This window comes from Aythya ferina (genome assembly GCF_964211825.1).
Source record: "Aythya ferina genome assembly, chromosome: W".
Classification (NCBI taxonomy): Eukaryota; Metazoa; Chordata; class Aves; order Anseriformes; family Anatidae; genus Aythya; species Aythya ferina.
The window spans coordinates 15509821-15578557 of NC_140313.1; the positions used below are offsets into that span (position 1 = coordinate 15509821).

Sequence of the window (68737 nt, forward strand, 5' to 3'; positions counted from 1 at the left end):
CAGGAACCACCAAATGGTGGGGCGCCTCTCCTAGATCAAATCAGAATTCAGGAACCAAAGCCATCCCAGACGAGCCCCCAAATTGTTATAAATGGCTCAGTCTTCAAAATAGCTGTTCTAGAAATAGAAGTCCAGAGTAACAAAGGCAAACAGGTTCATAAATTTGAGGAGTATTTTCTGAAGACTTGATAAATTGACTAGAATGAGGGGGAGACTGGGACACACTGCAGCTGTGGTTCAAGAATTAAATTGCCAGTGCAGGACCCAGAGGCAGACAGGACTGTTCTTTATTGACACTAATTGTTAAAACATTCCTCACAGGCAGGAAGAAACCAATTGAGATTTAATAAGAGCAAGTGTAGAGTCCTGCACCTGGGAAGGAACAATCCGAAGTATCAGTACAGGCTGGGGGACGACCTGCTGGAGAGGAGCTCTGACGAAAAGGACCTGGGGGTCCTGGTGGACGACAGGTTGACCATGAGCCAGCACTGTGCCCTTGCAGCCAAGAGGGCCAATGGGATCCTGGTGTGCATTAAAAGGAGTGTGGCCAGCAGGTCAAGGGAGGTGATCCTCCCCCTCTACTCTGCCCTGGGCAGGCCTCACCTGGAGTACTGTGTCCAGTTCTGGGCTCCCCGGTACAAGAAAGACAGGGATCTCCTGGAAAGAGTCCAGCAGAGGGCCACAAAGATGATATGGGGCCTGGAGCATCTTCCCTATAAAGAAAGGCTGAAAGACCTGGGTCTGTTCAGCCTGGAGAAGAGAAGACTGAGAGGGGATCTCCTCAGTGTATATAAATATCTGAGCGGTGGGGGACAGAAGGATGTAGCCAACCTCTTTTCAGTGGTTTGTGGGGATAGGACAAGGGGCAACGGCAGCATGTTAGAGCACAGGAAGTTCCACACTGATATGTGAAAGAACTTCTTCACGGTGAGAGTGACGGAGCATTGGAACAGGCTTCCTAGGGAGGTTGTGGAGTCTCCTTCTCTGGAGATATTCAAGGCCTGTCTGGATGCCTACCTGGGCAGCCTGCTCTGAGGAACCTGCTTTGGCAGGGGGGTTGGACCCGATGATCTTTCGAGGTCCCTTCCAACCCCTACAGTTCTGTGATTCTGTGATTCTTAATGCCTTCTTTGCATCTGTCTTTAATAGTCAGACCACTTATCCTTGGAGTTCGGAATAGATCATCTTGAATGCAACCACACAGCATCTGTTAGACAACCAGGGGATCAGGCCCAGCCAGCATGGGTGAATGAAAGTCAAGTCCTGCCTGACCAACCTCATCTCCTTCTATGACCGGGTAACCCACTTGGTGGATGAGGGAAAGGCTGTTGATGCAGTCTACCTAGTAGACTTCAGCAAGGCCTTTGATGCGGTCTCACCCAGTATTCTCCTGGAGAAGCTGGAAGCCCATGGCTTGGACAGGTACACTCTTTGCTGGGTTAAAAACTATCTGGACAGCTGGGCCCAGAGAGTGGTGGTGAACAGAGTGAAATCCATCTGGCAGACCATCACCAGTGGTGTTCCCCAGGGTTTGGTGTTGGGGCCTATCCTCTTTAATATCTTTACTGATGACTTGGATGAGGGAATTGAGTGCATCCTTAGAAAGTTTGCAGACGACACCAAGTTGGGGAGAAGTGTCAATCTACCGCAGGGTAGGAAGGCCCTGCAGAGGGACCTGGGAAGGTTGGATTGATGGGCAGCAGTGTGCCCAGGTGGCCAAGAAGGCCAACGGCATCCTGGCTTGTATCAGGAATAGTGTAGCCAGCAGCACCAGGGAGGTGATCATCCCCCTGTACTCTGCTCTGGTGAGGCTGCACCTCAAGTCCTGTGTTCAGCTTTGGGCCCCTCATTACAAGAAGGACATCACGGCCCTGGAGCGTGTCCAGAGAAGGGCTACGAAGCTGGTGAAGGGCCTGGACCACAAGTCCTGTGAGGAGTGGCTGAGGGAACTGGGGTTTTTCAGCCTGGAGAAGAGGAGGGTCGGGGAGACCTTATTGCTCTCTACAGGTACCTGAAAGGAGGCTGTGGGGAGCTGGGGGTCGGCCTCTTTTCGCAGATACCCAGTGATAGGACTAGTAGGAATGGCCTTAAGTTGCGCCAGGGGAGATTTAGGTTGGAAATTGGGAGGCATTTCTTCTCAGAAAGAGTGGTCAGGCATAGGAATGGGTTGCCCAGGGAGGTGGTGGAGTCACCGTCCCTGGGGGTGTTTAAGGAAAGGTTGAACATGGTTTAGTGGGTGACATTGGTGGTAGGGGGATGGTTGGACCAGATGATCTTGGAGGTCTTTTCCAACCTTAATGATTCTATGATTGTATGACACCATGCTGAGTGGTGTGGTCTGCTCACTGAGGAGGGGATGGTGGACAGAGGGAGCTGGGGAGGCTGAGAGGTGGGGCTGGGCAAGCCTCATGGGGTTCAGCAAGGCCAAGTACAAGGTCCTGCATCTGGGAGGGGGGAATCCCAAGCACAAATACAGGCTGGGCGGAGAATGCATTGAGAGCAGCCCTGAGGAGAAGGACCTGGGGGTGTTGGTTGATGAGAAGCTCGACATGAGCCTGCAATGTGCGCTTGCAGCCCAGAAAGTCAACTGTATCCCAGGCTGCATCAAAAGAAGTATGGACAGCAGGTCAAGGGAGGTGATTGTCCCTCCCTGCTCTGCTCTCGTGAGACCCCACCTGGAGCACTGCACCCAGCTCTGGGGCCCCCAGCACAAGAAGGACATGGAAGTACTAGAGCAAGTCCAGAGGAGGCCACAAAGATGCTCAGAGGGCTGGAGTACCTCTCTTACAAAGAGACGCTGGGGGAGTTGGGGTTGTTCAGCCTGGAGAAGAGAAGGCTCCAGGGAGACCTTATAGCAGCCTTCCAGTGCCTAAAGAGGGCCTACAGGAAAGCTGGGGAGGGACTCTTTGTCAGGAATTGTAGTGATAGGACAAGGGGGAATGGCTTTAAACTAAAAGAGGGGAGATTTAGGTTAGACATCAGGAAGAAATTCTTCACTCAGAGGATGGTGAGGCACTGGCATAGGCTACCCAGAGAAGCTGTGGATGCCCCATCCCTCGCAGTGTCCAAGGCCAGGTTGGATGGGGCTTTGGGCAACCTGGTCTTGTGGGACGTGTCCCTGACCATGACAGGGGGGCTGGAATTAGGTGGTCTTTAAGGTCCCTCCCAACCCAAACCATTCTGTGATTCTCTGATCATTGGGCTATCAGACCCAGGTCAGCACATCCAAAGGCTGAGATGCAGCAGGAGGGTTGCATGGAGAGGCATGGCAGGAACATGGCTCCTAGCTGAGACTTGGCCAGTACCAGCCTCCTGGGGCTCCCCACTTTCTCGTAGAACAAGGGGGAGCAGAGGGTGAAGGGAAGGCAGAGCAGTGCTGGGCCCTTGGGGATCAGCTGGTGACCATGGGCAGAGCATCACTGGGAACAACCACCAGAGCCTCCACAGAAACAGCAAGTTCAGAGGTGAAGTAGGATATGGCAGAGGGATGTAAATGGTTAAACAGGCCAATCCTATCCAGGAGGCTGGAATGGGGAAAAGTACTGGGTGTGAAAGGGCTTTGTCCTGGCAGGAAGGTGAGTGATGCCCAGAAGCTGGGCACTGGGGACACACCCTGATAGGGAGGCCAGGCAGGATTGTTTGCAGGGCAGGGTGCTTTGCATGGGCACAGGCTCCAGACAAGAGGTGGTTTTGCCCTCTTGTTCCTTTTACAGCCAGACAAATCCATTTCAGGGAGGTGCTCACCAAATATCAGCTCAACACAGTGATGTGTTGAAACCCCCAACCTTTGCACTGAGCAAGCTCAGACAGCCAGGAGAGCACCATACTTCTCCTCCAGCACCATGTCGCCATTTGCTGAGGCGATCGGCTCCAGGGCAGACGCGTTCTGTAGCGGAGCGGAGGATCGGGCCAGGCAGGGCTAATTTTTCCGGCATCGAGCCTACTTGAGGGAGCCGCCAGGACCCGGCAGCCCTCGTGAGGGAGGCTGACGAGGCGAAGGCGGAGCCAGAAGCGCCCCCTCCCCAGCCGTTCAAAAGCTGCCCCTAGGGAGCGCGAGCGACCAGGAGCGCGGCGATCAGGACGGGCAAACAGGGCGTGGCGCGGCAGAAAGGAGTGGCGCGGCAGTTCGCGCAGGCAGGGCGCGCAGGAAGGGCAGAGCGCTCCCCCCGCCCATACGAACACCTCCTTAACGACAGCCGTTAGCTAGGCGATAATGGTCTCCACCAGGCACAGTGCGCTCTCCAGGAAGTCGGTACACACCCAGACCGACTACCCGTTAAAAAATGCAGCAGTTCAGGTCACCGGATGCAGGGAGTGTCTGAGCCTGTTGCTGCCATCGGTGGGAGGCAGAGAAACTGCGTGCGTGAGGTGCGAGCATGTGGATGACCTGGTCCGCATGGTGGCGGAGCTCAAGGAGGAGGTGGAGAGGTTGAGGGATATCAGGGAGTGTGAGCGGGAGATAGACTGGTGGAGTAACTCCCTGCAGGGCCTCAAGGAGAGGTACCGGGGTGAGACACCCCAAATGGGGGTGGACCCCCTGCCCTGTCGCCGTCGGGCAGAGGGAGGGGACCTGGGAGTTGAGGAGGAATGGAAACAGGTCCCTGCTCGACATCGCAGGCGATGCCCTCCCCTTCCGGCCCCGCCTTCCCAGGTGCCCTTACGCAACAGGTTTGAGGCCCTGGAGCTCGACAGACCAGTAGCTGAGGAAGAGATAGCAAGTGTTCCCAGGAGGATGCCTAGGGCGAGGAGGTCGACTCCACGCCTCAGGACTGCCTCCTCCAAGAAAGACAGGAGGGTTATTGTTGTTGGAGACTCGATTCTTAGGGGAACAGAGGGCCCTATTTGTCGGCCTGACCCTACCCGTAGGGAAGTCTGCTGCCTCCCTGGGGCCAGGGTCAGGGATGTTGCCAGGAAGCTTCCCAACCTGGTACGCCCCTCTGACTATTACCCCCTTTTGATAGTCCAGGCAGGTAGTGACGACATTGAAGAGAGAAGCCTGAAGGCTATCAAACGAGACTTTAGGGGGCTGGATAGTTAGTGGATGGAGCGGGAGTGCAGGTGGTGTTTTCATCCATCCCTACGGTGGCAGGGAGGGGTACAGAGAGGACACGGAAAGCCCACCTGTTAAACACGTGGCTCAGGGGCTGGTGCCAACAGAGAAATCTTGGGTTTTTCGACCATGGGGCACTTTACTCAGCACCTGGCCTGATGGCCGCAGACGGGTCCCTATCTTTTAGGGGAAAAAGGATCCTGGGCCAGGAGCTGGCAGGGCTCATTGAGAGGGCTTTAAACTAGGTAAGAAGGGGGATGGGGCTGAAGCAAGGATTGTTGGGGCTGTGCCAGGGGGAACAATAGCAAGGCCAGGGGATAAGGTAATGGCCCAGCTGAAGTGCATCTACACCAATGCACGCAGCATGGGTAACAAACAGGAGGAGCTAGAAGCCATTGTGCGGCAGGCAGGCTACGACTTGGTTGCCATCACGGAGACGTGGTGGGACCACTCTCATGACTGGAGTGCTGCAATGCCTGGCTATAAGCTCTTCAGAAGGGACAGGCAGCACAGAAGGGGTGGTGGTGTGGCTCTCTATATTAGAGAGTCTTTCGAGGTTGTAGAACTCAAGGCTGGGAATGACAAGGTCGAGTCCCTTTGGGTTAGGATCGGCAGGGACAACAAGGCTAGTGTCCTGGTCGGGGTCTGCTATAGACCGCCGAACCAGGATGAGGAGACGGATGAGGAGTTCTAAAGGCAACTGACAGAAGTTGCGAAATCTTCAGCGTTTGTACTCGTGGGGGACTTCAACTTCCCTGACATATCCTGGAAGCACAACACAGCCCAGAGAAAGCAGTCTAGGAGGTTTCTGGAAGAGCGTGGAAGATAGCTTCCTGACGCAGCTGGTTAGTGAACCTACCAGGGGTGGCGCCCCGCTAGACCTTCTCTTCTCAAACAGAGAAGGACTGGTGGAGTGTGAGAAACACTCCGTAGCCAATAACTAAGGCTCAGGTGAGGATCTCAGTGAAGTAGTAATTTATTTGTGATTGCAATGGCGGGCGCCCCACAAGCAGGAGAGAGCGCATCTACTAGTTCCAAAACACAGTTTATATACCTTTTGATGGCAGGACCCTCCCCTGTTTCCCCACTGAGTGGGTAATCCAGGTTCACAATCTATCTGCTTCACAAACAATGCATGGCCTTCAGTTGCCGGCCTGTTAAATTTCAGATTTCTTTTGACATGTTTACTGCTTGAAGTGGTAATGTTTCTTCACTTATTTGACTTGACACCGTGATTTTCACCTAATTGTCCTAAGGAGTCTGACTGTCTGCATTTTACAAGGTCGCCTGCTAAACTTTCTTATCACTGTAAGCATATCTCAGTACCACATTCCCTCCTTCTAAACAATGTAACTGCAAAAACATTTCTATTCCCACAGGAGGATGTGATTGTCGGGAGCTGTCTTGGGCAGAGTGACCACGAAATGGTTCACTATTCTTCGCAAGGCCAGGAAGGGGACCAGTAAAACCGCTGTCTTGGACTTTCGGAGGGCTGACTTTGAGCTGCTCAGGACACTAGTTGGTAGAGTCCCTTGGGAGGCGGTTCTGAAGGGCAGAGGAGTCCAGGAAGGCTGGGCGCTCTTCAAGAGGGAAATCTTAATGGCGCAGGAACGGTCTGTCCCCACGTGCCCAAAGACGAGCTGGCGGGGAAGACCAGCCTGGCTCAACAGAGAATTGTGGCTTGAGCTTAGGAGAAAAAAGAGGGTTTACAATCTTTGGAAAAGTGGGCAGGCCACTAGGAAGGACTATAAGGATGTTGCGAGGCTGTGCAAGGACAAAATTAGGAAGGCCAAAGCTCATCTGGAGCTCAATCTGGCTACTGCCGTTAAAGAAAACAAAAAATGTTTCTATAAATACATCAACACAAAAAGGAGGACTATGGAGAATCTCCATCCCTTACTGGATGCGGGGGGAAACTTAGCTACACAATGAGGAAAAGGTGGAGGTGCTTAATGCCTTCTTTGCCTCAGTCTTTAGCGGCAATACCGGTTGTTCTCTGGATACCCAGTACCCTGAGCTGGTGGAAGGGGATGGGGAGCAGAATGTGGCCTTCACTATCCACGAAGAACTGGTTGGTGACCTGGTATGGCACTTGGATGTGCACAAGTCGATGGGGCCAGATGGGATCCACCCAAGGGTACTGAGTGAACTGGCAGAGGAGCTGGCCAAGCCACTGTCCATCATTTATCAGTAGTCCTGGCTATCGGGGGAGGTCCCAGTTGACTGGCGGCTAGCAAATGTGACGCCCATCTACAAGAAGGGCCGGAGGGCAGACCCGGGAAACTACAGGCCTGTCAGTTTGACCTCAGTACCAGGGAAGCTCATGGAGCAGATCCTCTTGACAGTCATCACGCAGCACTTGCAGGGCAACTAGGCGATCAGGCCCAGTCAGCATGGGTTTATGAAAGGCAGGTCCTGCTTGACGAACCTGGTCTCCTTCTGCGACAAAGTGACACGCTTAGTGGATGAGGAAAAGGCTGTGGATGTGGTCTACCTTGACTTCAGCAAGGCTTTTGACACCGTCTGCCACAGCATTCTCCTCAAGAAACTGGCTGCTCTTGACTTGGACTGGCGCACGCTTCGTTTGGTTAGAAACTGGCTGGATAGCCGGGCCCAAAGAGTCGTGGTAAATGGAGTCGAGTCCAGTTGGAGGCCAGTCACTAGTGGCGTCCCCCAGGGCTCGGTGCTGGGGCCGGTCCTCTTTAATATCTTCATCAATGATCTGGACGAGGGCATCGAGTGCACCCTCAGTAAGTTTGCAGATGACACCAAGCTATGCGCGTGTGTCGATCTGCTCGAGGGTAGGAAAGCTCTGCAGGAGGATCTGGATAGGCTGCACCGATGGGCTGAGGTCAACTGCATGAAGTTCAACAAGGCCAAGTGCCGGGTCCTGCACCTGGGGTGCAATAACCCCAAGCAGAGCTACAGGCTGGGAGATGAGTGGTTGGAGAGCTGCCAGGCAGAGAAGGACCTGGGAGTGATGGTGGATAGTCGGCTGAATATGAGCCAGCAGTGTGCTCAGGTGGCCAAGAAGGCCAACAGCATCCTGGCTTGTATCAGAAACAGTGTGACCAGCAGGGCTAGGGAGGTGATCGTCCCCCTGTACTCGGCTCTGGTGAGGCCGCACCTCGAGTACTGTGTTCAGTTTTGGGCCCCTCGCTACAAGAAGGACATCGAGGTGCTTGAGCGGGTGCAGAGAAGGGCGACGAAGCTGGTGAGGGGCCTGGAGAACAAGTCCTACGAGGAGCGGCTGAGGGAGCTGGGCTTGTTCAGCCTGGAGAAAAGGAGGCTCAGGGGTGACCTTATTGCTCTTTACAGATACCTTAAAGGAGGCTGTAGTGAGGTGGGGGTTGGTCTGTTCTCCCACGTGCCTGGTGACAGGACGAGGGGGAATGGGCTTAAGTTGCGACAGGGGAGTTTTAGGTTGGATGTTAGGAAGAACTTCTTTACCGAAAGGGTTGTTAGACACTGGAATGGGCTGCCCAGGGAAGTGGTGGAGTCACCATCCCTGGAAGTCTTTAAAAGATGTTTAGATGTAGAGCTTAGGGATATAGTTTAGTGGGGACTGTTAGCGTTAGGTCAGAGGTTGGACTCGATGATCTTGAGGTCTCTTCCAACCTAGAAATTCTGTGATTCTGTGATTCTGTGAACCCAATGGAGAATGAGCACTGAGGCACAGAGCAGGGAGTGCCCATGCAAGGTGATTTAAAGATCGAAGCCAAAATTTCCTTAAGTGTTATATTCTTTATTGCAGTGCTGGATGCACGGGGGATCTTTCCGCCTATCGTGCATGTTTGAAGTGACAAACTATCTCATATTTATACAGCAAAACAATGAATATTCTATCAGCGCCTATACATATTCATTACATAACCCCGCCTACTCTCGCTTCATATGCTAATTAGCTTATCAGTTCTTGCGTTTGCACAAAGCCTTCCAAGAATTGTGGGCCGGGGTCTTTGGGATGTGGGCAGTGGTCTTTGGGAGGAAGGCCATAGGTCTTCCTCATGATGCACTTTTCACCTTTTGCTTAATCAGTTGTTTTCCAAGCTGCAGAAATGCTGAGTTGGCTTTCGGCCTAACTGAGGGTCAGCAGATAAGAGGATGTCTCAGTTAACAAGACATAACAGACGGTTGACTCAAGTTATCTCAAGTCTCAGCCTGACTGAGGGTTGACAGATAACGGGATGTTTCAATTAACAAGATGCTTCAACATAACAGAACGTCAACAGATAACAAGATGTCGTCTATTTTGTTCTCGCTAATTTTTAACCACAAGTTTTATTCTATCCTAAAGTGAGTTTATACAATATCAAAGGGGAGCCCTTTGCTGCATAGTCAAAGGTCTTCAGAACTCCAAATGTGATTTGGGGGGCCAGGGGGAGGGCAGGAGGCCAGAAACACCTGGGCAGGAAAGAGCTGCACTCTCTCCATCCTTTCCTGAGCTGAGGGGTGCTGCAAATAAAGGAAAGCAGATAGGGAAAGCTCTCCCTGTTACTTGCTGGAGTGATGGCCTGGCCCAGAGAGGGGTCAGCATGAATTAATGTTTCCTGGCCACATGAGGCTGTGCTGCCAGAGCGATATCTGCTGAGTGGTGTGGGACAGCAGGGCTCTGTGCAAGCTTCAGAGGGGCCCAAAGCAGAGGGCAGGGCTAGATCACAGCTTTGGGCATCCCCAGGGAGTCCATCCCTTTTTGGTGACAGTGATGAGACACATCCTGCCACTCTTCACTTTGCGTTGGAGAAAATACAACAGAACAGAAGGAAACTTCCTGAACGCTCTGGGAATTGGTTGCCTGCCATATTAGTATTTGCTAGTTTATACAGCTGTCCCTCAGGCAGCTGGTAATAGAAAATGTAACTAGTATGCAGGGTGAGCAGCTCTAGACCTGGAGAAGACCCTGGTAAGTAACAACATGTGCATGTGTGTGGTCACACACTTGTACGTGTGCTCAGGTGGCATCATTAGCACAGGCCATGGAGCAGAGTCAATTCTCCAAACTCTGTCAAAGACCATGCAACTTCTGCAAGTGCCTGGCAGATAACATAACAGTGGTGGAAGGGGACACGCTAGTAACGTCTCTCTGCTGCTGTGCACTTGAGGAAGATGCTCAGTTTGGACTGAGCTTGAGACTTTGAGGTTTCCTGTGCATCCTTGCTGTCAGTCCCATCCCAAGGCCAAGGAGGACATACCTGCCCCATAGCAAGGCCCCTGCAGAGTGGCTCTGCATCTCCCAGTGCCTGTACCCACCCACAATGACCAAGCACACTCATCCTTCTTGTCAAACTGCTTTAATAGTTGGGCATGAAGACAGGACAGAGCCGTTCGGGCTGTGCACAGACAAGATGCCCCTTGAGCCACAGTGTAAGGCTGCAGGGCTTCCCTTTTCAATGGATGCGTGGATTTGGCCAAGATGCAGTTCAGCTGATGACATCCTGAGCGTGCCAGTGGAGTGCACGTGTAGGGTAGGGAAGAGGGGTGGGGGCTCCCCAGGCAGCTCAGAGGTTGTTCAGCTCCAACAAGGTCTGGTCCAGGACCTGGTGGATGCCCACATTCTCCTCTTTAGCACTGGCCAGACTCTCTGTGAACACAAGGGACACCCAGCCAGCCATGAACACAGACATGGCATAAGCATATCCAGGCACAGTTGGACCCACGCACACAGATGGGCAGCTCAGTACGGTAACAGTCTGAGGGGGGGCGTCCCTGTCTAGCAGCCCCAGCACCAGCAGGGATGAGCCCAGACCCTCTGCGATCCCTGGGGGTCAGGCAGTCCCTGCTGTTCAGCTTCTCCCTCCTCCCACTGCACCCTCTTGCCCTTAGCCAGCCCCACCAGGGTATGGGTACCACTCTCCAGCCAGCTGCCACTGTGGCCCCATCTCCCCATCCTGCTGTCCCTGCTGGCTACAACGGGCATATGCACAAACCCTCAGCCAGCGAAAGAGGAGAGCCAGTGCCTGCAGCACGAGCCAGGTGCTCTGTGAAGAAGAGTGAGACAGCAGGCCAGGAAGGCGGGCAGAGAGGACAGCAGAGAAGGAGCAGACCTAATGAGGCTGCAAGGACGAGCTCCGCCAGGCAGCCCAGTGCCAGGGGAGCCTCCTCCAGCGCTGGCTTCCAGATGGCATCTGCCTTCCTGCTAGAGATGGGGATGGGATGAGGGCTCTGCCCACCCAGCATCCTGCAGGGACCCCACCGCGAGGGCATCCTCCCTGCATGGTTTGGGGTGCCCAGAAGGAGGGGGAAGCAGCTGGCCACCTGGGACAAGAGGAGGAAGGCAGTGACGCAAGACGCAGCGACAGAAGCCACTGTGTCCCTCTCCAGTGAGGCCAGGTTGATGCCAGGGGACAGCCACCACTGTGTGGGCATCCCGGGACATGGCAAAACCCTTCATCCCTCTCTCAAGAAAAAAAACATCACCTCTGCAGGGGCTCCCTGTCCCCCCAAGCAGGACAATTACCCCAGGGGGGAGTGGGCAGGGGCTCCCAGCCTCAAACCAGCCTGGTCAAAACGGCAGGGAGCAGTCGGGGCTGGGAGCATCCTGGGGGCGGAAGCCTGGGCTGGGGCTGGAGCTGTTGCAGCTCAGTTGTTAAGTTCAGTAAGAATGACCTGCAGCTCGTTAGTGAGAACGCAGTTTTTCTCAGCTTCCTGCCGGGAGTGCTCTAGAGAAAACAGAGATGTCAGCACAGCAAAGGGGAGAGAGAAAAGCAAGTTAGTGAAGAGACAGTGCTGCCCACAAGAGCCTTCGCTGGGCACCTCATGGCCACCTAGTCGACACTGGGGACCAGTGGGGATGGCAGGAGGAAGCAGCCAGTCTCAGGTATATCAATTCTGAGACAGGGTTGTAGGGCAGGGTAGGATGCTGAGGGAGGAGGAGGAGGATTGGGGACCCATTTATGGGCCAGGAACCGCTGCCAAATAGTAGGGCCAACCCCATTGGCAAGAGCGGGTGATGGAGAAGAGCGGTCAGGGCTGTGAGAGGTTGTTGCGATGTCCAGGAGCGCAGATGGGGAATGGACAGGACCGGGTCTAACCCTATTAATTCAGGCCAAAAGAGTGATGGAGAACATCTTGGAAGGTGGCACAAGATGAGGAAAGCTGTGCTCAAGCGAGCCAGAGGTGGTGGGGGACATCCCCGGGCTGAGGCACAAAGGGGCTCAGCTGCAGCCATGCAGTCCTTTTGGCCACCTCCCGCCCTTGGCTGCCAGCACCCATGTGAGACAGCAGGAAATGAAGGATGAGAGTGGAGAACCAGAGCAGCATGAAGAAAACAAAGGAGAAACCAAGGAGAGAAAACACTTTATTGAGACCAACTCAGTAACCCAGAGGGACAGAACAACAACAACAAAAAAAAATAATGAAATGCAAACTGAAGAGCAATGTGCAAAGGAAAGCGGGGAGCGGGGAGGGGAGCAGTGGGGCTGGGGGCTGCCTGCCTGGGGCCGGACACCCCCTCAGCCCCCAGGCCAGAGCCCACCCCTCCTCAGAGGTGCTGCTTCTGGACGTGTCCCCCTCCCACCCTAGGCTCGGTGAGAAGCACCGAGGCTTTGCTGGGGGGATGCGGGATCCCCGGTTCTTGTGCTGCCGGGGGGGTGGGGGTAGGCTGGAGCAAAGGGCTCCTGGGCACAGCTTCGTCCCCCCTGCAAGCCACCTGTAACCCTGAGGCGCATGGGGGCTGCTCCCCTTTACCCCAAACACCCCATAGCGCCTACACCTTGTTTTTGTTTTCCCCCAAAAGAGGGACACTGCGGGGACACCCCAGGCCGCCAGCCGCGGGCCAGGAAGGACAGAGAGGGAACAGGGCAGGCAGGAGGAGCGGTGGGGGGGGCGGGTAGGCAAGCGGCTGAGCTGGGGAGGAGGGAGGCAGGTGGGGGAGGGGTGCCAGTGCCCAGCGGAGGGGCTCAGAGTGAGGTGATGTCATTAAGTGCATTGTCCAGCTCCTCGCTGATGGCTTTGTACTTCATCTTCTGTGCATACACTTCATCTGCAGGTGGGGGGAGGTGGGGGGGGGCAGGTGGTGGAGCGGGGATGGGGCAAGTGGCAGAGAGAGAATGACGGTGAGCAGGGGATGAGGGTGGCAGGAATGTGCAGGTACGGCACTGGGCACAGGCAGCATGGATGCAGCCCTATTTCCCACCCAGGGACCCCAGCACTCCACCCCCACAGCATCCTAGCCTCCCTCCTGGGGTTCCTGCCCACCCCCTGCACAAGGACCCCTGCCTCAGCTTGCACATGGGGTGCTTCAGCCTCAGTCCGGCCAAGCCCCCCCGGGAATATGTCCTGTTCCGTTCTCCCTGGGAAAGAGGGGCACAGGGTGGCAGGGCCATTTTACCTTCTAAGTCATCAATGGTTTTCTCCAGCTTTGCCACAGACCGCTCAGCAAACTCTGCCCGGGTCTCCGCCTGTGGAAGCACAGCAGGAAGAGGCTGAGCGTGATGGGGATGTCCCTAAACCCACATCCCAAGCCTGCCCCACACCCCAAAACTGCCCCATTTGCATCTCCTGCACCTCCCACAAGCTTGGGAGGTGAGAGATTATTTTGCTGCTGCCAGAGTGTGTCCTGTACCCACAGAGACCCAAACCAAGAGCCTTACCTCCTTCAGTTTTTCCCCTAGGAGCTTGATTTCCTCCTCGTACTTGTCCTCCTTGGTGGAATACTGCAGGGACGGAGAGGTGTGCCCATGAGCCCCGTGGGACACCACTGGTCATCCTTCACCCCAGCGAGGGAGCCCCATCCCCCTCAACCCCAAGCACTGTGCCCAGCCCCAGCAGCCCCTACCTTGTCAGCCTGGGCCTCCAGGGACTTCAAGTTGTTGGTGACAATTTTCAGCTCCTCCTCTAGGTCACCACATTTACTATATCCCAAGTGGAGGTCACCAGGCAGGGGAGCAGGGACGGGAAGGGAGTGATGGAGGAGAGAAGGGGGAGCAGAAAGAGCGGGTGCAGGGAAGGAGGAAAGAAAGAGAGAGAACAAGTTGAGAGAGGAGAAAACTCAGGTAGTGCAGGTGGAGGAGGAGCAGAGCCACCAGGCGTGGGTCCCTTCCTTGTGCCTCTGTGTGTCACCATGCGTCTCTGCTGCCACTGCTGCCACCGTGCTCCTGCATCCCTCTGAGGAGGAGAGCGGACATGGAGGAGCGTGCCCAGCCCACGCAGGCTCCACGCCTGCCCACAGCGATAGAAGGAAAGGCAAGGTGAGGGCTGCGGCCGAGGCAGCGGTGCAGAGAGGAGAGAGGTGGCTTGCGTGGCTTGAGAGACAGCGACAGAGAGAGAGGGGGCTGCTGCACATAGCCCCATGCCCCTGCTGCAGTACCTCTTCCTCTGAGGCAATGAGGGATTTGAGGGTCTGGTCCATGGTCCGCAGCTCCTCCTCCAACTGTCTCACTCGGCTGGGGTGGAAAAGGGGTGCCCCGGGGGGGGGGGGGCAGCAGAGAGCAGGTCATGGACGTACCGGGGGCCAGCATCCCTCTGCCTCCCCCCCACTCCCAGCTCACCAGCCAGAGAGCACCCCAACGGTTGGGAAGGGCCATCCCTGTCCCCACATGGACACACAGCTGCCCCTGGCTTTCACGGACATGGGGCAGGGCTGGTGTGGGACCCTCATGTGTTGCACGCCGGGTGCCCTGCTCACCTCTCTGCAACCTCTGCCCTCTCCTCCGAGCGCTCTAGCTCTCCCTCAAGGACAACCAGCTTGCGGGCGACCTGTTGGTGGCATCAAAAGGCAGGCGTCAGATCCAGCTCGGGGTGCAGGGCTTCAGGGGGGTGACCCCAGGTGACACTGGGGGTCAGGGCTGGGGAAGGGGGCACATGGGTGCTGGCATGCACCTCCTCGTATTTGCGGTCAGCCTCTTCTGCTATGTGTTTGGCCTCCTTCAGCTGCATTTCCTGGAGCTCCATCTTCTCCTCATCCTTCATGGCCCTGTTTTCGATGACCTTCATGCCTCTGAGGAAAGCCAAAGCAAGAAGATTAGGAAGAATTTCTTCAGGGAGAGAGGGGTCAAGCAGTGGAACGGGCTGCCCAGGGAAGTCCCATCTCTGGAGGTATTTAAGAGACGTGTGGACCTGGCACTAAGTTTAATGATGGGACTTGGTAGGTCAGTTGGTGGTTGGACTGGTGATCATGAAGGTCTTTTCCACCTAAATGACTCCGTGATTCTAAGATGTTATTGCTGTGGGCTGAGGTAGCACCTGTACCTCCTGCCTGCCCCCTATGCTCTGACACTGCCATCCTCCAGCTCCAGCGACATGGGACATTGCCTGGGGATACTGGCACCCACTTGGCCACCCCGTGCAGTAGGGTCATGCCAGTGGTACCCCAGGGATGCTGCTGTGCACAATTAAAGTAGCAGAGATGCCCCAAGGCCACCCTGGGGCCATGTCCCAGAGCAATGAGATGTGGCCATGGTGCCTCTCAACCAGGCAGGTCCCCAACTCATCACCTGGGGGGGGGAAGATATGTGCAGTCCATGTAGAGCTAGCCACAGCCTCTGCAAAAGCAGCCTGCAGGCCAGCAACCTTTAGGAAATGTTAAGAAAAATCCAATGGCAAAGCCTTTCCTCACTCAGGGGTGATGCCCACAGACAGGGACACCTGAGGTGGGACACACAGCAATCACATCCCACTTGGCCCTTCTCCTCTTGCTCAGGTGTTGCTGCTCAAACTGCTCTTTGCCAGTTGAGGCCAGCTGCAAATTGCCAATTGTTCACACAACTGTCAGGAAGGTGGTGATGTGTCTAGGTGCTTACCATGATACCCTTGCACCCTCACCTGCATGGCTCCTGCCCAGGAAACATGTGTGCCACAAGCAGGCACTTCATCAGAGGATGGGCCAATGCACCATATGTGCTCTGCAGTGCTTTCCTGAATTAGGCCGTTTCATTCCCCAGGGCCAACCTCAGTTCCTGGGCACAGGAGTCCCCTCCTGGGCTTTGCTCAGCCCTTGAGCAAAGGAGTCAGCTCTGGGGCAGGAAACCAGCTCCAAGCACTCTCTGGCTTTAGCCTGATATTTGAATAGGCATCCAATCACATTTTTAAGGATTTTATGGGTGGCCTGGAAATTTCAAAGTATGCAAAGATCACCCATAGCATGGGGCGGGGGCGGGTTGGACTCCATGTTGTCCTCTCATCCTTTGCAGTCTGCAGGAAACTAACACAAACCCCATGAGGTCAGTTCAATTTTAAGGCTCCCAAAGCCCTTCTGCAAAGACAAGGGGTCCTGCCTTCAAATCAAGGGTGACCTAAGGCAACCCTGGCTGTCGTCATTCCCCCCCCCCATCACACCTCTCGCTTTCATCCGCCGCCTTCTCAGCCTCCTCCAGCTTCTGCAGGGCAGTGGCCAGGCGCTCCTGGGCCCGGTCCAGCTCCTCCTCCACCAGCTGGATGCGGCGATTCAGAGAAGCCACCTCAGCTTCAGCCTGTGGAGCAGAAACCCCTCTGTCACCGCCCATCCCCACTCATTTTCAGCAGTTGCTTTTGCATTTGCTAGCTAGAGCACCCCTTCGTACCATGTTGCACTCCCACAAGCGCTCGCCCGGCTGGGGCACACACCCCATCACCCTTCCACGAGGACAAAGGAGCTTTCCCCATCCCTAGCATCTCATTTGATGCCACAAAACTCTGTCCTGAGTTTGGCATGTGCAGCCCCTGCACCACATCTTTGTGCCCCCAGCCCTGGAGATGGAAGAGACATGCTCAATGGGTCGTGTTATAAATGAAATCTCAACTCAATCTGAATTTAGTAATATTTATAAAAGGCAAGTAAACAGCACTGGGTGAGCAGGGAGTCTATGCTCTACCAACACGCACACACGAACATCGAACCTTCTAAATATACAGAACATTGCTTTTACATACTAAACCTGAGTACACCTATGCATATGTACAATCAGAAAAGGTAATGTCCATGACTGGGGGAGCATAGTTGGAGTTGGTAATCCTGGTTGAAGTGCTCCCATATCTTCCATGACTTATCATATAACAGTCTCCATTTTCCATTTGTGTTGCCTTTTTTTCATCTTGAGGACAGGCTCCCCTCTTATACCCTTCACCCCACAGCAGTCCTTTTCAAAAACAACTTTTCATTGGTCAAACAACTTTGCCCAGCAACAGCAAACACCCAGCAACTTCCATACCTTAACGGCTGGAGAACAAGCAACCCAAGACTGCATGGAGTCTCCTGAATCACCCTTCTTTGTTCCCTCTAAACTCTTTTACATTCCTGATGGCCTCATCATTAAGAGTCTGCCCACATCTCCCCCTTCTTTATTAATATCAACCATCTTCTTGACACGAATTATTACTCCATATATCACAGGTTGGATGGCCAGGGTGGCTGTGCCATCACAGGGATGGTGTTTGGGGTTTGCAGAGCAGTGAGTAAAGGAGGAGGAATGCCCTGTGCAGATTTACTCCTGAAAAGAGGATGGGAGCCAATTGTGGATTTCCTGTTTATAGATGTGGCAGCAGAGCCAAATAGCTGGGACGCCTTCCCTGGCCCCACACCGCTGAGCCTCACTGCGCCATGGGGCTGCTTGGAGCCCCTGTGCCCCCCCCCCCCCCGATTTACAGCCTGGCACCAGGGGCAATGGAGTGAGTTGCCCTTGGCGGGCTGGATCCTGGCCAAACCGAAGCCTCCGGCTGGCAGGACAGGGTCCTATCTGCCCCCTGACCCCTCCACTACCCTCCTCCCTGTTCCCAGGTTCCCCGTGCGCAAGCCCAGGAGCCGGGCAGGCCGGGAGCAGTGGCCCTGGCCCCCTGCCAGCCCCTCCATGCCTGGCCCTGCGCTCTTTCCATTTGCTAAGGCCTCCTGCTCCATCACCACTGGGAAATGCTGCCTCAGCAGCTCCTGGCCCTGCTCCCCACGGGGGTGGTGGGGGGGGAGGCTGCTGGAAGGAGGGGGGTGGGAAGAAAAAAACCCTGGGGTGCAAAGGGATGGGCAGCAGTGAGAGCACCAAGGGGCAGGCAGCAGCCCAGGGGATCATGCCTCCTGCTCATTCATGGGCTGGAGCAGGCCTGGCCTGGCCCTGTGCTCCAGCAGCGGAAGCACCCTTGGGACACGGAGCGGAGGGAGTGGGGAGCCAGGTGGGGATGTCCCCATGCCCGCCACCACAGTCCCCCATAGGGTGCTGGTGGGCACAGCCAGCATCTCTACAGATGCTCTGCCTCACCCCAGCGGGGACTTTTCTCCCTGGGATTGCCCCCCAAAGTGGGTCAGAGCTGCCCGAATGGGCACTCGGAAACGTACTCACCAGCAGCTCCTGGTGACCTGGAAACTGATTTGCGGCTGCAGGAAGGGGCTGTTTCCTCCCCACACAGCCCCAGTAACAACAGCCCGGGTACTGTACCCAGCTCTGCTGCCCCTGATAGCGCAAGGATGTTAAATGAGCGGGGAAGGCATAGGAAAAATAAACAAAACAAAACAAAAACACACACACAAATACCCAACAACAACAAAAAAGCCACACCAGGAACAAGATGCAACCTGGAAATGCCATCCTACCAACATAAGAGTGGAAATGTTGGCCGACGGCAGTGTGATGGGGTGGCTTCTCCCTGCCAAGGGACATGCTGGAGAGCAGGGGGCTCTGCTGGGAAGTCAGACCCAGAGCTTGGCATGGGATTCTCAGCCAAACCTCAGGAGGTGGGGGGAACCCTTTCCCAGGGTCTACTGGCCCCAGCCAAGCCAAGGCAGTGAGCTGGCCACTGCCCTGTGTCCTGCCAGCTGGGGAAGCCGCAGTGAGCCCTGTCACAGGAGCATCCCTAGCAAGGTCCATGGGTACCTCCCATGGCACTGGGCAGCCCACTGGCAGCAAGGACCCTGCCCAGAGCCCCCCACCCCATACCTGAACCCAGGGGGCTCTCATGCACCGGGATGCACAACTCGGCTGTGCCATGCCTCCCCAGCTCTCTGTCCCAGGGGCAGTGAGGATGCCGGTGCCGGATCCCACCCAGGCATGCCATGGGGCAGCTGGGGATCGGCTGCCCATGCTCGTACCAGGGCAGCCAACACCCAGGAGGGCATACAGTGCTCCGCTTCCTGGTGTCTGGCCCTGAGGGGCTGGCAGCCGTCCAGCCCCCCTTGCAGCAGGGGGGTCCCAGGGGTCCCCAGCCCCAGGAGCCTTACCCGCTCCTGGGCCTGCCGCTCGGCATTGGCCTCCCGCTGCAGATGCTCGGTGTGCTCCTCCGCCTCATCAGCCACCTGCTGTAGGTTCTGGATCTTCTTCTTGATGGCATCAATGGAGCTGATGCCGGCCATGGCCGTGTGGCCAGCGGGGAGCACAAAGAGTCTGTGCTGCCGAGCCCTTTGTGGGATCCGCCTGGCTTGGGCAGGAAGCGCTCAGGCGGCAGTCGCTCCTGCTGCCCACCCTGCCTCCATCCCTTCCTGCTCCTCCTCCTACTGCTGCTGCCGCCATGGCCTGCCAGGACCCAGGCCCACCATGCTCCCCAGCCAGAGCATGTGGTGCCCCCAGTTGGAGCACATGCTCCCCCCCCCCCCGGCTGGGTGTGCAGCCCCTGCCCTGAAGAGGAGGTACGTGCCCCCCCCGGCAGGACACACGTCCGCCCCAGGCTGAGGTGACAAGCCCCCCCCTCCTGAGGGAAGATGTACGGTGCCTTCTGGGCATGGCACATTGCCCCCCTGGGCAGGGTGCATGGCTCCCCACCCCAGCTAGGGTACAGGGTGCCCCCCAGCATAGGGGACATAGCCCCCTCCTGGAACAGGGCACACAGTGCCCCCCCAGGCAGGAGTGCATGTCCCCGCCAAGCTCCAGCAGACAGGCAGAAAGGAGCTCAGCAAGTCAATTTTGCTGGGGGGACAAGGGTCCAAGGAGTCTGAGGGGGTGCCCTGTGGGCCCCCACAAACAGAGGAGTGGCATACCCGTGGGAGCTCCCCAGCCTCTTCACACACCTGCTGCAAAGCCGGGGGGGGGTGGGTGGGGAGAATTTCTGCCCCATAGGTGAGTCAATGAGAGGGATGGGGCAGGCGTCCCCCTGGGTACCTGGGCACAGTGTGCCCCCCAGTGTCTCAACCCCTTGGCATGTGCTCCTCTAAACTGGGACCTGGCCGGCAGCCCCACAAAGACCCCTGGGGCCAGTGCCCCATGGGAGAGGCCAGTCCCCCAGCTCTGCATTTTGGCCACAGCAGATGCCCCAATGCATTAGGAAGGCATAGCACAGTGGCACTCAATCCTGCCTTAAGGAGCTCTGACAGCTCCCGGGCAGCCCTGACCTTACTTCACACCTGCCTCCAGGGACGCCGATTCCTGGGCTGTTCCTGCTGGCTGCCATGGGGTCTGGGGCCACCCTGTGGAGGGCAGCACCCAGACATGCCACTGGAGGGGGGGGCCTGCAGCCCCATGCCCCTGGCCAGGTGGCAGCAGCATGGGAGCACGTGGCCTTGTACTTGGCCCCGGTCCTTTCCCGCTCCCAGCATGACACTCGGGCACAGAGCGGCACACGGGACACAGGGGTCCCACTGGCTAAGGGGCAATGGGATATGGCAGCAGAGGGCAGGCTGGGGGGCAGGCACCCTGGTCCTGTGGCAGCCAGGCTGGGTGCCTCCTGCTCTGGCCCCACCCAGGGATGCAGTCACTTCCCAGCAGTGCCCCGTTCCCTCCCACTGGCTCAGGGAATCACCAAATAAGAGCAAAGTCTCAGCTTGGGAGAGCAACGGGGCGGGAACTTGGTGAAGCCTCCAGGATCATGGCCTGGGAATGGCAGAGCCTGAGTTTCCCTGTGCTCAGCGGGCGGCTGGAGACAGGCTGGCCATTGGGGACATGTGGGGCTGGAGGGGCTGCAGGGAATAAACCCTGCTCCAGCTGCTGTTGGACTTGTGCATTGTCCCTGTGGGCTGTCCCTCTTGGGGGACAAGGAGATGATGGGGCCACGGTGGCCTCATAAAGCTGCTGGGAAGGATCCACAGCTCCATGGAGCTGCCGACCTGGGGCTCTGTCCTGCTCCTCCTTGCCGGAGCAGGGACCACTTAGTGCTGTCAGCACATTCATGTCCCCGCCATGGACACCCGGTGACTTCCAGGTCTTGCACAGAGCACAGACTGTCCCTGTGAATGGCACAGACAGCCTGCCCTTCCCAACACTGCAGCAGGGCTCCTTTGCTGCGACCCTGCTCCAGACCCTTCCCTTGAGGGGCCAGAGGCTCCCCGCCCCCATACCTGCCAGGATGGGGGGAAACCTGCTTTCCTCACCAAAGCCCGCAGCCTTTCCCCACTGCTGTGGACCTCTCTCAGTGCCACCGAGCACCCCTGAGTCCCCCCCACATCCCGCCAAGCCCCACACCGAGCTCGCCCCACCCCATATGGATCCCATCAGATGGGTACAGACCCTGGCACGGACCCTGGAATGCAGCTCATCCCTCCCTGGCCAGTCCAGCATGCCTGCCTCTTGCCAAGACAAATGAGCCCTTCCAGAGTATTTCCAATGTTTTAACAACTTGGGTTTGTTTCTAACTTTGGGCAGGCCCGAAAGGTCAGCAAACAGCACCAGAGTATTTCTCAGGACAAACTTCTCAAAACTCCTGCAAGATGCAGCCTGGCGCTGGCTGGAATCTGGCACCTTGCGGCCCAGAGCTTGGGGGGGCACACAGGCTGGGGACACCCCCTCCTCACCCCAGGAGCTGCTCTGGGGACAGCCACCTCGTCTGTCCCTTTTGGAAACACCAGGAATGATGTGAGGCAGGCACTGGTGGGACTGGGGACACTAGGGTGGGCTCTCAGGCTGTCTCCTCTTTCCCCCTGTGCCTGCTTCTCTGCTGCCGGCACCCCTTGTGCCCATGGAGGCTGAGGGTCCCTGTGAGGTGGCATGGGGGGTGGGTCCTGGTCACTCCCCAGGGACTCTAGGCTACCCTGGGGACTTTACTGCCACTGCTTGTCCCTGCCTACTCTCCTCTGTCCTTGGCAGCCACCTTGGAGATTTGACATATCTCCCCCACTTGGCTCCATAAAACAGCTGGGATTGAATTTTTGGTTCTCAATCCTGAAAAGCCTGGCCGTGCCCCTGCTGGCTGCACTCCCGATGGCTCCCCTTTAGTTTCTACTCCAGTTTCCAGGGTTGGTTTTCATCAGAGAAGGACTGGCTATCAAAAGGAGGATTTATTTATAGGGTGTCAAATACCCTGTGTGGCACTGCGGGTTGTTATACCCAGTTCCTGAGCAGCAATGAGGCCACGCACAGCTGTTCCACCCTTCATCCTGGTCAGGCACAAGCCAATTTCAACACCTTCCTAACATCTCCCTGCCAGGATCCATTTCCCAGGAGAAACATCAGTCATGGCCCTAAATAAAACTCTTCCTGGCCTTTCCCTTCCCAGAGTACAGGATGGCATGTTGGAGCCCAAAAGGACTGTCCTCCCACGAACTCCAAGCATCCTATGCAACCAGTGCTCAGCAGCTGGCCACAGGCGAGAGCTTTTCCTGTTTCTCTGCTCTTTTTCACTTTTCTAACACATTTGTGTGACCACTGTGGAGTTTTCCCTCCACATGTATTGGCAATGCATGGCGAGGCTGCTTGTCCCTGTGTTTTGGGGTGCTGGGACTGAGCAGTGCCCCCGTACCGGAGGCACCTGCGTGGGACCTGCCTGGCACCCACTGCCTGGCTTGGTGTCAGCATGGCAGGGACGGATCCTGCCACCCTTCCCCACCAATACTTGCCATATAAGGCTCCCCTCTTCCTTTGCTCCCCCTCCCAGGGTCCAGTGCCCACACAGAAGAGGGGTTGCCTACGTACATCTGTGGCTTTCTTCTCCGCCTGCTCCAGCTTCTCCTGGGCCTCCTTGACGGACTCAGAGTACTTCTCCACCTCATCCTCCGTGCCCTTCAGCTTCTTCTGCAGGCCCTGCTGTTCCTCCTCCAGCTGCGGAAGGGATGGATTATGGGGGCACCCACAGATGGATTATGGCACCCCTGACGCACAGTTGGTCACCCTGGGGCACCCACCTGGCAGGGGACAGTCACCCTCATCCCAGGGTGGCCCAGGCTGGGGGCACAGCAGTAGCAAGTGGACACAATCACTCTGTCAATTCAGGGGTCACACATCCTTAGGAAGCCCCAGGTCCCTTGGGGCTGGAGCACCCCTGAGCCTGGAGGGGGCAATGGGGTCCTGATTTGAGGACACAGCTGCAGGGGCACCAGGAAGGTCCCCATCTCTGTGTGGTTGAGGTGGGAGCATGCTGCCCCCAGGGGTCTCCCTGGCAGAGGGACAGGGAGTTGGCACTGGGGTGTCCCACCAAGACCCAGTGTATTTTGGAAGTGCTGAGGCCAGGTACAACAGGCTGGGACACTGGTCCCCAGGGCTGGCCACCCAGCAGGGTGAGGTCCCCAGGGCTGGGTGTCCCCAGGGTGGTGGTTCCCAAGGTCGGACACACAGCAGGGCAAGGTCCCTGGGGTCAAACCCCTTTAGGGCAGGGGTCCCCATCAACTTTTTTTTTTTTTTTTGGGGGGGGGGGGTCTGTGGGACACCCACCTACCTGCTTGCAGCGGTCCTCTGCCTGCTTCTTGTCAGCCTCTGCCTGCTCAGCTCGGTCGATGGCATTCTCCTTGTCCAGTTTGAGCATCTGCATCTTCTTCTTGATGGCCTCCATGGTGGCAGTGGCGGGGCTTAGGGTGGCGGCGGGGCACGGAGCACCGGGGGCGGCGGCAGTATCGGCACTGAGCCCCCCGCCTCGCCGCGCCGCCTAAGAGCCGGGGAGGGGCCGCGGCGGGTGGGGGCCTCCCCGGTACCTCCCCCACCGCCCGCCAGCACCTTTTAGGGACAGGCTTCGCCACCGGCCGCGGCACCGAGCGGGACGGGAGAAGGGGGGGTATGGGGGGGAGGCACCCGGTAGGCACCACCACGGCCCCCGGCACCAGGCACCCGCGGGGGAACCGAGAGAGGGTTGCCCCGGTGGCGATGGGCTGAGGACACCCCCGGGGGACAGCGCTGGGGACACCCCGGGGGCTCTGTGCTGTGGGGACACACACGCGCTGTGACACCCCACAGGCACTGACTGCTTCCTGGGGCCGCAGGGACACTCCTTGGGCTGTGAATGAAGTGGGGAACACCCAAGGACTGTCATGATGCTGCTGTGCCCCAGGGTCCAGTTGTCTGTGGCCCCCCCATCTCCCCTGCAGGACACCATGCTACCAGCACTGCAGCCCCTTTGCTGCAGTTCCATGCCCTGGGGGTCCCCCAAAGCTTCCCCTACCAGACATCCCACCCCCTAAACTCACAGGGGGTTGCTCTATCCTAAGGAGATCCCTGCTCCAATAACGGTACTGTTTCCCAGGACCAGTCCCATTGCTTGCCCGGGCCTGTCCCCATCCCCCTGCCACCCCCCAGGGCCAGCGACGGGCACAGGGATGCTCGGTGAAGGTGGCCACAGTGGGAATCCCACTGTCCCCCCTGCACCAAGCAGGCTTTTCCCAGCACAGCTATCCCAGGACACTTCCCCACACTGCCCTGGCATCCACACTAGACCTGGCAGTAAAACACAGGGAAAATCCTTTGGGAGAGAAGGGAGCTGAGCGACAACCTCCCGATCCCATTCCTGCGTCACAACAAGGCAGGGGCCCTGGTTCCACGCAGGCGCCCCAGTGTTGCCCTGACATCGCTGCCACTTTGTGCCCAGGTGCCATTGTCCCCAGCATGCAGGGACAGCCAGCACCTATGCATCCCATAGGCTGGTGTTTTGGGAGGACACAGGGCATGCAGGCTGCCCCACTCCTTCTGCTCTAAATAAACTACATTCCACAGGCAAAAAAAAAATGCAAACCCTTCAGATCCTGGCTCCTCCAAAAATACCCCATGGTTTAATGCCACTCGTAAATACTTCTGGCGCATTCCCAGCTGCAGGGTGGGCTCTGAGCCTGGGAGGCCACAGGAAATGAGGGGCTGGGCTGGGCTGGAGCAGGGCGAGGGGGGCATGTGAGCTCCCCAGCCCATCGCCCTAGGGCTGCATCCAGCCCAGCACAGGGCTCCCCAAAATGGGGTGCAGGAAACAGCTTTCTGGGGGCAATGCTGAGCGCAGCCTGGATTTTGGGGGACATAGGGAGGACATGAGAGGCATCCTCCAAGGACCAAGGGGCTGCAGGAGCCATGCAAAACAGCAGAGCCGCTGCTGGACGCTGGCAAGTGGTATTAATGCTGATGAATTAGGCACATATTTGGAGGAGAGCCAGGAACCCCCAGCATGCTACTGCCGGGGAGGGGGGAGGATCCATCTCCTGTTGTTCCCAGATGAGGATGGATGGCTTTTGAGGAGATGCTTCAGCTCAGGGCAAAGCTGGTGATGTGTATGATGTGAGAAGCCAGGAAAGGGATGGGGGCTTTTAAATGTGTCATCATCGTGTCCCCCCCCCCCCCCCCTCCCCCCCCCCCCCCCAAGGAACACAGTTCCCCAGGCAGCTGGGGCCATCAGGGTGACCCCATCTGTGAGCCTGCCCTCGAAGCCATCCTCCAGGGTGGCCGCCAGGACAAGTGGGTGCAAGGGGTGCACATCCCCTCTCCGTTCCCTGCTCTGGGGTCTGAGTGCCCTCCTGGGGAAAGGCTTTTCCTGCTAACGGTATGTCCCTGGGTGCCACCTGTGCTGCAGCCTCATCCCATCCCAGGACTCCCTGATGAGCCAGGCTGCAGCTTCCCAAGCCCAGACGAATTTGGGCCGCTGGCACCTTGTGACTGAGGTGTCCCAGGTCCAAGCACCACTTGTGCCTGCTGGAACCTGTGTGCAAAAATACCCCCCCCCCCCACTCAAGCCAGGGAAATTTATGGGGCCGGAGCTCTGGCCAGGCTGAATCCTGCCCCATGTCCCTCCCACATGGATTTAGTGCTGGCATCTGTGTCTCCTCCCCTCGTCCAGAGGATGTGGCCAGGGGTCCCCACTGCTGGCAGCCCCCTGCCCAGGTCCAGGGGTGGCAGGGTGGGACATGCCTGCTTACTTTCCTTGCTGTGCGATCAGAGGGTCCCGTGTCTGGTTGTACCTGGGCGAGAGCCTGGTGCCAGGTCAGGTCAGCACAGATTGTCAGGGGACAGCTGGGAGGGCTGGGATTCCTGTGGGAGGCACAAATCTGCCCTGGAAACAGGCCACCATGGGAGAATGTCCCGGGTGAGGGGGGACAGCATCTCAGCACCCTGGGCGTGCCAGTACCCCAGGCTCAGCTGGGATGCTGTGGGATGCTGCTGTGCTGTGGGGGGACCCAGAACAGCCCCAAGCCCCACAACATGCCCCCCCGCCCCAAGCCAAGGCCTTGCAGAGTTGTGACATGCAATACTCACAGGGCAACTCAGCCTCTTGAGTGTTTGCTGGTGCTGGTATGTTCTGGGGAGGGGGGGGATGCAGGGTGCAGGGGACAGATCGCAGGGGAAGAAGTGTCCCCACTCCACCCCACAGCATCCCTTCCACCACTCGGGTCTCCCCAAACCCAGCTGAGTGATGGCATGGGAGCAGGTGGGGAAGTAGCCAAGCTGGGGCAGCTGCCACCCGCACAGGTCAGCCCCAGGGGGCTATTTCAGGGCCTGAGCTCAGCACCAGCAGCCAGGAAAGCTCAGGCCACATTCCTGGCCCTCTGGCATGCAGAGGGCCGCAGCCCCAACCGGGGTGGTTTGGGGGGGTCAGCATACTGGGGGATGACCCACCTGCACCCCCTCCTGCTGCCCTGCCCAGGGATATTTTCAGCTGGCTGCAGGAATGGGGCCAGGAGTGCAAAGCCCCAGGGGCAGGTGCTGCGCTGGAGCCCGGCCGGCCCTCAAATCCCCCAGCAACAAAATCCTCCCTGGCCCCCAGCAGCACCTGCAAGGACTGCACATGGCTGGCAGAAGGGGTCCGGACAGCTGAGTGCCGCTCCTGGACATGTCTCGAATAGTTTCCATGCTGTATAAGCACCCGCACTGCGCTTCCCCACCACCACCAAGGAGGGCTGGCGGTCCCCTCACACAGCCCGCGGTGGGGTCTGCGGCACCCCTGCCCACCAGCCCTACTCCTTGGGGCCACCCTGCACCGTCCCAGTGCCCCGGGTCAACCTAGCAGACACAAACTTTGAGATGCTGGCCACCTCCTTGGGTTGCAACCTCCCCTTCCCTGCACCTCCCCATCGACATATGCACGGAGAAAGCAGAAAATCCTTTTTTATTGATGAAGGCATCTTCCCAAGGAGCCATCCTCATCCCCCTACCGCACCCTAGAGCCTCAGGGAGAGCTGGCTTCCTTCTATGTGTAATAGGGGATGCTTAAAGTATCAAAATACTGAGAGAAACCTCAGCAAGTGCAAGAGGAGGGATAGGGTCCTGGAGCCATGGAGAGGTGAGGAGTTCCGGGCCCCTGGACAGGCACTGGGCTGCAGGCATTTAGTGGGGATGACGTGAACAAGGAGATAAATGAACTTTGAAAGCTGCAGGCTCAATACTACAGACATTTAGAAGTTATAAAGAATACTGGAAAATCTTGGAAAACAATGCAGGCACTTGGGAAAGAAAAGGAGGAGGGCAGAGAGGCAGGATCCTCAGAAAAGGGGACAAGGTGGGGGAGACCAGCTCTGGGGCAAAGCCATCTTGCACCAGCCCTGAACAGAAGCACTGTGGTGGCGAGCCTGGGCCTCCAGCAAGAAGCCCAGGCTGGAGAGGATGCTCTGGGGTGGCTCAATGCCTCCTGGGGATGCTGCAGAGGAAGAGGGGTGGGCAATTCAGCCAGCAGTAAGGCAACAGAGGTGAAAGGCGGCTCTGTGCAAGAGCGTAGCAAAGGAAGGTGCAGAGCAGCGTACAAGATAGGGCAAGACACCAGCCTTCCCCTCTCCTACCTGGAGGAGGGAGAAGAAAGGAGCGAGAGAAGGAACAACAAAGGCACGAGAAAAATTCTGAAAGGTCTGGAGGGCCGGGCCCCACCACAGGAGGGAGCCCTATGTCCCTGCAACTGGGGCTAGCAGCGGGGGCACCCTGAGCCGGTCCAGGACAGGCTCCCACTCCTAGCAGCCCCCTGCAGGGGTGCTGGTTGGGCCCTGGCGCAGGCGCGTGGGAAGGCGGGCTGGGTGGCAAAGCGGAGATGCTGGTGTGGTACCTGCTCGGGGCAGTGCTGCGCAGTGTATGGGTTAGTCCTGGTGCGCTGGTGCAGGCAGGGCTCTAGTCTACCCGAGGCAGCCCGGCGTTGCTCAAGGTGGGGTGTCTTAAATAGGAGCTGTTGTCAGCAGTCTGTGCAATGAATGGCAGGAAGGCTCTGCCCAGGCAGAGTGGTGGCGTGGGGCTCAGTTCTGCTCCTCCTCCTGCAGCTCGGAGGGCAGGAACTTGTACTGCTGCTGTACTGCCAGCTTCTTGTGTGCCTCCTCCAGCTCCCGCTCCTTGTGCAGCATCTCCTCCTGGGCTGCAATGATCTGCCAAGGGAACGCAGTGAGATGTCTCAGCGGCCCATGGCAGTGACAGACAGAGCACACCTTGCTCTGCGCCCTCCCATCCCCTCCCACCTCATGGTTCCAGAGCAGTCCCTGCATCCCAGACCATGCTCCTTGGGAGACATGGGAAAGTGCAATGTGCCCTGCAGGCAGGTCTCACATCCAGGAGGCAGAGATGGAACCTGTGCCACCCCACACTGGGCTGCACCCATCCCTTATGCAATGCTCTGCCCTTTGCACGCATCCTGGATGCTGATATGGCACAGGTGTCACACCAAGAAGGCAGGGTGTTACACTGTTAGGACATCAGGATGAGCATGATGAACACTGGCTGTGCCCACAGCTACAAGCAGCAGGAAGACCGCAAAGCCCAGCTGGGTGGGATGGGTGCCATTTCCCTGTCTGCAGCATTGTTTTGAGGCTCTTTGGGAACGTATTCTGTGTTGGTGGATGGTAGGACATGGCTGTAGTGGTGGCAGCCAAAGCTCCCCCTGCCCCACTGGAGTAGCCCCACTCCTCACCTGTGCAATTCCCCCCACCATCTTCTCCTTCACCACCACAGTCTCATCGTGGTCCTGAAAGGCAGCTGCCTTCTGTGCTGCCTTCACCAGATTATCTGATGCTCTCTTCACGGCGTTGCCGGCGGCCTGGAGTGGGAAAGAGGTGGGGAAACAGCATCCTAAGCCTGGGGCACAACTGCTGCCTTGGCAGGGGAAGCCCTGTCCCAGCAGGGCAGGAGAGGTGGCCGGGAGAGGTGGGAGCTGCATCCCTGAGGATGGCTTGCTGCCAGCAGCACTGCTCATGACCATTTCAGGCGCTGCTGCTCCCAGTCAGGCTCCTGTGGCGCTTCCCTCACTCTGCTCCCTTCTGAGTAGCAGGGAAGGGACTTCAGGGCAGCCTGGCTGACCTGTCCCAGATTTTTCCCTGAGGTGCCACACCCAAGGTCCCACTGGGATCCTTGTGTTAACCCCCAGCATGTGAGCATTAACCTCCATGCCATGGCCACGGAGGGTTAATCTCCTATGACAAAATATGTCCCCAGACATTAATGCCAGGGATTCGATGAACACATTTCAGGCATTCTCAAGCCAGACCATCAGCCCTGAATGCTCCCAGCTCAGCAATCCCAGCCTGGTGGACAAGAGCCCAGAATTATGCATGCATGCAGCTAACTAAGGTCCAAGCTACATGGAGCCTGCATCCAAGTGAACCACTGACAGTATGCAGGCAGGGAGCACAACCTTGTGGAGATGCTTCCTCTGTGCCATGGACTCATACCACAGTCCCACATGCCCCCTCTCACCACCACCCACCCTTCAAGCACCCACATGGGTGTTCAGGAGCCTGGAGGAGGCAGCTGGGGCTCAAAGGCAGCCTGGGACTCACCTGGACCCTCATCATGGCCTCTGAGTCATGGTCAGCCTTCACCTTGCAGGCCACCAGGAGCTGTGCCGTGGAGGCAGCCACCTGCTTGGCTGACGAGATGAGCTTCTTCTCACTGGCGTGGCCCTGCACTGCCACGTTGGCGGCTTCACACAGGTTGTTGGTAGCAGCAGCCACCATGTGTGCCTGCAGCAAGAGAGTGTCAGAGGGGTGTGGGAGCCTCCCAGGAGAGGGTCCCAGGGAGGACACAGGACTTGGGATGGGGACAATCAATCAGTTTTCATGCCATATCCCAGCTGGTGGGAGAGGGAGCAAGCAGTGGGGATGCCTCCTCCACGGAGGCATCCCACAAGGGCAACGCATCCTCCTTTTCGGAGCAAGAACAAGGGAAGATGTCCCCTGCCCCACAGGCACTACACGACCTTGATACTCACGGCTGAAATGAGTCCCTGGGACCACTGCCCATCATCCACTGCATTGGCTGGGATGGCTCCCACCTGTGAGGCAGGAGAGGACTAGTGAAGCACGAGGGCTGCGGGCAGCCACTGGAGAAGGGAGGGAGCCCACCACAGTCCTAGATCCACCTGCCTGTTCCATGAAAGCTCTGCATCTTGCCAACTTCAGCCCCAGGGTCCTTGCTAGAACATCCCACCCACCTTCACCTCAATGTCTCTGAGCAAGCCCACCTTCAAGGGGTCAGCCCAGGACCCCACAAATTGTGCACACAGTGCTTTGGTACTGACTCACACACTGCTCCTTTCTTTCCCCTTCCCAGCCTTACCTTTCCTTGGGCCACTAATTCTCGCTGGGCTGCTGAGGCTGCCTTCACCAGGGCACTCATAGCTGCCGCAATAGATTTGGCAGCTTCCAGGATCTGCTTCTCAAAGTCCAGGCTCTCATCTGCTTGCTGTACACAAAAACAGGAGCGTGAGTCCTACACAGGGCTGCCAGGAAGGTGGCAGGGTGCTGAGGGGGGCACACGTAGAGCTGGGGACAGGAGTGATGGCTGTAGGACTCAGGAGAGAAGGGGCTGCCCCAGAGGGGGTTCAGGTGGGGCTCAGCACCCCATGCTACCTTAGGCTTGGCCCTTGGCTTCAGCTGCTCTAGCTTCTTAGCTGCAGCCTCAATGGCAGCCGCTGCCCCCAGCAGCTCGTTCTCAGCAATGACCTTGGGGTCTTCTGGGTCAACCCACTCCATCCCTAGAGAAGACAAAAACCAAAACAGGTTAAAGCCACATACGGCTTCATTTCTGATCCACCCTACCTCCTCCCATCAGCTGCTGAGCCCCAGGCTTAGATGCTGTCCCGAAGGTGGACAGAGACATGGAACTCACCTTTCATGGCTTCAGCTGCTTGGATGAGCTCAGTGACAGAGCTGGCCACCCACTTGGAGTACCCAGCCAGCTGCTGCTTCAGCTCGTGTGTTGGCTTCTGCAGGATCTGGGGGAAAGGATCAGGTCTAAGCACCTTAGGGAGATCACAAAGCAGAGGGTGGACCCTACCTGGTAGCTCCTTCTGACCCTGTTTTGCCCCTCGCCCCCAGAATTCATCTGCCTGAAAAAGTACCACCAGTCCCACCTAGGGCCCATGGCACCAGCAGCCACACATTTCAGGCTGCTGCTGGTGCCACTGCAAAACAAGGGGACCCTGCAAGTCCATTTGAGGCGCTCCCCCCACAGAAAGAGAGCAGGAACCCCCACCCCCTGTGAGTATGTATTGTTCACTGTTTGCCATCCTGTCTCAAGCGACGCTGACTGGTCTCCTCCTGTGTGGGGACAGGACGATCTTTTCCTTTTCCTTGGCCCTGTTCAGTCCATGGTTTCTGGGACATCTTGCAGCACCGAGGTCCTCAGTTCAAGTCAGGGTCCTTCCAGCACTCAGCAGCTGCCCCCCAGGATCTCCTTTTCTCCCCCCTTCAAAGCACTTCAAGCTCCAGAAAGCCATCCCCCCTCACCGTTCCCCTTTCCGAGATTCATCTGCAAACACAAGCTGGGCATGGAAGGACCCTGGAGCCAGGTCCCAGCCCCTGCAGGGACATGTCCCCTTCCCAGAAGATCCCCCCTGCAGCTGGGATGGAGGGCAGGCATGTACACACTACAGCACACCGGAGGCCACACATTAGCTTGAGCAGGGATGAGTACAGACACAGATGGCGGGGTCCTGCCCCAAACCACGTAGGCACAGCGCCACCCCAGTGCTGGGCTGGGAACACGGACACGCTGCTCATGCTGAGGTTAGACACTGGCAGGCACACCAAGTGTCACTTTACTCACCAGCTGATGGGGGAAGATGGAGAAGAGAGAAGAAAGCAGTGAATGCTCTGGCAGAGACGTGCAGGCAATGGGGATACGCATGGGGTGGGGTGAAGGAGGTGAGATGGAGAGGTGGGGAGGAAGGCTCAGAGGTTCCAGGCCCTGCTACCATCACCACTTCATACTTCAGCCCTGCATAATTCCTGATGGACAGGCTCCTGAGGCTCCCAGGGCTGGAGGAGGCACCCGCACCCAGAGCGGCTCTCCTCCTCACCCCGCTTGGCACCTCACTTCTCCCCACCCTGAACTCTAACTGCAGTTCTCACCCTGCATTTCTCTGCTTTTGGTGATGGAGACCTATTGTTATTAAATACCAAGTCCCCATGGAGGTTCAAATTCCTTCCCCTCCCCAGTGAAATATGCTGCTGGCTTACTCTTTTGCTGGGAGCCAAGTTTTCCATTCCGAGACAAATAACTCTCTTGAACTCTAACCACTCCTGCTCGCACACTGAGGCGTTGGTTCCCAAAGGGACAGATCCAGCATACATACAGCAACAGTCTTCACTGATGCTGGGGGGTAAGGCAGTATCCTGTCCATAACCTTCCCTTCTACATCCCTCAATGTGGGGCAGGGCTCAGCGCTGCAGACTGCCCCATCAGCACCTCCTCATCCCTTCTGCTTGCTGCCTTCTGGGAACCTGCTGCCCTCTCATAAATGTGACCTCTGTGCTGGCTTCCTGCATTCACAGACCACAGTGCTGCAGAGTCTGGAGGGTTCCTAACTTTATTTGGGACTTGTGTGGGGCCATCCCAGCAAAGTCATGGCAATTGCATATGGCAGGGAGCCCCCAAGCTGACAGCAGTGGCCAATTTGCCCTCATGAGCATGTCTGGACAAAAAGCAGTATTATTAAGTCTATCATCTGCTCTGACAAGGTTTTTAAAATTGCTAAATGGTCTCTTTCTAGAGGCCATAAGCTTACTAAGATGTACCTCCAATGAATATTTCATGGGATGGACTGCATGTATGATATTCAGGAGACATTGCATGACAGATGGAAGCTTACACCCAAAATGCAGTGGAATAACATGCTTCTGCAAGTAGTCTGACCTTGGGCACTGCCACAGTATGTCATTAGCCCAATCATCTGTTAACAACAGGTCACCCAGAGAATTTCACCTAGCATTTCAGTCTTGGCTGCGATGACTTATGTGTGGCTAAAGCATCTTCCAGAAAGACATTTGATCTAGATGCAGAGTATGAAAAACTCACTGCTCTTTGTAACTGTATCCCAATGGTTATGTCTTTCAGATAAAACCATCCTTTGATTTCCCCCGTCTGGCTTCAATTTCTAGCCCTTGGGTCCTGCCTACCTCCCTCTTTGTTCTTAATCCCCTTTTAACCAACCTAGTGAAATCGTGCTGCATAACTGACCCCATGCTTGCCCTTTTTCCTTGCTTCAGGTCCAGGGCTATCATCAGATCTACAGGCACACACTCTGTGCATCCTTGCAGCAGGATCAGCTCTTACAATCTTGCCAAGAATGCAAACCACTGGAAGCACTTCACTGAATCCTTTCTTCCCAACTCTTGGTTAATCTAGCCTTAATTCGCTTCATATGAACTACACTGATCTTGTAGGACAGCTAATTAAAGCAGCCAACTGAAGTACTCGGGAGGACTAAGCTGGAGGAAGACTGGATCAAAAGAGTGCAGCTGGCCTTTACAGTCAACACCTCTGCCACTGCAGGCACTGCCTGTCTCGCACACTCTTGTGTAAGCTTAATGAGCTCTGTTTTCACACTGGCTAAGTTTCTCACTCCCACTACTCATAATGGAAGCTGCTTCAGGATTCTGTTCCTGTGTTGTAAATTTCCAGCCTCTGTTTATGGCCAGTTAATCTCCATCTGTTGTTACCCAAATACTTTTCTTCAGAGCTTGTTGATCACTCTGACATCTGCTTCTGTAAGTAATTATAGGCAGCCCTCCCATCCCTCCTCACCTTGCCTGCCTAAGCAATCAGGGAACACGGGAGGTGCTCCTTTCCTGTATGGGACCATCATGGGGATGGAGGTGAGCCACACGCTAGGTACAGGGGCAAGGAAGGGAAGAGGAATCTGGCACCTGCTTTTTCAAGACGATTTTGACATCAAATGTCTAGGTCAGGTCAAAGCAACTTTAACAGCATTAGCCCAGAGCACTGCAGCAATGAAGAGCTGTGCAGTCTCAAGGCAGCCAGCAGGTCTCTCCTTTATGTCAGGACCTGAAGGACAGGCAGCACGACCTGCGTGCCAGTGGCCACCGCACGTTACCTCCTCCCCTGCGCTCAGCCCCATAGCAGGGCTCACCTTGGGTGCTTCAGGGACAGGCAGTAAGGGGGAGCACACTAAAAGACCTCAGAGGGAAGAGCTGCAGAGCCCATAGGAAGTTGGGGATCTGGGGAGCACCCCGGTATCTATGGGTGGCCTCAGCAAACCATGGGAATGGGGCTGGGGACACTCACCACCAGCACGTGCTCCAGCAGCTCCAGGTAGCCACCAGCACATTCCCTGTCAAAGCGCAGCGCCCACTGCCGCACGTCCACGCTCACCTCCAGGTGGTAGGCAGCCTCCTGGAACCCAGAGATAGCGATTCGCATCCAGATGCCTCCCCTGCCACAATGGGGCTTGTGGAGGGCACCCGCTTGTCCCCCCAAACCTGTGCCAGCCCCACGTCCCCTGACTACCCACACGGCACCTTGCAGGCGTGCAGCATATCCGCGATGGCACAGCGGCTCAGATTGGCCGTGGCGATGACATCCTCCTGCCGACATGAGTTGCCAGCGGCCACAGCTTTGGCCATGGCCATCGTAATGCCTTTTGTCATTCGGATGAAGTCTTCTGGGGTTGAGACCTGGGCAGGAGGCACTGAGGAGGAGAAGACCTGAGAACAGAGAGTCAGGGGTGAGGCTCAGGGCAGCAGGAGGGCAGGAGGCCAGCCACAATGCTGTGGCTGTACTCACCACCAGCTCTTGATGGATGTGCTCTATCGTGGCCTCCAGCGCACGCTTCCCTTTCGTGGCCTCGTCCTCGACAGTCTTCACCGTCTTCAGCAAGGAAGTGACGTTGGTGACCATCACCTGTGGAAGGGAGAACAGAACTGGGAAAAAGCCCCAAGAAAGCTCTGGAACGCTGCCAGCACCTGTCCCTCCCTTTGTGGTTTGGTCCCAAACTGTCCCTTCCTTCTCCATACTCCACCTCATTTTGATCTCCCACTTTGTGTTGTGCCCTACCTTTTATGTGTCCCCTTGCCCTGACTACCTCCCAGTTGTCCTCCCATCCCTAGACAGGCACAGAAGCACCTTCCTGCTTTTTCTAGCCCTCCTGCCCCATTCCCTTCTCCCCATTGCGCCCCAGTGCAGACCTTGGCAGAGTTCTTCAGCTGGTAGACAGTGGGGTCATCCCCAGCTTTGCCAGCAGCTGCTTTGGTGGCACTGATCAGGTCCCCAAGTGCCTTGGCCACATCCTTCACAGCATTGATCAGAACCACCTAGGAAGAGCAAGACCAGGGTCATGGCTTGCTGTGGTCACAGTCAGGCTGTAGGTGGTGTGGCCCAGCAGCAGAAAATTAGGGCACCCCAGAACATGCCATATACATGGAGTTCAAATCAGCCAGTATCAGCTCTGTATGAGCTGGAGGGGGAAACAGCCAGTATGACCTGAACTTGCAGGTCTCCTTGGAGCTGGTCCACAGCTTACAAAGATGCAAGACAGAGGGACAGAGCCTGCCCCACCTATCCTCAGCTGAGCAGGGGCTGGCCAAGGTGTTTTACCCCCCACCCTGGTACCTGTGGTCAGCAAAGGTTTCCGAGTTCTCCTGATTGAGGATCCCTGCTGTGGCAAACATGATGGTGGTGTCGAGGTCAGCGATGATGCCAGAGACGGCGCTGGCAGCAGTGATGCAGGCTTGCGTCCCACGGTTTCCAGCTTGCAGGGCTGCCAGTACATGGGACACCTGCATGGTACGAGCAGGGTGACTGAGTGAGGCAGAGCAGGCTCATGCAATCCCCACCACACACCTCTGACACCTCCCCAGGATAAATCAATCCAAGGAGAGGTCTCAGGAATTGTATGGTCTGGACACCCCTTCTTAGCTTCCGTTTATTTTTATCTCATACCTATCATGCTTGGGGGTGCAGGAGACATTGGACTCTGCTACTTTCCAAAAAAATAAGGCTAGCACCTTATCAGAATGTTACAGCTCATTCCTTCTGTAAGCGCTAAATTCAATTTCTGCACTTTGGCAAGCACTCATAAGAGAGTAAGTTTCCTGATGGAAAGTAAGGTTGGAAAGAAAGAACCTACAAGAGGCCCTGGGCATGCAGACGTGCCAGACAGTATGAACCAGCATTTGTTTTGCTTTTGTAATCTTGCTTGCAAGCATTGCAGCTCTACCCTTATCAGTTGGATTTTTTAAACCATTTTTTGTATGTTATTAATCACTGTGCTTTTTAGACTGGCTGATGGGCAGGATGCTTTCCATTGTACTAGCAAAAGACGCTGGGGATATTGATCACCTAGCATGAGCTGCAGGCTTACTAGAGACGCAGCAAATGCTACACACACCTCTGCAATGGCTGATTTAGAGAGCCCTGGGCTGCCACCAAGGTGTGGAACAGTCTTTCTCGGCAGGCCATTACCAGCACTTCAGCAGGTAGCACCCGGCCATTGCAGTTACCCATTGCAGCGCAAGTTGTTGTTATGGTGCCAGGAAGGGAACCCGTCCCACGCCCCACCAGCTGAATTGTGCCAGGGCAAGCATGGCCGAGAGAGCAGACAGAGCCCAGCAGGACAACAAGAGAACCCAAGGTGGAGGCTCAAAGGGCACATGGCTCAATCTGGCATTCCTCCCAGCACCTGCCTCCACTCTCCTGTTACCTGCTCCGGGACCCTTGGGGCAGCTCACCTTCTCGGAAACCTTGCACGCACTCTCTATAAGCTCCTTCTTGGTATAGGCATCGCTGGGGCTACACTGCAGGGCTCCAGCCTTGGTCACCAGGGTGGTGCAGCCGTGACCCAGCTCCTGCACCCGGCACTTGATGTGGGAGCCGATCTGGAGGCAAATGGGTGCATGAGAGAGCCTGAAGGGAACTAACCCCTGCACCCATCATACCTGATGGGACACACCAACCACCCCACCCAGCTCCTCTCCACCAACCCTCTCACCTCCTCGGTCTCAGCGGTGAGCGCCACTGGCTTGGCCTCTCGCGCCAGCTGCCCATAGTCGTTGGTCAGCTGGTTGGCCAGTATGCCCAGCTCGTCTGGGTTGGTGGTGGATTTGGTGACCTGCCGATGGAAGAAGAACAGGGCTCAGGTGGGCCCTATGGTAGGACAGGTAAGCAAGGAGGACAGCTGCCCTGCCTGGGTGAGACTGCAGCACCACTTTCTGCTTCCTGTCTCGAGTGGGGGTGAATAGGAGTGCAGTGGCAGCCTTGCTGGCCCCTGCACCCACCATCTCCTGCACAGTCACTGCAATAGCCTTGGCCGTCTTCACCATCGTGATCTGGTAGTCCACAAAGGTCCCCTCTGGCTTGCCCACTGGCCCCTCATCCAACTGCAAGAGAACATCAGGAGAGTTTGGCTCCAGCCCCTGCCCAGAGACACTCCTTGATTACAGCATGGCAAGAGACTTGTGCTTCCCTGCTTGGGGTTATGCCCACTATGGCCCTGGGCACTCCCTCCCCAGACTGGCCCTCAGAACTCCAATGGGGAAAGATCTAAACATCTTCCTGCATCTCTCCCTGCCTCTTTGGTTGCTCAAGTGCAGTGCCTCTCCTTCCCAAGCAGGACTCAGAGCCAGCATCCCAAGGAAGACAAGAAACGACAAAGTCCCACATAGGGTTTGACTCTGACTTCTCCTTTCCTTCAGCCCCAGCCCTCTCTGTGTTCCCCTCACCTGGTTTATGGCCTGGGTGATGGAGTCCACCATGTCCCCGACAACACCTGCAGCGCTGGCTGCCTCGTTCAGTGTGGTGGTCAGGTCCTCCGCAGCCTCCTTCATCTGCACAGCTTCTTCCAGAGCCTCCTGTGTCTGGGCAGCTTGCTGCAAGGAGGAGATGGAATGAGAGAAGGAAGCTGCCCCCCCAGCAGGGACACCAGACACTTGCTATGGATTTTGGTGCCCAGCATGCATGTATGACATGTGACAAATGTCTGAGGCTCACACTGTTGCCACATGCACCTCCTGCTCACCTTGGGGTTCCCACCAGCCTCCTTGGCGGTGTACAACATCTGCAGGGCAGATTCAGCCAGCGTTTTGGTCTGGTCCAGGAGGTTCATCTGCTGCTGGTGGTTGGGTGTCTTGGAGGCAGCACTGATAGCTGCCAAAATGAGCGGCTCAAAGTACTGAGCCATCTGGGACACCTAGGGAAGAGCAGTGTCAGTAGCTCCTAGCACACGCTGGTCAAAACCTCTCCTCCTGATGTGGACTCCTCCATACGCCTGGTGCCTGAACACCCTCTCCCCATCCCTCCCCTCCCATTACCTTGTGTCCCAGCTGTGAGGCCTCAGCCCGCGCTGCACTGGCCACAGGCTCAATCAGATTGTTGATCTCCTGCACAGCTGTAATCATCTGGTTGTGTAAAGCCTGTTGAAAAGAGAGTGCATGGCAAGGCTGGCCTCACTGAACTCTGCTAGAGAGGAGTTAACCTGCTGCTATTAAGCAATGCTCCAAATTCCTGATTTCATCGCTAAACAAGTTCTGTCTCTAAGGGCTGTGTGACCAGACAGCCCTTCCCAGGTGCAGCACAGCCCTGCTCTGTTTCACTGAGACAGACATGCAGCAGGGACACAAAACTTGGAACAAAGCTGCTCTATCCAGCACTAGGCTGGATGGATGCAGGCCTCCTGCTAAAGACCCAAGGAGGGTTGCCAAAGCCCTGTGTGAAAGCAGAGGAAGCCAGCAGGGGCTCCAGAAAAGGATGCTGCTGCCCCCCACTTACCTCCTGGGAGATGCCTTCTCGAGGGGCCAGCTGCTGGCTGATGGCTTCAAGGGAGGGCTGGTCTACCTCCTGCATACACCTGTTCAGGATGTCAATGGCCTCATCACACTCCCTCTGTCCAGGAGCTTTGTCCCTGCATGACAGATGGATTAGCATTGTACCAGGCTTGCCTGGTGCTACGCCACCCCTTTACCACACAACTCGACTGGTGCTGGTGGGGGGCAGGACCCCTCTCCTCAAGCAATCTGGTGTTAGAGCCAGGCACCACAGCCCCACCAGCCTGTGCTCACCAGCATGTGTCTCCCATCAAACCATTTCAGTGCTGCAAGAAGGACAGCACCTTCCATCCCATCCCTTGCCTGCAGCAGCCAAGGAGAACAGGAGCAAGATGAGCCAAAACATCATCTTGGAATGAGTCCAACTGGGGGTACTGGTCAGTGGGGGCTCTGGCCAAGCACACCAGACTGGCTGAGAGGGTCCTAGCCTGCCCTCACCTCATGTTGGTGATCAGCTTCTTGATGGAGTCTGAGACGGTGCAAGAGTGGCTGGCCAGCACTGACCACTGCAGTGGGTCCTTGGGGTTAATGGCCAGGGAGCGGTCAGTCTGAATGAGGCCAGCAGAGCTCTCCAGCATGGTCTTGGCAGACGAAACGATGGGCTCCATGGTTCTGCATCCCTGTGCAGGGAGATGGTGGCCCAGTGACATGGATGGACAGGCATGCATGGGAAGTTACCCCTTCTCCTCACCCAGGAGCAGTCTCTTGATGCCCAACGCTTGCTGCTGCCTCCTCATTGCACCCTCCAGACATCAGCTCTGCTCTGGGTCCCATCCCACGCTCCGCAGGGACTGGCGCTGAGGCATGCAGCTCCTCCCCACCCTGCAGCAGCTCCCACCACAGGCAGGCCACTCCTCCCTGCCCCGGTGGCACCCCACCTCAGGACTGATCTGGGCAGGAACAGTGGCAAACTCCGGGTTGGAGGCGAAGGCTGTCAGGTTGTCCATGGCCTCTATCAGAGGAGCTGTGGCGGTGCGGCACCGCTCCCGGTTCTCCTAATTGAAGGTGCCGTCCAGGGCCTGGTGTGCAGGAGAGAGTGAGCAGTTATCCAGCCCTGAGCATGCCCCACATCCCACCTACCCTCCCGTCTCTACTCCGCCTGCCTCTGCAGGGCCACCCGTGCTGCCCCAACACACCTTGATGGTCTTCACTAGGTTGGTGGTGCTGTTGGCCACCTCCTTGGCCGACTGGACAAACTGCCGCTTGGCAACGGGGTTGGCGGTGCGGAAGGTCAGGCGGCACGTGTTGCACAGAGCCGAGGTGTGCTTAGCCACAATGGTGGCTGCTGACAGCACTTGTGGAGAAGAGCAGATCGAGGCAGGATCCACAGCATCTCCCCACTCTTGCAACACTCCCTTTTAGGCAAGAAAATGCCCATCACGGTGTCCCACCTCATACTCACCTGTGACTGTGTGCAGGCAGGGTCCACTAGGTTCTGGCAGGCCATCTGGATGGCTTGGTTAGCTCTGGCAAACTGAGTGGGGTCTACCAAGCCCTGCTGTCCAGCCTGGCTGTTGGGATCAGAAACTCCCACCAGGTAGGCAGCCTGCGAGCACAAGAGAGGCAGTGAGGGCTTGTGCCAGGGCAGAGGCAGGAGAGGGCTCCCAGCACCAGGCACGATGCATGGGGATGGGACTGAGCGCGTCTCACCTGAGCTGCTGCCTCTGTCAGCCCACAGAGAGCTTTGGAGGCAGCGCTGACGGACTCCCTGAACTCGGGCAGTTTGCTGTTTTTGGCATTCTGGGAGATGCCAGCCATGGACTCATCCAGCACCTGCAGGATACACAACCACCAGCTGGAGACCACCTCCTGCCTGGTGCTCCAGCCTCAGAGCTCACTGTGCTCCACCAGCTGAGCATCTAATCCAGAGGAAGACACTCACCTTGGAGTTCTCCATGACACTGTCCAGGCAGTTGAAGTAGGACATGTCATTGACAGCCTGGGTGGGGTTCTCCAACAGCTCCTTCACCGCCTAGAGAGACAAGGGTGTCGTGTCAAGGGGAAGGGTTTGCACTCTCCACATCCCACACCTTGCACTCACAGCTCCTTTTTGCTCTCTCCTGCCTCTTATGGCACAGAGGAGCTGCTCCTCTCCCCACCCCAGACATCTCAGCACCCAGCCAATTCCAAGCCCCTGGCCTCCAATTCTCACCTCCAACTCCCTCAGGGCATTGTCACACTCTTTCTGTCCTGATGCCTGCTGGATGCACATGGTGATCAGCTGATTAATGCTGTCAGTCACAGCCCTGCCAGGACAGGGGAGAGACATACCTGGATCAGTGCCAACTTCACCGCCCAGAGCTACCACTATTGCAAACACCTTAACCTGGCTGTGGAACATGTCCTGGTGTAGGAAATGGGCAGAGGTTCTGTCTGGAGGACATTCCTACCTGCCCAAGGGTCTGTCTCTTCTGATAAGACTGTGATAGAGCAACAAGGTCAGGATGACGTTAGATAAATGGTCTCAGGATGGCCCCATAGCAAGCTGAGCTCCATGGAGGCAAACACCAGGACTCGTGAAGTTGCAGACCCAGCACAAACTTTGGCACTTGACCACCTCCCTCCATGCAACCTGAGCAGTTCCTCCTACCGTACAGCTGCTGCCAGCTGATTCTTGTGGTTGGGGGCTGCAGGGTCAGCAGAAAGTGCCTTTGCTGCCAGTAGCAGCTTGCTGGAGGACATGGAGATGCTCTTCAAGTTTGACAACACCTGCACCTGGTCTTCCTTGTTCTGCAAGGAGCCAAGAAGAGTAGTCACCTACAGCAGGTTCCCAAGCTCCATGCCCACCCTGGTTTTCTCTGGTGGTTTCCAGGCTACGCCAGTTCCCTTCACTCAACTCATCTACCGGCCATCAGCAGCAAGTGTTTGGTGACAATGATCACTGAATACAAGCCACTTCCTCCCCTGCTCTTGCTATTTTGCCCCTCTCCAGACTCCATCTCACAAATGGTGTTAGCCACAGCTGCTCACAGCCTCCCACAATAATCAGGACTGTCAAATGGGCGTTCACTCTCACCGGGCACAGGCTGGCCATCTCCACTCCTGCCTGCAGGAACTCATTGAAGCCCTGTCCAAATTTGCCTGAGGACTTGGCCAGGTCCTGGGGGGTGCCCCGTGATGCCTGCACCAGCTCGTTGGCAGACTGGTTGAGTCCTGCTGCTGCCTGGTTCAGCTGGCTCTGTGCCTCCTGGAAGGTCTTGGTGCTGTGAGGGAACTGGAGGCAGGGAGGGGGTCAGGAGCGACAGAGGAGATGTGGGAGCTGGTGGGTGAAGGTCTAGCACCCTCACACATCTGGGGCCATTCTGGAGAGCATCCAGCACAGCCGGTGCCCACCACAATGCCTGCCCGCCCCCCTCAGCCCTGGGCTGAGCTCACCGAATCCACCAGCAGCCTCTTGTTTGCCTCTCCCACCATGCGAATGGCAGCATCCACATCCCGCTACCCGGGCAGGCAGTTCACACAGTGGTTCAGCACTTGCAACACCGCCTTGGCCACCTGCAGAAGATGAGAGTGGTGGCTGTCTTTCAGCCATCCCCGGCAGCCTGCCCCAAGCCTGCAGCCACCCCATGGGCCCCAGTCCCACCTGGACCAGGCACTGTTGGCTGTTGGGGTCTCTGGGTTTGGCCACCGCTTTTCACGCCTCCTCGATGAGGTTGTTGGCCTTATCTATGATGTCGCTGGCACACTTCAGAATGGCACCCTGTGCCTGTGGGTCGGAGGTCTTGGCTGCCACACCACGGGCAGCCTGGCTGAGTGAGCGCAGTGCCTGGGCCACTTCCCGGGCAGCAATGCCTGCCGTGGGGGAGAGCGGTCAGTCAGTGAGAGCCTGGCCCCTTGCTGGGGCCCAGCTGAGGCCTGACAGCCAATACCTGTGTAGTTCTCGTTGCCCTGGGCCACCTCGCCCAGGAGGTGAGCAATGACAGAGGTGACGGCCTTGGTGCCAATGGAGAAGTGTGCCCCAGGTCCTGGGCACACTTCTCCATATGCAGAGCAACCAGTGAGCAGGGGTTACACCTTACCCAGCCAGCCCCCAAAACCCTGTGCCTGCTGCCCTGTGTGCCCTTACCGTCTCTCCCAGCAGAGGCTTGAGCTTGCCATCCCTGGTGGCTGCCTTGGCCTCCTGAAGGTCCCTCTCCAGGCTCTGCACCAGGCCCAGTGCTGAGTCGATCTCCAGGGGCCCACAGGCCTCCTGTGCCTGTGTCGGGGAGAAGGAAGAGCAGCTTTGCAGGAAGCTCGGCCCACAAGGAGGGCCATCCCCGACTGCCTGCCCTCTGCACTGGGTAGCCGCCAGCCTTTCACCTTCTGTGCGGCTGTGCGGAGCTCGGCCAGGGCCGCAGCCAGGTTCTTGGCACACTGGCTGAGCTGCATGGTGGAGGCCTGGTCAGTGATGGTGGGCACTGTGGCCTTGGCTGCAGCTACCATTGTGAGATATGTTCATCTGATTCGTGTCAATAGAGAGCAGTTCTGTCTGTCTCTGGGTCCTGCACTGGCAATTTAATTCTTCTACAGATGTGGTTTCTTCCCTTTCCTCCCACAGATGTGGTTTCTTCCCTTTCCTCCCTGTGTCCCAGTCTCCCCCTCATTATAGTCAAATTATCAAATCTTCAGAAATATTCCTCAAATCCATGAGCCTATTTGCTTTCGTTACTGATTCTGAACTCTTATTCCTAACAGTTACAGCTTTTTTGCCTCCTTTGTGGTTGATTTAGCACTGCTATAGATGTGACTGGAGTGTCTCTGTGGATGGCCTGTGAGGAATGATTTAACTACTCGTGAAGTGTCAATAGAGAGCTATTTGTATTTGTATGTTCTTTCTTTGAAGTCTCTGATGTCTGGGGGTTTCAGAACAACTGCTAACAACTAGTAACTGTTATGGCTTCTGAATGGGACACTATGCAAGCCCCTGATATCTGGCTAGGTGGCCAGGAGATTAAGGAGAAGAAAAAAGAAGCTGAAGGACGGCTAGGAGACAAAACTTGCAGGGGACGCTGTGTAAGCTTTTGACATGCTGCCAAGGAGTACAAAGGGGAAGGACAAGAAAAAAAACCTGAGAGGAAGACTACGAGCCTTCAGCATGAAAGACCCCCAGAGACCCCCAGGGGGACCACCGGAGACTGATATGCATGCTCCAGTAGGAGGGTTTGGATCCCGGAAGCTAATTATAATAACCCAGGTGTTTTTTTTTTAGAAGTAGTAATAAATATGTATCAGCCTAGGAGCATAAAAATCAGCTGCTTGATGTAACTGGTGTGCGTCCTGGTGGAGCGGAGACTCCCGGCGCACCCAGCGCTGTTTGCTTACCTCTATTCCTTTAATAAATTGTAAACTTTGATTATAATCCTATTTTGGGACTGAGCGATTTATAACACCATCTTCCCACTGGGCTGTCAAAAGAAGGAATGAGACAGGGCACTACGCAGTTGTCTCCTACCTGCCTACGGCCAACAGCAGGTTTGGGGGTACCTGCAGGAAGTTCTGGCTGGCGGCAATGAGAGCCAGCTGGGCGCTGGGGCTGTCCGGCTGCAACTGGCTTCCTCGCACACCCTGCACCAGCATGGGGATCTGATCTGCCACCACCTGCGACCAGAGAAGAGGGTCACTGTGGGCACAGATTGCAGGTCCCTCTGGTGAAGATCCCACCTCCAGCCATGCAGGCTCTGGGTGCCGAACCCGCCCCCCCTGCTGCCTGCAGCACGGCCATCTGCAGATCTGACTGCTAGTGGCTGTGGAGAGGGACTTTTTGTCAGGGAGTGTAGCAATAAGACAACAGCTTTAAATTAAGGTAGGGTAAATTTAGATTAGATATAAGGAAGAAATTCCTCACTTTGAGGGTGGTGAGGAACTGGAACAGGGTGCTCAGAGAAGCTGTGGATGCTCCATCATTGGAAGTGCTCAAGGCCAGGATGGGACTTTGGGCAACCTGGTCTGGTGGGAGGTGTCCCTGCCCATGGCAGGGGGTTGGAACTAGATGGTCTTTAACGTCCCTCCCAACCCAAACCATTCTGTGATTCTCTGATCCCAGGACCATTGATCAAATGCTCAGAGAGAGTCAGACATGAACCTAGCCACTCAAAAGCCTTCTTGCAGGCATCCTCCCCGGAACCCAGTACTCTGTAACAAATCCTGGAAGCATCCCTAACTCATTTACAGATACCACACCCTACTAATATTTTGCTCAATGTGCTGCATGACACTAAGTCAAGTTTAAAAACCTTTAAAAAGCCCTCACACTGTATTTGCTGGAATAACTGTTCTCCTTAAAATAAGGCAGCTCAGCACAAACACGCTAAATGGGAACATAAACTACAATTCTCACAGCAGCTTTTCCCACCATTTTGCTCAGAGGCCTGCAGGCACCCAGACCCACTGGGAGTGGGGAAGTGCCGGGACAGGGGCCTGTGCCCCCCTGTGCCCCTTACCTTGCAGCTCTGCACCAGCTGCTGCTGCACGACAGGGTTCTTGTTGGAGGCAGCAGCATACTGTGCGGCAGAGATGGTCTGGGTGGCGGAGGCAGCCGCTTGCTTGGCCACATGCTGCCAGGGGAAGGCAGGGATCAGCTGTGGGGACAGCGTGGCTTGGAAGCTCCCCACCGCAGACCAGGGTCCTGCTCCCCTCTAAGCTTCTCCTGCTGTGCCTCTGCCTGCCACAGAATCACCAGCACCTCTGGTGCTGGAGATCAAGTTCAGCACTACAAGGCAACACAGTGTGAACATGGAAAAGGGGGACGCTGCTCAGATATTGTGATAACAGCAGGAAGCAGTGGAGAAGTTTCTACTGGATGCAGCATGGAAACGTAAACTGTACAAAAGGGACATCACCTCTCCAGAAAGCATTGGGATTCAGACTCCTGGCTAGGAGCAGTTCGCATACCGTCCCTGGTCCCACTCTGCCTCCCCTGCCCAGTGCTCACCTCCAGCTTGTGCACCAGCTTCTTCTTGATGGCATTCTGAGCCGCAGCATTGGTGGCCATGCAGAGCCCCTCTGCTGCCTCCCGCAGCCACTGCTGCTGCTCCTCACTGTCCAGGTGGGCTGCAGCTCCCTGGGCAAAGCAGAAAAGCCATTTCACCTTCACGCGACCCCAAATCTCTCTCATTTTCCTGCCAGCAGCTACTGTGTTTGCTCATCAGCTCAGTGCAGGACCTCCCTCTGGAACCGTACACCTCACCCTGGAGCTGTGCAGAGCATAGAAAGCAGCCCCTCTGCTCCAGCAGCTCCTCCTGTGTGCCACGAATCTTTGCAGCCTCCACCATCTTGGCAGTGGCATCGGCCAGGATTTTGGCTGCGCTCAGCAGCTTGCGCGAGTTCTCCAGGTCTGTCTCTCCCTCTGCATAGGCTTTGATGGCGTTGACGAGGTTGGAGGTGGCCTGAGCCAGAATACGAGCCTGCCGCACCATTTCCCCTGGGACAGAAAGGAAGGGTGGCCATCAGCAAGTCCCAGGGGCTCCCTGATACCTCCCCACTCCACCACACCAGCCTCCTGTCCTTGGTGCAACCCTCAGGCACAAGACCACAGCAAAGGCACAGCAAACGGGCATGGAAGCACAGCCCCAGAGAGGCTGCTCCATCTACCTGTGCTCCTTCAAGCCCCCTACCCACTGTGCTCTTCCCCAGGTGCCACCAACTGCTCACTCTCACCTGCATCACCCATATGTTCTCAGTGACACTGAGGATGGTGTCAGTGGCCTGGTCATAGCACCCGATGGGCTGTCCCCCCGTGGCATGCTGCTTGATGTGCTGTAGCAGGTCATTTAGGGCCTGGTTGACAGTGGTGGCTGCCATCCCCACCTGCTTTAGCAGCTGGTCATCGCTGGTGGTTGCCTTGGAGGCCTCCACACAGCTCTCTGCTGACTTAGCCACCAACTTGCTGGCCTCGATCAGCTGCTCCTGGCACACTGGGGAGCTGATGGTGGGAGCCACGACTGCAGGGGAGGACAAAGCCCAGGCAGCTGCTACCATGCAGCTCCTGTTCTCCACCCGGCAGCCCATAGCCCAGATGACCACTGTCCCCAACCTCCAAAGAGGAGAGAAACCGGGACTTCTGGTCCCAAACCCAGTGGGGTGAGGGTTGGTGCCGTTTACCTTGGTACAGGCCACCAGCTGGGAGGTAGAGAGGGCGCACTGCGTAGCAGCCGAGATCACCTGCGCCTGCAGCACCGAGTCCTCCGTTTTCTGAGCCACATTCTTGGCTTTGAGTACCAGCGCTGTGGCAGTGTTGGCTACAGCCTTGGCCAGCTGCATGAGTATGTCCTGCAGGGATGGAGAAGGTCAGCGCAGGATCTACCATGGAGCCAGACACGGCAGCTTGCACAGCTCTCGTGAAATATTCAGCAGGGAAACGATCTCAGGGGGCCTTTCTGCCACCTCAGCCTTGCACCAAACTCCTGAAGCAGCTTGTGCGGCTGGCAACACCTCAAGCACATCCCTACAGTGTGCCACAGCCTGAGATGCGGCAGCTCCTGGTACCAGGACACTGCCCTGGCTAAAATCACCTCCAGGAGCAGCTCGGACAACCTTCAGCATCACCTGTGATGCTGCCACAGGAACAACCTGCACTGCATCCCTGATGGTACCGCAGCAAGAACCTGCGTCGAGGCACCGTGCTGCTGGGATGCCCTGCCAGCAGGCAGTTTTCCTCGGAGGATGCCCGAACCGACAGCACACTGCAGCCATCAGGACTTGCCCTGACATCATGCTGCTGGCATCCACCAACAGGAGTGCTAAACAGAAGGCAATTGGGGCACCGAGTGCGAGGCAGGGAGTTCGGACAAGGCGCTTGTCACATTAAGAGGTGTAGCTGATTAACCGTTATGGGCCCGGTCGGATTCAGGGTACTGAACTATCACAATCACAGATTTCACCAATAACGCATTAACCATCTGGGGTTCAGTCGGATTCACCAATAACGCATTAACTGTCTGGGGTCTGGTTGGATTCAGAACACTGAACTATCACGGTCACGGATTCACCAATAACGTATAACCACCCTTACCCTAGTTGCACTTAATGAGAGCTATAACAATGCAATCAAGTGTGATTTATTACAGCAACAGGTACACAGGTTCTTTGGATTGCCAGCGATAGTGACTGTCTGCAAAAGCAAGCTAGCATGCATGAAATACACAGGTGTTACAGGTGTTCAGCCTAGAAATAAACACGTTAAAAGGATCTTGGTGTGCACAAGAACAATCGAATCCCCACCTGGTCACAGAGCCTAGCCGTGGTGTCTCCACTCCACTCTACGCTCCATACTGTTCCTTAGAGCTAGCACAGCAGGTTCCCCCAGCGCGATAGCATCTAAGGTTGGAAGCCTAGGGAACGCTCAGGTAATTCAGCTACGCCCTACCCTGAAAGCCTCTTCAATGCTGTACATTTTCTTTAAAATGTGAATGTTAGTTTTATTTTCCTAGTTACTTCAGGCAATTACACCACAGCGCTGTGCCCAAGGCACAGCTCCCCAGCTGCTGCATGGGCACCCTCCCGCTGCAGACAGGAGCTAAACTGCTGCCAAGCCCCAGTTCTCCTTCTGAGGGCTAGCTTGCAGAGCGTAAATGAGGCAAAACCACCACCAGGCTCTTGAGCAAGCTCTAAAGCTGCACCCTGCTACTACAGTGAAGCCTCTGGCTACCAAGCAGAAATGTCACACTGCCTCCTCACCTTCTGCAAGCAAAGGCTGCTCCTGCTGCCATCTATCACCCTTCCAGCCAGGACAGCAGTCTGAGAGCACATGCACCGAGCTCGAGCCCTCAGTTTCCAAAAGCACAGCAGCTGCCCAAGGCAGAGAAGCAGCCCCCAAGCAGAGGACCCCAGAGGAAGGAAGCAGATATACTTGAGTCTGGTGGCGGAGGGGCAGGCTGCCCTGCACATCGTCCTCCAGTTCCTACATCTGCCCCTTGGTCGCACTGCCCTCCACCAGCTGCATGAGGCAGGATTGCCAGGTGTGCAGTGGGGGCCCTGCAGGCTGGAGATGCCTTATTGGCTCTCTCTCCAGGCTTTTCTACTCATATTGAGTCCATGTGGCCACAGTAAACAGAAACCTCTCATTTTGGAAGCCTGTTTTGCTAGGGCTGGCTCCCTCTCCCAGCACTGTCTGCTGCCTCCCTTGTGCTGGGAGCAGCAGTCATGGAAAACCAGTGTGGCTGGAGGTCAGCTCAGCAAGAAAAAAAACATGAGGCTTCAGCTGCCTCAGTTCCCTGCTCTGGGCAGCCTCACAGACTTGGGCACAAGGTGACAGCTGGAGCACAGCTTGCCCATGCAGTGACCTGAGTGCATGGACTTCAGAGGGCTGATTATGAGAAAAGCAGATTTTCCACAAGAGCCCTTCTCCAAAGAGTTCATCTGATTGTCCCCAGAAGAGCAGCCCTCACATCTGAGAGGGGCAGACACCACCAAGCCATGCCTACAGCTCCCTTTTACCGTCTTTGGGTCAGAGGCAGACAGGACCAAGCACACCGGCTTTCTGGTATCTACATGAGAATCCACAAGATAAGAAGCGTTATATGACAGTGGCTCTAAGGACAGGGATGGGAATTGGCCTGTCCCCTCCATTGGCAAAGTCACTGTGCACGGGCCAAGCTTCAGCACAGACCTCTCCTGCCAGAAGAAGGTCCTCACGGGGTGCTCCTGTGCAAGGCAGAAGGTTTTTTCAAGCACGTGCCCCTGTGCGCAGCTAGGCCCACCCACCTGGAATCAAGGGTCAGTGTCACTCTCCCCAATCTGCTGCAGCAGCTCCCCGCTGGTCTGTCCCACGAGGCCGGCAGCCTGCAGGAGATTCTGGTGGAGCTACAAGGAAGGAGGCAAAAACAATTGTGGGTTTTGAGCAAGCCCCAAACCAAGCTGTTCCCCTGGCTCCCACCCATTCTATCTCAGCTCCCCACACCCAGCCCCACAGCCCCATGTCCCTCCTGCCCATCTCGCACCTCAGCGCTGGCAGGCTGTGCTGTTTTCAGCAAGTCTGAGATGGCACTGGCCAGGTTCTTGGCTGCTTGCAGAAGCTGACATCCATTCCCTCCCTCATCCTCCATCAGTGCAGCCAGCAGCTTCACACCCTTGGACATCTCAGTCAGGTTAGAAGATATGGTGGTGACGGCACAGCCCACAGCTGTGTAGTCCGTATCTGCTGGGTCCCCTGCACAGGAAGGAGATGAGATGTGGAGACAGGATACATTCAATGACACCCTAAGACCACCCCTGCACCTGGAATTGATGTGATTCTTCCTGTAAAAACTTGGAGAAGCCCCCTGGCTCCTAAGTCTGAAAAATGGTCACATTGTTTAGGAAAGACAGCATGGGAAAGGAGAGTTGGACCACACTGTGGCTGTGATCACAGCTGGGACTGGACAACACGCTCCTGGTTTAGGGGAAGACAGGTCAGCCATGGCAGGGGAAGGATGGGAAGCAGCCTGTGCACTGACAGGGATGTTTGGGGGTTGAAAGGCAGGGAGTGCTACTGACTCTTCAGGCATGTCAGGAGTGGTCTGGGCTCAGTTAGCTCTGGTTGAGCCAAACTGCCTCCCTCCAGTCTCCAATGGAGGGCAGGAACCTTCATCTTCATCCAAAGGCCAGAGAAGAGAAACTAAGTCTATTCCAGGAATGGAGCATGACTATTGTCCAAGCCCTCCACTTACCTGCGGTGAAGTTGACCACCGAGGCTGTGCCAGCAGTGATAGCATCCACCTGGGAATGGATCTCATGCTTGGACTCATCCATCTTGTTTTTGCGCCAAGCTTTGGAAGCCTGAAATGGGGAGAATGGACTCAGGTGGTAAAGATGGTAGTGGGGAGCCACAGTGAGGTGCAAGAACAAGGAGACAAGAAGGGAAGAACGGTTACCACCCAAAACTCCTCAGCTCATCCTAAAGATGCAAGCCTATAAGAGCAAGGCCCCCATGACCAAGCATCCCTTCCACTCCTGTGCCTGGGGCTGGACACAACCCCACCTCAGTAGGGAGCAGATCTTCCTGGGACCTGCTGACACCTCTGGGACAGCAGCCAGACTTATCTACCCTGCTAGCAACCAACACCCCTCCCAGTGGGAGTCCCCCAGCCCAGACAGCCCAGCACCCCTTTTCCCCAGGCACTCATGGCATCCTGCCCGAGGGGTGGCAAGGTCTCAAAGTCATCCAGGGTGGCCTGGGCTGCGTTCACAGCTTGCATGCTAGAGTTGATGGTGCCCGTCAGCGCCTGCTGGGCTGAAGTCTGCAATGCAAGGACAGAGTGAGGTATGTTAGGGAAAGCACTCTGGGAAGGTGCTATCATAAAAGGGGGGCAGCCAGCCAAAAAGGGGTTTCCCCTCCGTGCCCCCCACTGGGAAATGCCCCATCTTACTGCAAAGTGGCTGCCCAGGGCAGGTGCTATAGAACCTAGCAGGTAACCAGCTCTCTGGGAGAAGGGAGCAAAGACTTGGGGGGATGGAGGGACACAAAGCTTTTACAGCAAGCCCTGGGGGCAGACTGGGGAACACCAAAGGTAACAGACTCCTTGTGGCCCTTCTCAAATGCTTCCTTGGCTGCAGAGGAGGTTGAAGGGGAGGGTGGCATCTCCAGCAGCAGGGCTGTGCCACAAACCACAGCATCAGAAACAGCCCAGAGCAGTGCCCAGCCAGAGGACGGAAGTGAAGGCTGGGGCAGCTGGCCAGGGGAGGATGCCAGGGTGGAAGCAAGAGTTTGTGGAGTGGCTGTGGGAGGACACTGAAGGCCAGCAAGCACACCAGGCCAACCGCATGGAACCCCTGCTCCTCCTGACAGCAAGCTAATGCCTGGCCAGAGGGATGGGTCTGCATGAGCCCCACAGGTACCTCTCAGTGTCCGCACACTGCAGTGGGCACCAGGAGCACTTACCAGGGGTGGCATGTGCCCTCGGTGCATCTGGCCACTGGTGATCTGCAGCTGGGCCTGGGGCATAGTCCCCACTTGTAAGTTCTCGGGCCCCCCAGCCCCTGTGTGCATGATGGCTGGCAGGGCAACTGAGCACAGATCTGCCTTGCCTACACAGTTAAACTGCTGCTGCAGCACAGTCGACCTGCAAAGGGGGAAAAACAACAGCTAGACCTGGGAGTGCTTGGAGGAACCTCCTCCCCAGATCAGCACCACGGCTGCTCCCCACAAGGCTGTGTATGAGCCCCTAAGGGTGAAGGATGCCCATGGGATGCTGGGGAGCTGCAGCTTTCCTGCAGGCATGCAACACGGCATGCTGCTCGGTAGCTGACTCATGCCTGGCAGACTTACTTCTTTGGAGACACTGAGTCTTCCAGCATGGTGGACTCCTCATCCCCCTCTAGTCCAAAATGGTCTTTGCTCTTTTTCTGTGGAGGTGAAGAAAAAACACGTCAGCCAGCACGTGCCTCCCAGCCTCCCCACCACTGCCCAGTCTGGGGTACCTGCCAGCCCCATGGGATGTCCCCAGCTCCTCCAGCAGCACTGTGTGCCCAAGGGACACCTTGCACCACCCCAAGGAGAGGAGCTGGCTATAGGCAGGCTCCCCACACACCCAGACACTCGCCTTTTTCAGGATGATGTCGATGTAGCCGGCGATCAGCTGGGCGATCTGCTCTCCCTCCGTTGTCTGCACAGAGTAGTAGTCATCCTGGTAATCTCCAAAATCCTGCAACAGCACGGCACAGGGTTGCAGGATGCTGGCACCCGTCCTGAGCCCCTCTGGTATGTGCTAAGCACCCGTGGCCAGCCACTGTGCCAGGAATGGGGCTCAGCCCTTCCATCCACCCATCTTGGGGTCAGGAAAGGCAGGGGGAGCAGAGAAAGGCATCCCCACGGAGGGGAAGCACTCAGGAGACAAGCAGAGGGGCAAGGGCTGGAGCTGACCCCTACCAGGGTGAAGCTCTTGGGGGAGGCTGCCCAGCGCTTGATGTTGGTCAGTCTCCACTCCTGAATCACTTCCTTGGTTTTCTCATCCACACGCATCACGCACTCCTTGGTGATCCCCAGCAGCCGTGGCACCAGCTTGTTCTTCTCCTTCATCTTCTCCTGTGGGCCAGAACAAAGGTGTGTGGGGCTGTCTCAAAGCTCTCTCGCCCTACAGCCTCGCGTGGCCAGCAAACACCCCCAAGGCCGTGCTTCCAGATGATGACAACTGCAGTGTGGGTCTTGAAAAGGACAAATGGAAAAGCATGAACCAAGGAGTGAGAAAGAAGCACAGAGGGAAAGCCAAAATAAGGGGCAAGACACAAGGAAAGCTGGAGCAATGTGGGTTGGGGTGAGGAGTGGATGGAGACAGGATTGATGAAGGGATGCTGGAAAAAGGGAATTTTGGCCAGCTAACATAAAAAGTGGGGCTGGGGAGCCACTGCTCTACCTTGACCAGGAAGAAGGAAACCCCGTAGGTCTTGAGGGAACGGGCAAGTTTCACGTAGCGAACTTTGGCCTCGATCTCGCTCATGTTCCCGCAGTTCTTGTGGGCCTGTAGCAACAATGAGAGGACATCAGGCCAGATCCATGGTCCCCTGACTGTGACACCATGCTGCCCCCCCCCCATCACAGCCTTCCCAGGCTCTCCCCACTCTGCCCTGCACATACCATAAAGATCTTGCGCTCCCCTTTCTGCTTGGTGTACTCCTTGGGCAAGAAGTCCTTGAGTCTGCCAAAAGACAGCAAAATCAGCTGTAAGAGCACAGCTTGAAGCCATTCCATTTCGCCTATGAAGACGCCCAGCACAGAGCCTCGGACAAACCCTTGCCAGCGCAGAGAGTTTTTGGGAAGAGGAAGGATGTAGGAAAGGTCACTGCACTAATGACAATTCCAGGACCCAAAAGACTTCTCCTTAGGGCCACCTCTTCGCCCTCTGGGATGACGAAGCCCCAGGGGCTGTGAATCAGTGCAGGCACTAAGGGAGGATGCTGGCAGAGGCGCTGACACCCACAGGACACTCACTCCAGAAAGCCTGGCTTGTGCTTCTGCTCGTTGTGCGGCCCAAACTGGATCTGGCACTGGTAGCCAGCAAACTCACATGCTTTGTCAAACGAGATGGGGTGGGAACCATTAAGGATGTCATTCCGAGCCTACGTGGGAAGAGAAGACACCGGGATCTGCCCTGCTGCCTTCCACACCAGATGGGATTTGTGCCGGCACTGAGGATGTAACTGAGCATCCTGAAATACCCCCTATGGCTGCTCCTGGCCAAAAACCTCAATTGTGAGCCCTGATGGGGCTGGCACAGGGCAGCAGAGTGAGGCACACCTGTGCCAGGCACTGTACCTGCACGTAGAGCAGGTTGAGCTGCACAGGGTCTCGCGAGACCACGTTCTGGTCGGAGTAGAAGAACTTGCGTCGCAGCAGCAGCGTCTTGTCATCGATGCCTTGCTCACACAGGGTCCGGCCGTGATCCAGCCAGTTCACTGCAGGCAATGGCAGAGCATGAGCAGGGATGGACAGACACCCAGACAGGAGGCCCTGCTCCCATCCCCTCCGCCCCCTACGCAGGCTGACTCCATCCCCAGCGCTTGCCAGCACATACGCTCATCATCCGTGTGCAGCTTCTGCTTGAGCTTCTCCATCTTCTTCTCATCCCACAGCAGGGTCTTGTCCTTCTTGAGGGTGCCAGTGACCTCCTCCTTCTTCTCTTCCATGATCTCACGAACAAGGGAGTACTCATCATAGTTGGTGATGCCTGCAGGAGTGCATGGAACTGAGCTGGTGCCGCTCCCCTCCCCGAAGACCCTCCTGTCCCTTGCCACCTCCCTTCCTCCCTGACACCACTGCCCACCCTCTCACCAATTCGGGTGCATATTGTCATCAGTATGTCTGTGATGGTTTTGGAGTCATCAACCATGACTGTTTTCACCGTCCCATCCAGTTTGCGGATCTTCAGGGGCCACTGCTTCTTCTTGTACTCCATGGTGTCCTGCAGGCACAGCCAGCACAGCTCCCAGCAGTGGCACTGGGCACCTGCATCCCACCGAAGCACCTACAGCTCCAGCTGACCGCAGGGTGCATGATGCAGGGCAGGCATGCCCAATGCAAGATGGATGCTTACCCCATTGCGGAGCATGTAGTAGTCCAGAGCCTTCCCAGCCTCCAGCCAGATCCCTTTCTTTGGGTCTTCATCCGAGAGAAACAGCCCAAAATCGCTGGCTGGAAAACAGAGAGAGCCTCTGTTGGCATAGCCCTGGGCTGGATGAGACCAGTGCGCACAGTACAGCAGCACCCTGTATGCTGCAGCAAGCAGCCACAACTGCCACGAGCAGGAGGAAAGCCTGAGTGGGCAAAAAGCTGGCAAATGAGCATTAGGGTAGGTGTTTTACATCTATTTATCCACAGGAAAATTCATCTAAAGCACGCCTACGTAATGCTGACTCAGAGGTGACAGTCACAACTGAGGGAAGAGCTTGGAGTTGTGCTTGACAGCTCTCTAAAATCTTTGGTGTGAAACATAACAGCCAAAACATGATGATAAAATGCTGGGCATCATCAGGAAGGGTGCTGGGAACAAGGCAGAGGGCATCGAGAGGGGCAGCTAAAATGATGGACCAGGAAGATCAGCCACTCAGTACTAGGGACTGAAGAAGCTGGCACTCCTCATTTTGGGGAGGAGCAGGCCGGAAGAGGATATGCTGGAGGTTTACAAAGTCTCAGAGATGGTGAATTAGTGCAGAACTGATATTCTGTAAATCCTGACAGCTTGGGTGGGGGTACTGGATGGGTCTGCTGTTGCTGGAGCCCAGGGACAGCCCCGGTGCTCTTTTCGTAAGAAGCCAGCACCACACCAGGCTCTGCCCCTTTTCCTCCCCTCCAGCAGCTGCTTGGCTGGTCATTGGTTTTGTAAGCGGGCATTGCTGGCAGGGAAGGGGAAATTCCTGAGCTGCCCTGCGCCTGCCCACCTCATGCTGTGCTGAGGATCCTGCTAAACAGAACAGAAGAACCAGGGAGGCTGGTGTGTTTGTTTAAAAACAAACAAACAAACAAAACTATTTTCATAGCCAGTTTTAAGAGGATAATTCTAAAGCTCTGAAAACTGAGCAGCTTGTCTGGATCCTTAGCTCAGGAGGGGAGAGGCGCTTCCCGAAATAGGGCAAAAGCAGAGCTGGAAGCTCGCGCCTGAGCCCAGCATGGCAGCTCAGCACAGAGCATGTGGGGATGTTGCATTTCAGACACAAAACCCAGGCCAAAAACAGGGGAATTGAGTAACACCTGGCCCAGTGGCTTAGGACCCCTCTCCCGGTCCAGAGAGAGCAGGAAAGCACGCTCAGGATGGGTTTGCTGGGGTAGGGTGTGCTCAGATTTAATTAACAGGGCCCTGCTAAAGGTGACAAAACACAAGAGCAGCTCAAAAAGGGATCCACAAGTGCTACTAGGTAGGGGCAGCAAAGAGAAACAACAGCTGCAAGGATCAAATAGGAAAAGAAGAGCTCTGAGCTAGAGACGAGGTAAAAACAGATAAATGGAAGATCTATATCCGAGGTTCCCAAAATTGCAACCCAAATCCTTTGGGAGGGCTGGGGGCACGGTAGTGGGGAAGGGAAGACAGCAAGGAGCAGCAGTGCTGAGCTCAGTCCTGTTTCCAGCAAGGTCGAGCTCCAGCTGTTCTAGGGAAAACTGTGAGCAACCAGACAGGAACTCAGGCACGAGCAGCTCCCTTTAAGGTTTTCTCCTCGCCCCTTAGAGCAGCTTGGCTTGGGCCCAGGGGCAGGAAATGCATTGGCTGAGGGTCTGTATAAACACCCAGCCCTCCCCCAAAACTGAAAGCTGTGGTCACACAGAGCAAGAAGGCATTTCCTGTGCTCCACCAGGAATCCGCTGCTCCCAGATGTATTCGCCTTCCCCTCCTCCCATGGTCCCCATGCCGTGGCCAATCCCTGCCCAATGTGGGGCTTGGTGGAGGGCCACAGGAATCACCAGGGCACAACTTGCATTGTGAGGTTTTTGTCATCAGCTTAATTCTGAGTCTGACAGCAGCAGGGAGATATTAGAGCTGAAAAAGCTCAGCGAGGTAGCAGCGCACCAGCACGTCACAGCCTCATGGAGAGCCACTGGGGAGGGCTATCTATTTCCCAAGAAAGGAAAAGTTAACTTATATGGTATATGAACACCCACTGGGAGCACTGCAACTGTTCAAACCCACATAGCCTTGGCCAGCTTAACAAATACATGCAGGAGAGAGGAGACAAGACAGGCAAGGAGCAGGCTCAAAGAGCTTGACCAGTATTTCACTTCCCATGTGTTCTCCTACCACCCTGAGCCCCCACATTTTGTCCGAGGCATAAATGAGGGAGACCAAAGAGCCCCAAGCTTTGGTCCCGTGCTCAATACACTGACAGGGAGCATCGAGGCGCAGAGGAGATCGAGGGGAACACTTTTCAGGCTGCAGGAACTATCAGTTATTCTTATTTACCTATTTTTAAGCAAGCAACCTTACAAGATGACAATCTGCACCCTGAACACGTAGGTCAAGTCAGCTCCTCTCGGAGCTTTTTGTGACCACAACCCTGCATGGCAGGGACACTGCCTTCATTTTTGGGAGCCTGTCCACCCAGCGAAGGGCTCTCCAGGCCAAGCAGCGATATCAGAACAACCTCTCCCAATGTGCTGGCAGAGCAGGACCTGCAATGCTTTGTCCAGCAACACCTGAGTATACTGGCATCACTGCATGCAAGGGAAGGTCTCCAGACCTCCAAAAGCAGCCATGGTGCTTGGATGAACATGAGAGTATCTTCGTGGATGAGGACTGTGCACCAAACACTAGTCGGATGTACTGGCTCCAACAAAAACCCTGCTTTGCACAAAAGCTTCTGAGGTTCAGAATCAAGTTTCTTTGCCCCTGGTGGTGCCTAGGCACTCCTCTCCCTTGAACCTTGCTCTGCCCATGCCATGGGGAGCACCCAACACGTACCCCATTGCTACTCTCTTCTAGGTGCAGAAACCCAGGCCTGTGTGGGGATGAAACAGGAAAGGGAGGCTGTGAAATGTCTTTTTTTTTTTTTTAGGGGACTGAACAGCCATTTGCTGAGCAGCAACAGGTTGTGAACAGCCTGAAATAAATTTGGCTTGTTTAAAGCTGCAGTAGTGGGAAGGGGGCTTTCTGTCCTGAAAATACCAGTGCCTACCAGTGCCTAAAGGAAGCCTGTCCCAGGCAGGTGAGAGGCTGTTTAGGGCAGTTCCAGGGGCATGAAAAGAAGAAAAAGGAGATGCAGTTGGGAAAGCAGAGACCGGGCAGCAGGAGAGGACAGGGGATGAGCCCAAGAGCAGGGCAGAGCCTTGTCCCTGCACCACACGGCCAAGATGGGGTCACTGGGGCTTGGTGACTGGCCACACCGCGGACTTACACCGTCTCATCTGTGCCTCAGGCACCCGCTCCCGGATCATGCGGCAGGCATCATACACCATGGTGGAGGGCTCGAACTGCATCGTCTTCACCACACTGCCAATGCTGATCTTCAGCAAGAGGGCAACCATGGTGGTGGCTGGACTGTTCCCACTCCTACGTCACCTTCCAGAGGACACAACTGGGTCAGCTCTCCTTGCCAGGCCCCCACGCATACCCCAGGGACCTGATGGTGGCCGAGATCTTCTCAGCTGGAGATGTGTGTGCCCACTCCACCATACATGCGTGGACGTGGCAGTGGGGGAGCAGAGATTAGGGCTTGGCTCCCCAACCAGGCAAGGGACAGGGGTGGCAACTGTGAAGGTCCTTCATGGACACAAGGGCTTCAGATGAAGCTCTTTGCTCATCACCTCACTACACGCAAGGGTGGTCTGGTGCTCTGGCCAGGACCATCACTGAGTGGATTCTGTTCATGTGCAGCAGTGGCCGCAGCCCTCAACCAACAGTGAGGAGGAAATGTGCCAGCAGCATGGCGAGATAAGGTGGGACAGCATGACAGAAGGGGTTTTAATTATAACTACCATGACACAGAAGCTGCAAGAGGAAAACCCCACTTTGACCCAAGACCAGTAGTGTCTGGCTCCACTATCAGTGAGCAGTGGTCCCACGTGGGCAACCCAAGGTGCCAAGCCTGGAAACCCTGTGTGTGCTTCCTGGGGGTGCAGAGCTCTCAGGGAGGAGACAGGGACACCTGCGCTAGGGGGCACAGGCGATGCTGGGTCAAGATCCAGCTCTCAGTGCTCCCCTGCTCGACGCAAACCTCTGCCCCACTGCCAAGGGGCAACTTGCCCATCCCTGCCCCGCTCAGCAGTGCCCCTGACCCCATGCTCCTTCCCCTGCCCTCTGGAGCCTGCTGGCTTCCATCGGGGCTGACCCGCTCCAGGCTCCCTCAAGCTGCAGCTGGCTGAAGGAGGCACAAATCCTGGTGGATGCACACCATGTTTGCCCGAGGCTGAGCGGGAGGAGTACGGTGTCACCTCCACTAGCACATGGAGCTGCTCCAGCTGTGCATTCCTGAGCCATTTGGCAATGCTGCTTGCAGGAGCCCTCACAACAGAGGCCCTCAGCCCCCACCAACTAGGAATGTAACACAAGCGGGGCCCCTGTGCATGCACCCTGCCCTGCAGCCCCTGGACAGGATGAGTCCCCAACACTGGGCAGGTTGTGGTGCAGTGTGGACGAGGAGTAGCCAGTGCTGGAAGGGGCTTTTTGAGCGTTTCACAGGCAGGGTGGGCCGCTACAGTCAGTGGGCTGGTGTTTGTCATCTTCCCTATATCTAAAAATATTCTAGATCTGAGCACAGGGCTGCTTTCCATCTCTGCCCCTGAGCCACCCTGGGGAAAGGACGTGCTGTCTCCAGGACAGGGACTAGGACCAATAGGAGCATAGCACAATAAAATTAACTCTATCCCAGCCCAAACCAGGACGTTACAAAGGAAACATGGTGATAGAGCAAAAAATGATGGTGCGAGCAGGCAGGAACCCTTCCAGCCATGCTGTGAGGCTACCAGCATGATGACTATCCCAGCAGCCCTACTCTTGAGCTTTTTGACAAAAACAGTGAGTTCAGAGGAATATAACACTCTGCAGGGCAAGCTGGAACACGTGCTGAATAGGAAATACACCATTTTACAGCAGGATAGGGGCAGCTTCATGCCATGTGCGCTCTTCCAGCTCAGTACAGACCCACAGGTCCTCCACAACCATCAGCAGCTGCATGTGGCCAACGCCAGCAGCCTCACACCTTGCTGAAAGCAGAGTGCTGCCTCACAAGTGAGGCACTGAGGGCTTAGGGGGAAAAGGATACTTGTACTTGGCGTTACAGCTTCACACCAGACGTAACGCTGCAGACACTTATATACAAGGTGCTTAAAACATCAAGCAAGTAGCCAGAGGCAAGCGAGATGGTTCAGTGCTATTTCCATGTTTTGAGAAAACGCTTTATGCTCCAGGCAGCTGAGCTTTGCTCCCATCAGTCTCTAAAGCAGAAGTGGTCTCTGCTATTTAAAGCAGCACATCTCAAACCTCAGAGCAATCTGGCGGTGGCTCATCACATGAGGTTTGCAAATCTGTCTGGGTGCCTCCTCCAGACACAGCGCCCAAGCTGCGGCCATGTGGTGGTGAAGCCCCAGGTGGCTTCTGCCTTGGGGTGCCACGTCAAGGACAGGAGTGGGCATGTCTGCATTTCAATTGAAAAAGCAACAGAAGTCATTCCAGAGCATGGTTCTGCTGCCATGCTGAAGCTGCAGGAACATCTTGGAGGCTCCAGGCTGGTGACACTGGTGCTGTCCCCCCAGAGCAAGCTGGCACTGGGGGCACCTTGAGCACTGCCCACCCACTGGGCAGAGGGGCTGCAGCACTGGTGTTACACTCGGCACAAAGCAGCCACAGCGACAAAGTGTAAAGTGATGGAAGAGGACAGCCAGCCTCATGCCATCCCTCAGGAAGGGGAAAAAAAAGAATAAAAAGGAGAAAAAAGACTTGACAAATGCACACCACATTTCTGCACCGGCTACGCTGCAGGGAAAGCAAACAAGTCAGCAATCGCTTACTGGTATGCGAAGGCAGATATGCCAGCGCAGCAGCAGTGTGGCCAGCTGAAGGCACTTCTGCATTTCGCTGTAAGCTCTTCCTCCATGATGCAGCCCCACCAGCAGCAGATGCCTTTTGTCCCTCCACCTCCCACACCCCAGCAGGGGCCACTGGCCCCAGGAGCGAGGTTTCCATCCTGTACATAATTGCTGCAATTCTGTCTACTGACCTGAGAGTACTGCTGCAACAACAGGTACAGGGCAAGTTTTACATTAACAACAATAATAATAAAAAATATAAAGCCCTGTGGGGTTTTTGTTATGCCAGAGGCTGTGCTTGAAGATAGCCTCCACAGCACACTGATGGCAAGTTTCCAGGAGCTGCAGACCTTTATCAAACAGATTTCTCTCTTTTCACTATACTGGTGCTGAAGGAAGCTCTGGGTATTACTGCCACACTGAACTGTCCCTGGGAAAGGCCCTGCACCAGGTGGGGCCCAGCCCTGGCTGCAGGAAACTCTCCCAGCCCTTCTGCCTGGGGTCCACAGCCAGCCTCAGCCTTGCCACTCTGCCAAAGCCTCCTGTGAAGGTTTGGGTGGTGATGCAGGAACAGGAGCAGCCTGCAGCAGCTGGGAAGGTCTAGAATTCATTTTTTTTTTGTTGTGGTTGTTTTTCTTCCTTTTAATCTCAGAGAAGGCAAAACAATTGCTAGGCCACATGTACGGCTAGGTCTTGAGGCACCACTGCAACGCCTGCAAGCTGCAACTCTGCCTTGATACAAGGATTTGTGTGGTGATGCAAAGTTAATTTTTAGCCCAGAAAAAAACAGAAAATCAACTTGCCTAGCCCAGCACCTGTGCCCATAGCAGAAGCGTGGCTTCATGGGGCTGGAAGTGCCAGAACATGGAGGCATTCCTGCTGGGACAGTAGCACGGAGCTGCTGGTGGTGGCAGAGGTAGATGACAGCCCCACATCCCGGCGGGGTCATCAAGCGGCAGCACTACTACCAAATATGGGGCTGACGCCATTGGCTGGTTGACAGGACTGGGAGGGGAAATGCAGCCACGGCCGCGGCCCCCGCCTCACCCCACATCCTATGCGGGATCAAGGACGCTCTGTTGGGTGCTGCTGGTTCGGGGCCCGGGAAAGCAGGACGCAGCCGCGAACATCCCCCGTGAGCCCAGGGCAAGAAAAGGAGCAGCCGCGCGTTTCCTCGCCCCACTCTCCCCCAGCCCCTAGAGTCCCCGGTAAAGCGGCTCTAGCTCCAGGGGTCCAACCGCCGACAGGGTCGCCGCGCTGCGGCGTGGCCCGGCCCCAAGCCCGATAAGCGGGAAGGGGGGGGGAGGCGGGGGCGGGGGAAGTGAGGGGTGTCCTGGAGCACCGGGACCCTCCCGGTAAGGAGTCCCCGCGCTAGGCGAGGCCGCGTCGCCCGCGCCCCCGGCCCCGTACCTGTGCGCGAGCAAGAACAGCGCGCCAGGCCCGCCGAGGCTGTGCAGCAGCGGGACGGCACCGCCCGCTTCCCGCCCCGCCGGCCCACGCCGCGCATGCGCTAGGCCCCGTGCGCCACTGGACAGAGCGGTGCGGTGGCCTCGGTCCCCACACATCGCCACCCATGACCCCCACCGGGCATTCCCAACAGACCAGTACCGCACCCACCCCCACTCCGCCGCCGCCCGCGGGCAGCTCCCAGCTCCTGCCTCGCCGCGCGCGCTCCCGTGCCATCGGTCAATGGCGGGGCTCGCGCCACTGCATCACCCGGGGGCGGAGCGAGGTGAGGCAGGACTGTGTGGTGCTGTGCGAGGGCTTCTGGGAGGGCGGTGGCGTCACTGGCGGGTGGTGGATGCAACGTCCAGGTGAGGCTATGACTGGGTCCACGATGGGGGCTGGGTTGGGGTTGTTCTCGTTCACTTGGTGGCTCCGCGGTTGGGGGCGGGAGCGTGCGCCCGCGCCTTCCTGGGGCTCTTCTGTCAGCCTTGTCTCTTGCTGTCTGCCCTGTGCGTGCTGCTGGGGCATAGAGGCCTGGCTGGTCCCGCTCTCTTTCACTGCTCTGCCAACGTCCGAAGCCCTGCTGCCCCATCCTGCTTCACTTTTCCTTTTTCCTCCTCCCTCCGGGGCACCTGTCTGAAGCCTAAAAGCTTCTTGGTGTCCCGGGTGCCTTTATGTTCAGCGGCACCACCACCAAAGGCCTGGGACTCACTATGGGTGTCTCGTTCAGATGGCGTGCCCAGAGGACCTGGCTGCCCTGGCAGACAAGGACCTGCTTGGCTTTCTCTTCAGCAATGACACTCATGACACTGTAGACCCAGGGGAGGAGAACCTCTTGCTGGAGGACTGGGGCCTGCCAGGGCCCAAGGTGAGTTCTGCAGGAATCTGGAGGCTGCTGGGTTTGGCTCCCTGCTTAGCAGAAGGCTTTTCTCCACAGCTCCTAAACAAGGAGATGGATGATTTCATCAGCCACATGCTGAGCCCCTGTAAAAATGAACCAGGCCCACTGCAGGGCTGTTCATCTGCTGACAGTGACAGCGGCATTTCTGAGGATCTGAATCTGTTCCATAGCCCTGGCAGTGACTTTGCCAGCAGCCCTCAGAGCTTGGATATTGTGCAGTTTGATCACAGTTATTCCCTCCATCAAGACTGGCCTGCACTGGAAAGCATGAGGGCTGATATGGCAGAAGGAGATGTTTCCATTGACTTTGGTAAGTGATGTGTGTGTGGGGGGGTCTTTTTGTCCTAGCTACAGGCGGTGCCGTGCCTAGCAGAAAAGCACCCTGACACAGGTTTTGTGTGGGGGCACAAAGTAGCAATGGAGAGACAAGTTTCATGGTTTTCTGCTGCCATAAAATTGCAATTCCATGCTACTCAAATCTGGCTGGTGAGGTGTTTGTGCTGCTTCACTGAGGCCCATAGCTTGACTCTCCTTTCCTTCCCCAGAGACATGGACGGGTTTGGAAAGCACAACTGAGGCACTGGAACAGAGCTCCAGTTTCCCGATTGCCATTGATGTGGATGCCAGACCCCAGCTCATGCCTAGAGCCACCATGCAGATACCAACAGCTGTGCCTAAGGAAGCGTGTGGTGGTGTGCCCAGCCTTTGCTTCTCATCCCATCTCCCCTTTTTTCTAGTCTTGGCTACTCTGAGGGATATCTTTGGGGAAAGCGTGATAGTGCTTTAGGAGAGCTTATCCTCGTTCTGCATGCCTTCTCTGTCCTGGGGTGGATCCCTCCTCCCTTTACTTTGGATTCTCAGTAGGTATATTTCTGCTGTTTTCCAGCCTGACTTCCCAGAACTGATGCTGACTGATGAAGAGAGGCAACTCCTGGAGAAAGAAGGTGTTTCATTGCCAACCTGTCTGCCACCGACCAAAGTGAGTTCTCACTGCAGCCCGTCACTCCCAAACAGACTTGGATTCCTCAAACACTTCAGCACTGAAAATGTAGGACGGTGCCTCGACGGGGCAGTGTACGGCAGGATTCAGGGTCCTGCTCCTTCCTTCAGTGCCCTGGCTGCTCTCAGTCTTCCCCCCCCCCCCCCTTGTGACTGATTGCAGGAGGCAGTTACACTACAAGTGCTTTCAGCCTTCTTCCCACCTGCCTGGTGGCTCATGACCTGCATGCTTTTCATCTTCCTTCAGTGTGCTTTGCTTTTCTGGTATACTGGGAAACTGCCAGTATTATCAGCAGGTCAGAGTTTGCCTTGCAGCTTGTGCAGTTCATTCACTGGTGTGGGAAGAGCAGAGGACAAAAATACATAGGTTTCTGCCTTTCTAAGCAAGGTTGAGTGCTATGCAGGATTTGTAAGGGCTAGGCTGCCATCACCTTGGAGTGACTGCTAATGAGAAATGGCTCTTGCAGGCTGAGGAGCAGCTTCTGAAGAATGTGTGTCAAAAGATCTGGAACAAGCAGTCAGCCCAGGACAGTCATCACAGGAAGAAGATCTATGTGGATGGCCTGGAAAACAGGTATGGGTACACAGCAGCTGTGCTGCTTCTGGGGTCTTGCCACCATGGGCAGAAAGAGCAAACCTGATGATCCTTGTGGGTCCCTTCCAACTCAGGATATTCTATGATTCTCTGTTTTTCCCCTATGCTGTTTGTCTGTCCTGGGCAGGGTGGCAGCCTGCACAGCTCAGAACCACGAGCTGCAGAAGAAGGTGCAGCTCCTGCAGAAGCAGAACATGCGAGTTTTCTTTGGATGTGGCAGGAGATGTGGTGGGTAAGGTTGTTCCTCTGCTTGGGATTGTGGTCTGTCACTGGCTGCAAAAGGGAAGGAGGGGTGCGCAGCTTGTGGATCAACTGCTGTGCTAACCTGCTGTGCCTGCTCTCCTTCAGGTCTCTGCTTGAGCAGCTGCACAAACTGCAGGCTTTGGTGAAACAGTCCACCACCAAAATGACCACATTGAGCACCTGCGTCATGGTGAGTAGCTTCAGCTCCAGTGTTTGGGAAGGGGCCTCGGCTGTCCCCATAAGTTTGGGAGACAGGTGTTTATTGCAGCCAGTAATGCCTTTTCATATCCTTTTGCTGCGAGCTCTGCTGATCTTGTTTCCAGGTCCTGGTTCTGTCCTGCCTCATTCTCTCGCCCAGTTTCTACTCATTTGGGAGCAGAGGGCTGCATCCAGAGCTTGGAGGTGAGTGCCCAGGGGGCTGAGCATGGTTCCAGGGAAAGTGCTGCCCTCCAGGGTAGAGCACTTCCCACAGAGCCCAAATTCTCAGACACTTCCAACCCAAGAGCCCCTCACCTATGATGAGCATATGGTTTGTCTTCCCTTTCTCAGTCCAGTTCCAGACCCTTCCCCAGCCCCGTTGCAGAGACCTTCCCAAGGTTAGGGGTGATATCAGAACTGCCCAGATCTGCTGTCACTTGGAGTGCAGGCTGTGCTTGAGCTTGGCTGCTGTGAAGCATCCTCACCCCACCTCCCTGGGAGGAGGCAGCCCTGATTGAACAGTTTGTTCTCCTCTCACGGGCTTGGTGGTGGCCTGTGCTTAGTAGGATAACAAGAGGTTGATGGATCCTGCTCTTGAGTTGGGAATGATGAGGCAGCTCTCCCTCTTACAGCGCTATTGCAGCAGATTCGTGAGTTCCTGAACCAGGCTTGGCAGACAGCACACAGCAGGCAAGAGGAAGCTGTGCTGGAGAGGCTCAGCCCCGAGCCTGAGGACACCTCACTGTTGGGCAGCCTCAGTCAGTCACAGGAAGAGGGGCAGAGTCCACCCAAGCCTGATTCAACAGCAACTCATCCTCTGACCCTCCTGCAACAGCAGGCTCCGAGCTGAGCCATCCCCAGCTGCAGGAGCAGCGCTCCTGGAGTGACCCCTTGCACTCTGAGGTGCTGGTGCCATGGAAAGCCAAGAGTCAGGAGTGGGTGGAGCGTGCTGCCACTGTTGTCATCCAGCAGCACCATGCTGATGAGATGTGACCATCACCTCCTGCTTGCTGCCTACCAGGGTGAGGCAGGGCACCCTGTCAGGGAGAGACAAGCAGAACTGTGTCAACAGAGAATCTGTCAAAGCAAATGCTTTTAAATAATCTCCTGATTGCTGGCAGCTCAGGGTTTACCAGAGAAGAATCATTTTACAGGTGATCTATTCCTACACCCTGCTTTGTATATCTGTAACAGGAGCCTGCCTGAGATGGGGTGGAAAGCTCTGGGAGCTTTGTTGCCTTCCTCCTGGGCTGGGGAAGGGCTGTGGTATGGAGAGTGAAGGCAGCTGGGCCTGAGATGCCAATACCTGATCTGACTGGAGGCAGGTGGTGCAGAATGCTGCTGTTCATCTCCATCTGGGCAGGAAAGAAGCAGAACAGGCTCAGTCCTGCCCTTCTTACTGTGTCTGGTAGCCACAAGCACTTCTTCCTTGTCTCTCCCCAGTAATTCTGCAGTGCTGTCTGGTGTTTGGGTGTGAGATGGCAAGCTGGATAGTGACCTTCAGTGACAGGCAGTGGTCCTGCCCTTGCGACAGCCCCTATGCTTCCCCTGTTTCTGGTAGCTGTTGAGCCATGGGCTCGCTGCTGGCCTGGGTAGAGAAGGTGTTGGGGATTCCCAAGCTGTGTGAGCCAGTTCCCTTCACAGGGGCTGAGCCTTTCTTCTTTCACAGCCCAAAGCCAGACTTCTGCCCCTTGGGGAGAAGGAGCAAGGCTACTAAGGGGGAGCAGACCCAAGAGCTGTGAAGCCTCTTGCTCTTCTGAAGACTTTCCTGTCTGCAGGCTGGGTCTGGAGCTGTGCCAAGCTTTGCAGTGAGGCAGTCAGCTGGCTCTAGCTGCTCTGTGGGGTGCAGCAGCTGCTCTGTGAGCTGGAGCTTGGTGTCCTTCCTGCAGTACAGCCCGGTGGTACCTGCTGAGCACCTCTCCTTGCCCTACTTCAGATCTAAGCTGGTGAGGATGTTTCATTGTTAATGAAGTGGAAATAAAATATGCTGTCTGTGTAACTGTGCCCTCCATGGTCTTTTCAGTCTGGGATTGGGCTGACCAGGTGAGGCTGGGCAAGGGGCTGGGAGTATCACAGAAGTACCCCCAAGTGCAGGAGCCCCACTTCCAGTCTAGCAGAGGCTGGGGATGTGTGAACACCCTGGAAACAGTTTGGGACAAACAGGTGTTGCCAGTACACATCAATGACACCCGTGTATGGGGAGTGGCGGCAGCAGGCCCATAGCACCATGCCATGCACAGTGGCACTTAGCACAGCAGAACTAAGTAACTTCCCTTGGAGGAAGTGCAAGGAGCTGTTGTCTGCTCCCACTTCTGCTTTTGTAACAAGAAACTGCACAATTGCAGGAAGTGGAGCAAAGCTGGAGTGGTGTAATAGCCCCCATCCCCTCAGCCAGGGGGCCCAGGGCTGACCCTGCCAATGGGAAGGCAATGGTTGCTAAATGAAGGCTGTGTGCTGAGCTCAGTTGGGATCACTGGATCCATGGAGGCACCAGCAGCTCCTGAGCTCAGGCTGTAGAGCCCAGCATGAGGTTTGGGGTGCGGGAACCCAGAGAGGCAGGCAGCACCATGCTTATGGCAGAAAAGCACAGGAAAAGGTGCTTGTGTAGATGGACAGGAAGTAAAATTGTTTGCTGCATCTCTGTTTGCAGAGGAGAAAAAGTGGAAGAGTGCAGCTCATGCGTGGACTGTGCCTTGGGACAGGTGACAGCATGTTTCTGCCTCTAGGATGAGGTGACCCTGGGAAGGCAGCCACTGCTCCTTCCCCAGGGACCTTCTGTGGTGCCAGCTTGGTCTAGGAGCTCCGGCCTTGCTTTTGGTTTTGTATCTTTATTGATGATCTGGATGAGGGGATTGAGTGCACCCTCAGTAAGCATGCAGATGACACCAAGTTGGGGGGGAAGTGTCTATCTGTCGCAGGATAAGTAGGCTCTGCAGGAGGATCTGGATAGGCTGGATGGATGGGCTGAGGCCAACTGCATGAAGTTTAACAAGGCCAAGTGCCGGGTCCTGCACCTGGGGCACAACAACCCCAAGCAGTGCTACAGGCTGGGAGATGAGTGGTTGGAAAGCTGCCTGGTGGAGAAGGACCTGGGAGTATTGGTTGATAGTCGGCTGAATATGAGCCAGCAGTGTGCTCAGGTGGCCAAGAAGGCCAACAGCATTCTGGCTTGGATAAGAAGCAGTGTGGCCAGCAGGTCTAGGGAAGTGATTGTCCTCCTGTACTCGGCTCTGGTGAGGCCGCACCTCGAGTACTGTGTTCAGTTTTTGGCCCCTCGCTACAAGAAGGACATCGAGGTGCTTAAGAGAGTCCAGAGAAGGGCGACGAAGCTGGTGAGGGGTCTGGAGAACAAGTCTTATGAGGAGCAGCTGAGGGAGCTGGGC

At 56.3% G+C, this 68737-nt stretch overlaps 2 protein-coding genes and 1 pseudogene across 3 annotated transcripts; 1 reads left to right on the plus strand and 2 right to left on the minus strand.

Moving 5' to 3' along the window:
* Positions 1-10325: 10325 nt before the first annotated feature.
* Positions 10326-23753, minus strand: LOC311426327 (uncharacterized protein). Its single transcript, XM_084502762.1, has 9 exons — positions 23522-23753; positions 22783-22908; positions 16325-16458; positions 14870-14987; positions 14676-14746; positions 14358-14433; positions 13642-13704; positions 13380-13449; positions 10326-10631 (listed from the first exon to the last, which is right to left on the minus strand). The coding sequence occupies exons 1-9, from the start codon at positions 23633-23635 to the stop codon at positions 10549-10551; spliced, it is 855 nt and encodes a 284-aa protein (XP_084358888.1). The 5' UTR covers positions 23636-23753; the 3' UTR covers positions 10326-10548.
* Positions 23754-27137: 3384 nt separating this feature from the next.
* On the minus strand, positions 27138-58968 carry LOC311426485 (talin-1-like; annotated as a pseudogene). The gene is made up of 55 exons (XR_014698948.1): positions 58344-58968; positions 55058-55155; positions 54796-54925; positions 54539-54691; positions 54280-54419; positions 53956-54083; positions 53602-53662; positions 53381-53485; positions 52897-53052; positions 52571-52672; positions 52297-52373; positions 51910-52090; positions 51155-51268; positions 50699-50807; positions 49991-50199; positions 49755-49853; positions 46710-47321; positions 46307-46473; positions 45985-46113; positions 45494-45607; positions 44538-44651; positions 43374-43493; positions 43141-43269; positions 42944-43057; positions 42658-42866; positions 42450-42569; positions 42091-42288; positions 41665-41804; positions 41227-41320; positions 40957-41046; positions 40725-40847; positions 40473-40620; positions 40211-40368; positions 39953-40093; positions 39513-39694; positions 39019-39151; positions 38562-38663; positions 38270-38440; positions 37974-38120; positions 37530-37631; positions 37244-37363; positions 36984-37130; positions 35858-36032; positions 35667-35710; positions 35442-35567; positions 35041-35157; positions 34776-34961; positions 34543-34650; positions 31123-31228; positions 30864-30988; positions 30571-30696; positions 30224-30286; positions 29793-29975; positions 28928-29053; positions 27138-28388 (listed from the first exon to the last, which is right to left on the minus strand). The product of XR_014698948.1 is annotated as a talin-1-like (transcript).
* A 3512-nt stretch (positions 58969-62480) lies between these two features.
* LOC311426367 (cyclic AMP-responsive element-binding protein 3-like) lies at positions 62481-67353 on the plus strand. The gene is given in 11 exon segments (XM_084502827.1): positions 62481-62704; positions 63149-63286; positions 63356-63629; positions 63865-63977; positions 64206-64298; positions 64786-64892; positions 65041-65145; positions 65262-65346; positions 65480-65558; positions 65987-66148; positions 66151-67353. Coding segments are annotated over 11 exon segments (1512 nt in total). The 5' UTR covers positions 62481-62545; the 3' UTR covers positions 66348-67353.
* Positions 67354-68737: the final 1384 nt, after the last annotated feature.

What these genes read in the sequence shown, in the direction of transcription:
- LOC311426327 (XM_084502762.1), bottom strand. Translation starts at nt 23,635, where the DNA reads ATGGAGGCCATCAAGAAGAAGATGCAGATGCTCAAACTGGACAAGGAG. An exon ending in CGGAGAAGAAAGCCACAGAT is followed by an intron (nt 16,459 to 22,782) that starts GTACGTAGGCAA and finishes TCTGCTCCACAG; the next exon opens with GCTGAAGCTGAGGTGGCTTC. An exon ending in GCGGCGGATGAAAGCGAGAG is followed by an intron (nt 14,988 to 16,324) that starts GTGTGATGGGGG and finishes GGCTTTCCTCAG; the next exon opens with AGGCATGAAGGTCATCGAAA.